Source organism: Necator americanus, chromosome II, assembly GCF_031761385.1.
Source record: "Necator americanus strain Aroian chromosome II, whole genome shotgun sequence".
Taxonomy (NCBI): domain Eukaryota; kingdom Metazoa; phylum Nematoda; class Chromadorea; order Rhabditida; family Ancylostomatidae; genus Necator; species Necator americanus.
In genome coordinates this window covers 40,090,547-40,161,779 of record NC_087372.1, presented here as the reverse complement: position 1 = coordinate 40,161,779, position 71,233 = coordinate 40,090,547, and the positions used below count along the sequence as shown (strand labels likewise).

The following is a 71,233-nucleotide window of genomic DNA, read 5'->3' as shown; positions in this document are numbered from 1 at the left end:
TAGCAGCTGCCAAAATTATCGTTCTCTTCATCATCGTATTGCGGACACTGTCCAGGCATCGTTGCCGATCATTTGATGAAATTTGACAGAAGACGTCCGCTGGTCACTGCAAAACATCACAAAATAGTTTTAAAACCTCTTCTAAACGTGAATTTTTTTTTTTAAAAGAAGTGGTGAATTTTATATTTTATTAGATTTTTCGTCATTCTTACGTTATATAAGCTACGCAGGTCCGAAGAATTATGCTTAAGGGTTTTTTTTGTGAAACACTAATTGCGATTGAAGCTGACTGAAACCGGACGAAGCTCATCCAGACACGACCAATTTCAATACAATGGTGTGGTGATGGACACATTTGGGGCTTCCGAGATGCCCACCTCGTAACCGGCTTCGCATAGCTTCATTTATGGAAACACATCGAACCTTAGTCGCCTTTATAGACCGATTCCAATGGGTCCGTGCTTTTTTTTCGTTCATCGTTTCTACCACTGTAATGCATCATAGATTTCCTTTAGATTTCCTTTAGATTTCCTGAAGAACGATAACTTTCACTGAATTTCTCGGAAACGAGATATTTCTGCTACGAAAATCCATTATTTCAGACCACCAACGCCACTTGTAGCGGGAGGGGGGAATGTCGAAAAAAATTACTGTATCTACAAATCAAACCGGTCTCTTCTGAGGTCATCAACAACGTTATTGTTGACTCCCACAGTACTCTATCGAGTGATAATATTTTTTGGAAATTCCTGGAAGCGTTATCGTCACAGTAATACCTCAGCGGAGTAGAATTTTTTCACATAATTACCGGGTTGAAAGCACTTTTCCTCCCAGATCCTAAGTGAATTCACAGTTTCTCTGCATAAAATTACGCACATTACGTTACGTAACGTAAGTTTACGTATGGGAAACTCCACGAAAGAAATCCAGTGTGTGTCTGCAAAAAATTTTCGAGTGGTTTCCGAGTGTTGCTGAGCGATTGTCGCTATTAGCGCAGTTGAGAAAAAGTCGCAGCAAGTTTTTCTGGACAATCATTGCGGCAACTATTATATAATTGTATTTCTTTACGAAAACTTCGTCCGTTGATAGCACTTGCAATTACATTAGAAAATAACTGTTTTTATTCGAAAATCAATATTTTCTGGAACTATTTAAGGTCAAAAAACCTAATCTCAACCAAGAAAATCTCAATGAAACATTTCTTATCTCTATTTGTTTTATTTAATTTGTTGATTATTGTTTTATTTATTTATTTTTTTATCTCTTATCTCTACCTTTTCCTCTTTTTTTGCTCTTTTTTGTTTTTTCTCGCCATAACTATCACAAGGTGAAAATAAAAGCTAAATTCAGCCCCTAACACCAGCCCTTCTGCCCGAAGATCCCGGAATTACGGATGCATTTTATGAACAATATCATCCGAGTGGCTGCGTGCACTTCAGCTTTCTCAGGAACGATTTAAAAGTTAAATGCCACTTGTCGGCTCATTAAAAAAAACAGTTTTTATTTTATTTGAAGACTGCATGTGTGCCAGATGAGAAAACACCAAGTGCTGTGTTGTTGAATCTTTGTTTTTTCTTGAGAAAAGAAGTTAACGGGTATTTTAAAGCAAGTTTCTCAACGGCTGTTTCTCGATGATGATTAAGTACGTTTGAACTGAAAATGACCATTAAAATTAAATTTAAATTAATTAAAATGCATAAGGAGGATCAGTAAGATCATTAAGAAAAAAAAGTCTGAAGAAAATGTCTTCAGTTCTTTCTCTCCTTATATCTTTCCTGGCTGACGCTTCAAACGCTGTATTTTCCTCCCTATTTTCTTTTTTATGGAAAATTTCACCTTAATGAAAAGATGTAACAAATTCCATTTTTTTAAAATCACTACATAGAATGGTGAACTCGTATTCAGATGGAAGTGGTTGGGATGATTTCTTCACGACATCAGACAAATCTGTTCCATAAACCCCTCACATTTTCTCTTTTCCCTATTTTTTTAGCATAGCCATTTTTCCTATCAACCGCTGCCTCTTCTTCTTAACGTCCTAATCCTGGATTTAAAGAAAACGTGGAGATAAAATGGCTACGATTGTCTCAATCAATGCCAACACTTCTTCTTTTTTTTATGCTTTGAAGATTTCTTTGAAAAAAAGCCATTGATCTCGTTCCTTTAAAACATACCGCTTTTAAAATACTTTTAAAACAATCCATACTTCTTCAATTATCGAAAAATGTGGATCCTATGCTTCACGACCATTCGCATTAACTTTCATCATTTCTCTCAAGTAATTCTTGTCTTCACAGCACTTCCAATGAAATTTTTAGCAGTAAAGTGTTTTTTTTCCAAAAATTTCTTTAGTACTAAATAAATCTGATTAAATTTTGTTCCCGTTCTTTTGATTTCTTTTTTTATGTCAAAAAACCAGTTATATCCAATGAATAACACATAAATTAGTAGAATACATAACCATTACCTGGATCTAACTGGTTCACAGAGGATTTACCAGAGGTAATTTTTCCTTGAAATAAAAATGAGGAATGAATGAATAAAATAAAAATAAATGAATAAAATGAAAATAAAATAAAAATGAATCCATACGTCTTAAATAATGATTGATATCCAGGAAATGAAAGAGGATAGGTGTCTATTTTCAAAGAACTACTCTTAATGGAAGAGGAACTATTCTAGCTAGCTACCTGTTTTCTCTAGATCACATTCCGTTCCTCTCATCTATTTTCCTTCTTTCTTTGTTCCTGCCTTATACTGCTATTCCCTAAACCTGTTATGTACGACAATTCATCGTCATCCATTCATTTCTTCGAATGAATGATTTCACGTGTAGATACAATAGTATTCTGATAGTATATCGTGGCGACTGGAAAATTCTATGTTTTGAACAAAAAACTTTACTTTTAAGGCAATAAGTCATTAATGAAATGGATGTTTCTTCATTTTCTGAAAATGAAATTTATCAACCCTCAAAGCCGTTGATGAATTCCAAAATTTCTCTCTTTTTTCCAGATTTTCCAAATCCAACTAAAATTTTTGGATGCCTTGTGAGGGGCAATGGGATTGCATAACACGACGTTTTTGCGCTGTAGCTAAAAACAATCAACAACGATAAAATTCCAGTTCCAGATCATCGGTTGCCGATCAATATCGATTCTTATTCGAGAATTATTGAAGAATTGGGATTTTGAAAAGTTGCGATATTTTTTAAGGCTGAAATACTGATTTTGCCAAAGAAACATCGGAAATATTCCTTGATCCATCGTTGCAACCTAGTGAATAGCAGTAAAAGTTATGAAGTAGTAAATAATTATGTATTTGTCTCTTCTGTATAATAAATTCTCTTTGAGATCATGATTCTCTCCCTCTCTCTCTCACCTCCTACTTCAACCGCAAAGGTTTTTCCGTGGGTGCCATGGGTGCCGAACTGTTTAAAATCATGAGCTGGGCGGAAGCTATTTATTTGTCTGTTCCTTAGTTATATTTAGCTTCTTCTTACTTACCGTAACACTTGCCAGGTGTTATGCAATTAATTACCAAATTAATTGACCAGCTCTGTGCTTCCTCATTCATATTTTACTCTTCCTTCTTTTCTTTTTTTTGCTCGGCCAGCTGGGAAGAATTACAACAGGATATTGCTCTTCAGTCTTTTTTTATTCAGTAATTAGATATATGATATATCTGGATTATTCTTCTTTTTTCCGATCCCATAGGAAGCTCTTCATCCAATTAAATGACATAAAAACGCTATGCTTGGTCTTCTGTGACTGAATAAACTATTAAACCATAAAAAGTAATTTTTATTTTCCATTCTCAAGCAGGAGTTGATATGAAAGTGATCTCCCTAAGATCTTATTGGATCACGTTGCAGGTGCTTTGAAAAAATAGCGTTGTAGTAAAAGTGAAACATTTTTCAAGACGAAGAAAGAAAAAAGAAAGGTGATTTATCCCCTCAGGGCTCATTACGGAACACATGCTGTGTTGAGTCATCCGAGTTCAAAAGCCATGTTGATTGTTGCGAAGCATCGGATTCGATTTTCCTCCTCTCATTCGCAAACATTCATTCGAACGTGAATTTAAGAAAAAAACTAGAATTTTTATAACATAAATATATATGAATTTATTTATTTTGAATTATATTAATTAATTATATATATATATATTGAAATTTTATTCAATTTGAATTCTAATACACAGGAAGAATAAGTTCTACATTTTATTTTTCTCCAAACGACCCTGTTACGTACGTTTTAACTGCGTAACATTAAGAATAACATTAAAAAATTGATTAACAATAACATTAACAACAAAAAAATAGCAGAGCCGAAATAATGGGAGATTACTTCAAAAAGAACCATCTTTCGCCAAATTTTCTGTACCACCAGTCGCCGCGTTACGGACGTTTCCGAGCAACGCGGTCCAGTTCCCGCGTGGACACGCTAATGGTGTTTTTCGGTGATCACGAGCGACGTGAACTATGTCCACCGTCTATCGTCCCGTTTTTAGTCTCTAAAAAAGTTTTTTTTTTTTGGAATTTTATTCAATTTGTTTTCTAATACACGGGAAGAATAAGTTCTATATTTTATTTTTCTCTAAACGACCCTATCATGCACGTTTTAACTGCGTAACTCCTCTTAACTACGCAATGAGCTCACATCAGTTTAAAACCAGTGAAAATTTACCCTACATTGCAATAATAGTGGTATCTGTTTGGATGCTGAGCTCACGTTTGGGTCCCATACAGTTTCAGGAATTCCAGAATTATTCGAACAGATATTTAAATAAACATAATTTTTTTTAATACGATCTGAACATCTCACGAAACGTTTCTTGTATCTGGCGCCTTCGTTTTTACCGCCAAAATATCCGCTGGCAATATTTCGCTTCGAGGGGTTTTAGTGTTTTCTTCTTATCTTTTCCATACGTTCAAGAACAGCTGGTTATTGTCCCTCAAACCCAAAAAACGTGCATATAAACGTTTAACATTTCTGGAATTTTACGCCTTTTTAAAATCTCGGTTTTTATTATTTAAATATTATTATATTTAGTACTAATAGTATTTAGATGTATTTAATATATAGTAGTATTTAAAGACTAGCTAATCTGTCCAACAATCTCCAAGTCCTCTCGTCTTGAAACCTCGGCACTTGATAGTGTATTTGTATTTTCTTGTTATCCCGACGAGGTTTAGGTGAAACTTTTTTCTATTGGCCTAACGTTTCGACAAACTCGTCTTTTTCAAAGGTCTGAAAATGGTTCGAGATCTTTGATACTATGCATCAAACCCATCAAACTCCTCCTCTCTCCTCGCCAACCCCCCGATATTGTTCCAAGTACACCACGCAAGACCTTAAAAGGAAAACAACTGACCAGTTTCAGAGACTAGCGGGGTTCTGATAAACCACCGCGTTCTCAAAGATTGTAACAAGAAAACATAAATACACTAGCTAATCTATTTTTCCATGGATCATAGAGGATCCGTGAGATGCTCGTGAGTGTAGTTCATCCATATCATGATTTTGGAAAGGGACATTCCCATCTAAAGAAGTAAAATATTATTCATTTGTTAAGTTTAGCACAATAATATTCTCATATTTTACATCTTTCCATTTCACTTTTATTTATTTTATTTTTTTTTAAATTTTATATTTCCTCTCATTGCTCATTTTAATGTAACTTCGATAGACCAATGAACGAATTGTTATTCATTTCAGTGTTCTTTGCTGTGAATTCCAATCCAGACACTAAACTACATATTTGTTCAAGGGAAAAAATAACAGCAACCATTATTACACTAGGAATTTTACCGCCTTGTTGTTTGTTATGTGGTGGAAAATTTATTCACAGTGGTCTAACGAGTTTTAACGCCAAAGGTGTCCTCTGTAAATTCCAGAAAATATTCCAAATGCTTGTGATTTATGTTAAAATTAAGTAGTAAGGTCATTCTACTTGATCAAAACTGTATAAAATATAAAGTAAATATGTAGATAACAGAACAAAAATGATACAAATAAAAAAGTAGGATTCGGAATTAGTATAGATCCACTCTGAATGGAAGAAAAATTTCAACTCGCATTATCGTCTCAATCGAACATCTGGTTCCACCGGTTCCGGATCTTTATGGAAAATATCCACGTTGACTTGGACATACGCAGATGATGCTCGGGTGTCACTCAAACGTTGCTGAATAATTATTGGATTAGCGATCTAGAATTGATCGATAGCGCTTAAGATCTGAAATGTGGATAATAATAAGGCCAAAAGATCACTAGAGCTCAAAAATTTGTAATTCACAAAGTCAAAAGGTTTAAAAAAAAAGCAGTTCAAGCTGCGAATTTTTGAAGTTGTGGATCATAGGAATCAAAACGTAGAAATCGTTACGATGGTACTCCTAGTTTATGATCTATAAAATAAATTTGATACGAATTCGATGTGCTACATTTTTTTTTAAATTTTCTAAATTTATTTAGCTTAAAAAGAATTTTTAATCGGAAAAAAGTAGTCTTTAAAATTTTTCATTTGGTTATTGTTTTCTTTTTTTATGAACATGTATATCTTAAAAAATTATATTAATTAAAAATAAAAATAATAAAAAATAACAAAAAAAATTAGATTAGTTAAAAATTTTATTTTAAAACAATTTTGCAGAAAACATTCATTTCATTTTCAGTCATTTTTGAATCAAGAAACTCGGGCAAGGATTCGAACTCGAACGTAAAACTCGCTGTTTACAAGTAGATGTTCCTCTCACTTTTTGGTTTGACTCAAGATGAGAGCTCAATAACAGAAAGCGCTGCGGATTTTGCGATTTAATAAATTTCGTTGGATTTTAAGATGTGAAGCGAGATTCTCGAGCGATATTTTGACGCGGTAATTGACGCTGTAGGTAAAATTTTATAATTTTTTACTTTATTTTTCTATATTTTATTTTTGCAACATTTTTTTAAATATGATTTGGTGGTTCTGATGCGTGAGCAAATCCAGAGCAACTGTTTTGTGACTCCTACGAAAAGTATGGACGTTATCGGTTAGAGTTTTTTTTTTTGCTTGGCTCACAAATATCTACCGGTCGTCACAGTAAGAAGTAAGTATTTTTCTATATTTTATTTCAGTTCAGAACTTGGATGATTCTTTTTGATATATTTTTGTAAAACGCAGCCGATGCTGTAAATTCATGGAACAGAGAATATGGAAACAACAACTAATATATCATTCTACTTGTCCTAGTTAATCAACTATTTTTTCCCATGTTTTCGGTTAATGGGAGGAGTTTAAGAGCATATTTTGCATTAAAGATGTGAAGAAACGATTAAAAATGTTTGCACTTTGCGCTCATTAATTCTCATTTCAGTTTTTTTTTTCTTCTTTAAGACAGCGATTTGTTTTTGGTGTCCTGAAAAGCGCAACGCAGCAGAAAAGGGCAGATTGACTTCCCCGTATTTGCAGCAATAACGCGCTTCGATGCGCCCTTCGATACGAGGACAAAGTGAGAAAAAAAAGAAGAAAGAGGAAAGAAAAACTTGTGACGCGCGACCACGTGCGGCCATTCGTTTAACTTTTTGAATTTTCCAGCAACATTTTCTATGTTGTAGCAATAGCAGGAGTCATGGAGTTCAATGTGGAAGATTATAGTTTTCTTCTGAGATTTTCTCGCCGTTTTTCTATTTTTTCTGGAATTTTAGCCCAAAAAAGGAAGATGATAATTGGGAAAATTCTCCGTCTCTTATCTATGATCATCTTAAACAGAGCTAATCGATTCTTGAATATTTTCGAATGTTTGAACAATAGCAAATTAATCGATAAATAATCCGAATCACATGACGACTGATTTATTGCTCATTCCACTTCTATTTCCTGTGGTAATTAATTGAGTAACTCAACTCCAGGTCTATTAATGACTGGTTCAGTTTAGCCGTTCCTTCCTGCAATTCCACCCCGTTCCCTTTCCTTATGGCCCTCTATTTCCATGTCTAAGCCCCTATCCAATAAAATCTCCCAAAATCTAAAAATCTAAAAGATAAAAATTTAAAAAATCTTGGATCAACGCGCTCCAGTGCGAAAATCTGTCCTGCATGGATACTTTGTTATCCAGTAAAAATTTGTCCGCTAAAAAGCGCATCATGTAGCGCAAAAATATCGCATTTTCACTCATTTTAGCGCCGCAAATGTTTCCACAACACATAGCTTGGTCCTGCAGGGAAGCGAGGAGGTTTTACCGAGGTCCCGTCGGGAACCAAACCAAATAATATTCGATGACAGAATTCGGAAATGAAGTGACCGATTATTCCTTTTTTCCAGCCTCTTTACTCTCTCAAGGGCAGATATATCGAGTACGGAATCTGGAATTATTTGTTCCTCAATGTTAGTTTGGTGAACCTCATATAAAATTGTCCGCTTTCAACCAAATCCATGGAAATCGTCTGTGTAAAACAAATGACATCTGACTGTACATACAGTACTCTAAAACATTTGATTTATTCGAACATTTGAACATTCAATTCTGTACGTTACGTTCGGCCGTGAGCCAACGTGAATCTCACTCTATTCTTTTCATAAATCTGTTTGCTTCTTCACGTTTTATACTTCTCGTGAATAATATCCTGAATACATACACCAGTAGAGAATGGATCCCCGACAATTGGCATATGTATCCGTGATCTTAGTCATTTACCGTAGAGAATCGACTAATCACACTCATAGCGGAACGTTTTGTCGGCTGATCTGAAATGAAACAAATTATCCACATATGTCATTCGAAGCGCACCATAATTTACAAATACCTCACTCCCGCAGAAGTCGTGGATTTGAGCGAGTGCCGGCTCCGCAAACTATTGCTTCTCCTTTGTCTTTTCGGAGCCGCTCTCTTTCATGAGTCCCTGCATCCGACCCTGAACTGATTCTTTCTACCCTCTATAAACTGTCCATTGTTTTCTTCTAGTGATCGTGGTAACTGACACTCACTTCGTTTAGCCATTACAATATCCTCCTGCGGTCCTTCCGCTTCGGCGGCCGTATTGTTGTATTGTATTGTTACGAGTATTGTTGCTCCTTATATGAAATGTTCAACCTTCGGTAAACCTTGGCATGATGGCGGTTTATACTTACTTGCTTATTTGTTTACTTATTTATTTATTTATTTATCTACTTATCTACTTATTTAAATTTATTTTCTTTATTTAAAATATCTTTTCTACGTGAGTCGCATGCTATTAGGACTCCTCGGTCTTAATTATTTACTTACCTAACTCCTTTATTTATTTATTTATTTATCTACTTACTTAAACGTAGTTTAAATAAAGAAAATAAATTATTTTATTTGTCTTATTTTCTTTATTTAAACTACGTGAGTTGCAGGCTATTAGGACTCCCCGGTGATTTTGCCAGAGGCTTTCAGAAGCTGAAAGAATAAATTCAAGTGTGATTTATCCAAACAACTGGTCTATTTCCCAAAAACGAGGTTCTACCTCTAAATATCCAGAAGTGGAAATCGAAGGGGAGCTTTTCTGGCTCACAGTAAAAGGAGGACCATCGCAACTGAACAGTCAGGGCAGTAATTTTAGATATGAGAAGATTCCGTCACTAAGACGCACTTCCTCTCTCGTGGTAATCGTTTTTAGGTTTTTAATGAGGATCCGAAACGCTTCTCCAGAGACTTACGCACGAGATTATTAGTGAAGATCGTAATCTTCACTTTGAAATCGATTTCAATATGATGTCTCCTTCAGTGTCGTAGCGTCACATCTTCTTCTACCATCCAGTTGTCCTTTAACTCGAACACATAATGCTTAAGCTTTCTATAAGCTACCGTATTCGTTACCGTTATCCCTATAAAATTTAAAATAAGCGAGCGAATTCATGCACTCTATTTTCACTTTATTTTCATTTTTTATTTTGTTTTTTTATTTCTCTATTATCTTCATTTCTACTTTATGCTTTATTCGGACCAATTTTGCAGTCCATTTTTATAGTGATCATTTAGGTAACTGGATATACACCTCGATCCCTGATCGCCATAGATTCTTCAAGAGTAGTTTTTGGTTGCATACGAAAAGCCAAGTACGTACCGCAAAGAAAACTGCTTCTACTGTGTTATTATTATTGAGACGTCGTCTTATTATACAAATCTGATAGCTATCTGATCTCGGTGCCGCTGCTTCTACTCTTAGCAACCCTGCATTTCACTACACCCTCAGGGCACGAACGAGCTATGTAACGTGCACAGTTACATGGCAAAAGTTATGCACTTATTGCAATAAGTCCTTCGGTACTTAGCTGAATTCCCGATCCAAATAGGCTACAATACCCAAAGTGATCATGGAATCTTCGGTAACAACTCTCCGTTTCGTTACGCTGAGCTGTCGGGCATTTTCAACCCGAGATTCCTGAGTCACTCAGTGTCGATGGGAAGTTCACACGAGGCGCCAGATCTCGCAGGTTATCGAACAAAGACGAGTAGTTGAATTTTGCGCGAGCCTTTGCTGTAGATTGGGAAGATCGGACAGAGTCCAAGGATGACTCGCCTCGGGTGAGAATGCGGTTACCGCGTCAGACGATTCTACCAGATAACTGCCGATTAAGTCAAGTAAGTCACTATTATTGGCTTGATGCGTAATAATCGCTACACGACTCCTGCAACCCCGTCATTCCTGGCGCTACCGTACCAGGCTTTCCTCCGGAATCAGGAGACTCTTTTCTATTACTGTGTTTTGCATAAAAATTTAAAACCCGTGGGCAGGTTGCAAATCTCTAGTTCCACGAGTTTTGGGAGAACGTTGCGCTCTCCCGGAGTGGACGGGTGGAGCTTATTTGTTGAAGGCGACTATAAACCGCCTTCCTTGCACCTCTTAGTCACCTGATGGCAGGTTTTTGCCCGGACCGAGGTGCGAGATATAAAAGTATTATGACCCGACCCTGACAGAACAGAAACAGGGACTCCATCCCCTGAATCCGCCTGCACTCCAGGGCAGTTACAAGGTCGCTTTCGGTGGGCGATTAGCTCCTCTCTGCCACCTGGGGACGCACCCCCTAGCCTGACGACTGACCAGTTGTTAAGCCTGTAATGAGGGAGATCCGTGTATTGTAATTATAGGGAAAAGGCTTGAGTAAATAGTAAAGTAAATAGGGAAAATAGGAAAATAGCATCACATGACCTCACAGTTCGCTGATGTTTGAACATTCATTTGATGTGGTTATAACCGTTGCATTTAAACTCGTAAGAAGTAACGAATTGTGAACGTGTGAAGCGGGCCCGTGACCAAGTTGCACGACGAAGCAACTTTTTACACCAGCGCAAGTGATAAATTTCACTTCACGCGTTTTCATTTCACCAGTTGAACGAGCGTAAAGTGTTGTTTCAACGAAATTGAATTCAACCAGTGAAATTGCTGCTCTCATTCCACATTTGATTCCTGGATTTCTACGGGGTGTCTCCCCTAGAAAATTTCCCCTGTGATACGTCCAAGTACTTACACCAAAGTACTATACAGCCTATCTGGTCCAGTCTATGTCTATATCTCGAATAAAACTATGTAGTTATTTTAGAAGAAAAAAAGAACATCGAGAAATTTCCACCAAAACGACTGTCGCCGCCTAGCCCTGGCTTTTTTTTTTGCCGGTGAACTGTGTTGCTACTTCTTTTTACTTCGTTACCGCTCTGACTAACCTAGCCGTTCTTCTCAATCTCGATCTTAATTGTGAATTGATTCGATCACAATCATCGTTGACGCTTCATTAGTCACACATTGATGGCTAACCCAAAAAAAGGTTATAGTTTTTCGGATTCGTTGGCGTTGACGGCCACGACTTTTGCATGTCTCTGTGCGTGTTTTATTTCGTAGCCTGAGATGAAGGATAATCTCACTCGAGAATTGCTGTCGAAATCGTTCTCGGTCTTAAATTCCTCGTCGCATGCATCCGAAAATTCATCTCAATAGTTGCTTCACGTCCAAATTTTCTACTTTTTAGATAATTGTCTTTGTATAATTTATATAATTGTCTCGAATTAAATCTATGTAGTCATTTTAGAAGAAAAAAAAACATCGAGAAATTTCCACCAAAACGTCTGTCGCCGCCTATCCTTGGGTTTTTTACCGGTGAACTATGTTGAACTTTACTTCGTTACTTGCTTCTTTTCTAAACTTCTCTACTTTTTTTCTTTTTTTTTTCTTGATTAAAATCTAGGACCTCGTGTACGACTTTCAATAAACCTCCGCATGTGGATGTTTCAATAATTGTTTTCTTTAATAGAGTCGGACACGAAGTTATTAATATTATCCTTTATTCGTGGCTAACGGTTCGGCCACATCGCCTTATTCGATTTCATCCTTTCAGGCTCTGAAGAAGGCGATATGGCCGAAATGTTAGCCAGGAATAAAGGCTAATAATGGCATCTCGTCCGGCTCAATTGAAGAAACCAATTGTAAAAATCTAAGAAATATATCCTACGCAATATTTTTTTTTCTTTATTAACAGCAGTAGTTAGGCTCTGGCTTATGTTTAAAGGCATCACCCCACGAATCCGGAGTGGTACGGATTTCCGGTTTAGTATTCGTATACGGGATGGGAGACCCCGGAGAGGAGGGTGATTCCGTCCATTTCTTCCTAATTGCCGTAAAAAACGGCCCCGAAGATGCGGTGCCGCACAGGGCTGGTGCGCTCCAATAGAACTCCTTGTAGAAAATAGTGCGCCGGAACGCTCGAAGCCGTATCTTCCGGGCCGTTTTCTACTGTAATTAGGAAGAAATTAACGGAATCACCCTCCTCCGCATAATCTACAACCCCGTATACGAATATTCCACCCGAAATCCGTACCACTTCATATTCGAGGGGTGATGCCTCTAAGAGATACGTAGTGGCTGAACGCAGGACCCAGCTACTAAGTGTTTTTTTTTTTGCGAAGAGAAATGGAATTGTACGAAAGATTTTTTCTGCACTTCTAACGCAATTTAGCGCTCTTTTTTTCTTTTTAGATGATGAGCATTAGAGATAATCAAAAGTTTCTCTATGTATTGCGTTTGCACTTGGAATTTTCCTTTAATTCACTACACTTCACTAATTAGGGCTCGGACTAACCAAGTGGAAAATCATCCCTAAGTGTTCAAAAAGACAGAATGCACCGATTCATCTTTTCTATTTATTTTTTAAATTGTTATTATCAGTAATTGAGCAGCCTTTAGTTGTTTTTTTACCAATAAATGAATACAAACATCCATAGACGATAGATTCCTTATTTTCTCCCGAGCCCTCAACTTAGTTTTTAACACGCTTAGGAGATATAAGCTGGAATCAACAATTTCTGCTCGGTGTTGAAAAAAAGAACTCTTCTCTCATCGTTGATCGTTCAGTTTAATTTATGTATCCAACTTTCAGGAAAAGTTTTTGCACTCCTCATTCTGTTTATTCCTTGGATTCTTCTACTTGTCACATTTTTAATGTATCTATTTCTGCTGTGTTTTTTCCCGAGCCCCGTGACCCGTGTTCCATTCGCGCGCGGACCAGCGCGTCAATCAGAAACGAAGCGCGTACAACGCAGGCAAAGTGCTATCGGCGGACGAAAGAAAAAGTGGTACAGAAACCGCTCTGTCAATGTCCGTTGCAAAAGAAAAAAAAAACATTTGTCGCGATGCTTTCCGTCTTAATTTTTCGTGTTTTTTTAGCCTGAACCGGATCAGAACATTGAATTGAAACGCAGTAAAGTTTGTTGATTTGGACGGTAAATTTTGCAAAGAGGTAATCCAGATGAGGGGGCCCAATTTGGAAAAATTTATTGGAATATCGAAATTAGAAAATTAATTGAAACCAGAAAAATTAAAAAAAGAAATTATGGGATTCAACCGAGCCACGAATCACAAGTAAAATTAGGTCAAAGTACGAGTTTATATATAGTTCTATCACTTCACGACAAATTCACATGTCATGTGTCCATTTAAGCAAGTTCTTTAAAAAAAAAGACACAGAACACTTGATGTACGTTCTTTCACGTTCCACAAAGGTAACTTAATTCGAACGCCAACGATCGAGAACAAAACCAAATTTTACAACGAGAACTCTTTTTCAGCGATGTGCGCCTTACTGTACACAGTAATTTCATGTTTTAATTCGTTTCGATAAACTCTTAGAAAATGTTCTCTTAGAAATTACGGGGCAAAAAGATTTTAAACTTTCTGTTTACATGTTAAATTATATAATTGTTTATAATTTAGTCTCTCTTAAAGTCATTATTCCTTTACTTTTTTGGGTGGGCCCAGGACTGCCCGCATATTCGTTGGAAAACCTAATCATTTGTGGTATATATTGCGCTCATTGGGGCCGGTAGTGGCGCAGTGGTAGGAGGTTCCGCTGCGGCTGCTCCGTCGACGTTTCGATACCGCCCGAGGCCAACCAAGCCTTCATCACAGTCCGCATCGATAAATTTATGCCAGATCTGTCTTGGAGCACTCAAACATCGACCTGAGACTTCTTTCATCTCCATCCGATCTAATTTCTTGTACTGAGTGCACAAGCCTTGCTAAACTCCTATAATTCTGGATTGAAGTTGCATGGGTTGACGCATCTCGGAAGGATTGATCAAGGTCAACCATTTTGATTCTTACACTTATTTTTCCACTACAACCCCGAACAGAAGTAGTTTCTCCTAAAACTATCGGCGAGCAAAAAAAATCCTTCGAGAATTCTGGGCGAAAAAAAAATGAGGCCTCAAAGAAAAAAATACCCTGATGGTCAAAAGTCAGTTAAAACTTCAGGAACTTTCTAAACGATGATGAAGCGCCGAAAAAATCCATTCTGCAGAACGAACCTCAAACTATTGAACCACCAATGATAGATCGCTCAAACCCTGACATTCGACTCGAACTTTTTATGAAATCGCAAAAGAGGAGTGCGGTGGGACATATGGGTGAGCGCGAACTGGGACCCTACAAAGGACATTTTAAAAAAAAAGTTCGTTAGAGAGTGAAGACTTTATGGAAATTTGAGGACGGGGGGAACTACCTGTGGAGAAATTGTCCTCGTTTATTTATCATCAACTCTAGAAATACTCGAGAATGCTAACGAAAATATTAATTTGAATTGCAAAGCTTTAATTACCGAGATTGTTTGTTTGATTGTTTGTTTGTTTAGTTTGTTCTTTTACAGTGAGTTGGCATCCAAAAGGTCTGGTAGTTCAATCATTTTTTTAAATTTTATTATATTTTTGTTTTTACATCATATGTTATTTTATTTTATTTTATTTTATTCATTTATTTCATTTGTTAATGGAATTGTTGAGTTACTGAGAAGAAATAGAATTTGACTGACACACTTGGAGATTTCAAGGATTTCAGAGGTGTACTTCCTGCTAATAGGGATCCACATTTCTTTGGTTCCGGCTATCAGCGTTAAAAGTCGCTCAACTGGGACCTAGGACAACGAAAATGGGACCATGAACGGTGAGATGAGTCCTGTTAACTCATCCACTCAATCAGAACTAATAAGCGCCCCTCTGGTCGTTCATTAAAGTCCGTGATGGTGTAATTAGACCAAATGTTTTTCTCCGTAAAATTTTCTTTCTCTTTTTCTTTTGAACTCATGGATTTTTGTGTCGTTAGGAGTTTCAACGACTGATTTCAATTGTTTATCTTTCATATTAAATTCTTTTGTCTCATTTTCTTTTTAAAATTCTTAGATTTTTATGTCGTTAGGAGTTTTTTCCATCCATCTTAATTGTTTTTCCCTTCACATTAAGGTCTTCTTCCTTGATTTTTGCGAATTTCTGTTTTTTCCGAATTCTGAAACTATCGGAACTGTTAATTGGGTGTAAAGTACGTTATGTTCTGTTAGCTTCGCTTGCTCCGCTTTTGTCGATCGGAACCTTCGCTGACTGATTGTTTATTAGGCGCTTATCGGGCGCTGATTAACGAGTTCACCATTTCTTCGACAAGAGCTTCGACTATTCTTGCCAACATACATCATTGAGGACTCGTTTCTGTGTAGATTTGCTTTCTCTTTCTCTTCTTCTTCTTTCTCTCTCTCCTTTTCTCCTCCCTCTTTCTTCTCCTCCTTTTCTTTCGCACCCTATTCCTACAACCTAGCTCGGAACGGTATCTTCATAATTTAATTTTCCCCAATTCTCAAATTTAATTTTTTTGGATTAAGACGGTTCAGACGGACGTCGGAATTTTTCCCTCGGAGATTTTGAGACAAAAAATAGTAGCGAGATTTTAACGTTATTTTATTCCCTCTCTCTCTCTAAACAATTTTTTCTTTCCAGAATTCTCCATGCATTGCAACCTGCATTATTATGTTCCGCATGTATTTATATTATAATTGCTCATTTATTACTAATATTTATTATTTATTTAATTATTTAGTATTATTAGTAGGCGATTTTCACCGTATTAGCTATGATGGGTTAAATCATGTAGATGGATGATTGCTACTAACTGTGGCTGCATCTAAAAATACCAAAAAAAAATTAAAATTGCTGGATTTTTTATTTTTTTTCTTTGCCCAAACTCTACAAAAATCTAAAGAATTCATTTGTATCATCAAAAGAGTTGGCAACAAGAAGAAAAATTCCTAATTCCAGACCGATAGAGTAAACAGAGGAAGAAAATTAGCTTCAATTCAATCTCATAACAGACGCTTCATAATATGAGATCTTGGGTCGCTTGTGTAGTTTCGGAGCCGCTCATTTCTTCTCCACATCCTTAATTTCTTAGAAATAATTGAGGAAATAAATTAGTAGGATTTTATATTTTATTTTATTTCTATCTCTTGTTGTTCTTGATACCAACTATGTATTTACATCGCACTAATTCTAAATAAATAACCAAATATTAAGTGAAGGAATCCTCAACACTCCCTTTGTAGGCCATCTATCCTCTTCCCCCGGGGCACAGCTCCTAAATCCCTCAGAAAATTTTCATGGAACGGAAAAATGAAAGGGGAGTTACTCGGGAGAACTTCCTCTTCCTTAACAACTACTTATATGAGTGCATATCCTGACGGAGGAAGTGCTCATTGAGGGTTCTTAGGAGATTATCCCCCATGCACACGTCATAGTTTTAGGGAAAAAATCCAGAATCCAACGATATTAGGTACTGGGACCTGCTAATAACTAGTTCCTCTGTAAATCTATTCCTTTATGTTGACGAGCACTTAAAGATCAATCCAAGCTTGCCATTAAGCGCACTTCCTTAGCCGACCGACCAACCACTACAGGTAGTGCAAGGTTTTTTTCCCCACCTCCAAGAAAAAGTGGCTATAATCCACATCAATTCCACATAAAAATCCACGCGAACCGCTCAAATCCAGGGTAAACTGTCCTATAGTAGAGTTTCAACGATTGTTTACTCGTTGTTTACGTTTTCTTGAGTGAAAAATCCCTGGTTACTCATCATTGCGTCGACGTAATTCGTTATGAATCTTATTTAGCCTAATTTTGTATAAGAATTCTTCCTTTTATTATTGTTAGTATATTTATTCATTCTTTAAAAGGAGGTTGGGTTGGTTTGTGGTGCAAATTTATGTGTTCTGTATATCCCTAATTTTTTTAATCCTTTTGGTTAGGCAGTACAAGAAATATAAAAAAAAATACGACAGAATTATTTTTTTCTTTGTCCGTTATACATTTGTTGGACGAACGTCGGTCCGACGAACCAAAGGCAAATCTGCACAAATTCTTTCCTATCCCTGATTCAAGCAGAATTCTGCTTTCGTTAAAATAGATCACAATCTACACCTTGGGCGCCATTTTCAGCGCCTGTGAAAGTCTCAATTTTTCCATTTTCCAGTCGTCAAATGCATCTAAGAAAAATATTTTACATAATTTTTGTATTTTTTTTTCCTTTTTTGTTTTATTTTATTTTTCTCAGTTGTTCTTAAAGTCTATTCTTACTCATTTTAATTTCTGACACCTAGTTTTTTCCACTTTTTTTCTGCATTATTTTTTATACTCTCCAGACCAAAACTTTTCTGTTACAGAAATAAAATCATAGTTACTGTAGTCAGATAACTACTATTATTGGTTAATTTAGCTAAACTATCAAACAAGGAAAATAACGTGCAGAATTTTCCAGTTTTGAGACATTTTGTGATTTATTTATTAATTACATACTGTCACCTCTATTTTCTGCAATTAAATTTAAAATCAATCATCCACTGTACTTACTGTATTTACTGGTTTTATTATAGAACAATATTCAAGAAACATTTTTGCTCACATTCCTTTTTAATATAACAAAGAATATTTTCAGTGAAAACAAGTTTTCATGTGAAAAATTCCCGAGAAACACTGACGGCGACAATAAACTTTTCTTTTTTTTTGAGAATTTTAAGCAAGTTTACTTTTATGAACTGTATACAGGGTTTTTTCTTGAAACAGCGCATTTTTTCCGTCGTGAAAACATTTGTCCTTCACGAAATCTCCGTGCTATCTCTTTAAAAAACCTCAAGATACCGTTGAATGCCTCTTATATACACTCCAATAGCCTCTAGTAGTCACTCAAGGTTAGTCGCAAAAATTTTTTTTGTCCCACATTCCATATGCCACGGTTTTCGTTCACATTTTACCTAAAAGTCAAAATTTCCGACAAGCGAACTCTTTTCGTGCATCTACGAGGATTTACCAGTTTTAAGTAGTATAACTGTGACTCACATTCAGAAGTATACAGTATACAGTATGAAATGGCATGAAAAAATTTTTTACGCATCGATTACGGTGATTTTGTTAGTGTTGATGTGATCCAGAGGAGGTTCTGCGAACCTCTTTAAAGTAGAAACAAAATAAAAAAGAGAAATTTTTTACAGAATTGAATATACAATATAATTTACAGTCTCCAGTACAATATAATATTCGGCTATTCATTTTTTTATTGTATTATTGTATTCGTATGTTATTTTATCAAGGTACTGTTTAATGTGCAATGCAAACTGCTTAATTCTAGGCGAACATGAGAATTTCAATTAATTCCTTTCCTTTTCAAATGTCAGCGAATTCCTACCTCACTCCGAAACACAGAAATAACTTTAGAAGTTAGTTATATTACTCTGAAGTTATTTCCGAGTTTCGGAGTGAGGTAGGAATTCGGTGACATTTGAAAACCAAAGGAATTAATTCTTCTTCAATGCAGCAGTTCACTGTTCATCTGCGGAGGCGATGCCCTCAAAAGCGTAACGTTATCCAATTTTCCTTACGTCTTCCCTCTTAGCTTCTTACGCCGATGTTTATGCGATTGTCATTTTTTATTTGTCACTATGAATTACCATTTCTTTCACAAACCCCTCAAAATTTTCGATTAGTAATGAAAAACGTGTTTTCATCGTTGTCATAATGCGTTTTTTATTCGTTATATTCTCTTCTCCCAAAATTTAAAAAAGAAATACGCCTAACCGCAGTAAGCCACTCCTACCTCTCCTCTTTTTTCTTTTTTTTTGCACAAGCAATTCTACTCTTTCAGCCTCATTAATCATAAGTTTCAAAAAAAAATTGTCAGGATAATTTGCTCCCTGCCGCATTTAAAGGACTTACTGATGCCTTGATGAGTGCACTTTTAAATGTTTAACGATTGCGTTGTTCCTATTTTTGAGAGACTTCTTCAAACAAACAGTCTCTTAAAAAAGTCACGAATAATTTTATTTTGTTATTGTTTATTTCTATTTTTATTCTATATAGTTTTAATTTTATGATTGTAACTTCATAAAAGCTGAAGAATTTAATTTTAAAAGCTTTTATTAACATCCCATTAAAGGCTGATGACGATTACGTCAGTTAACCTCCAAATACGCCTCGTTTCCTGGAGGTTCGCCGTCATTAATGCCCTTGGGGCTTTTTCTTTTTTTTCCTTTTTCCGTTTTCTTTTTCTATAATTCTTTTTCCTTTTCTTCTTTTTCTATAATTTCTTAATTGATTAATCTTAATTCTCGTAATTTCTATAAGTTTTCTATAATTTTTAAAAATAATTTTTGTTCTTAACTTTTTTGACTTTTTTTTTATAATCAACTTCAATTTTTTCATGGACCCAACTCTGGGAAGTCTCAACAATTTCGGCTCAATGTGTTTTGAGCTGATTTGAAGAGTCAACACCACTTCCGCTAACGAACCACACACAGGATTTTCTTACGAAAGCGATTAGGATCACAGCAGGAATATGTAGCAGATTAGAGGTGTTAATTCGAAGATTAGAAAAAATTTAACGTATCCGTCACTGAAGGAATTTTCATTTCCGTTACGATGTTCTTATTCATAATCTCTCTCTCGCTCTAAATCCATGTAATCCGGCAGATTGCCGAAATCCAGCTAATGTTAATGTCTGAGCTCCGGATCTCAAATTCCCTCTTTTTAATCCTCACATGTGACTGATTAATTTTATTATTGATATGGCTACCAACAAATTCAGCAAAAATTACTTCCTTGTGTTGTGTTCCTTATTCCTGAGAATTTCCCCCTGCAGCAAACACTTCCTTCTTCTTCATTCTTCATTATTTATTTATTTCATAGAGTAATAATTTCATTAATTTTTAATAATTTCAGTTATTTTCCCATAAGTATGTATTAGTGCAGTTCCTGCCTATTATATAATAGGCAATTTGTGCTCATTGTTTTTTTTTTGTAATGACCTTTTCCTTTGCCCATATTATGGGACTATAATTAAAGTCATCCGAAGAAATATTATTAGAAGTAAATTCATATTTCCATTAAATTTTCACTTATATTTTATAACTATAATAACATTTCTCACAATAATTATTTTAATTAAAAAGTAATTTCGTTTTTCGCCCAGCGCTCGGAAATTCGATGATTTCAATTTATGAGAATCTAAGGACCGTATTGAAGGCCATTTTGGTGAAAAAAAATATATGGATAAAAATATACGTGCAAAATTTTCGACCTTCATTCTATTCATACGCGACTCTACCCACATAATTATCCCTACTCGAAAATTTCTCGTCAAATTTCGTCATTTGTACTACCGAAGAAAATTGTCTCCAAAACTCCTTGAATCGGCTTTTTTTTAAAAAGATTATGGAACCAGTTTCAGTGTGGTGACACTAACAATCCCTAAGATCCTATAAAAGATCTTAAGGATTTACTAGCAACGTTCTACCCACGCATATCCCTTAAAAGAAAAAATATCATTCATAAATTATAAAAATTTTAGGTGAACGCTAGTGAGTGCCTGTGGCTGCAGCTATGGTCCCTTTGAGTGATAATGAAGCTGCACTACTAGTGCTGTCATCTTCATGCTTTTACTCGTTTAGAACCTGTTTTATGAGTTAAAAGTAAAAAAAAAACAACAGTTTATAACAAATGACACAAAAATCAAAAATAGACGACAGCTCAATAAAAAAAGAAAAAATAATAAGGTCAATGAGGTCAATTGCAAAGATAATTACTAATGTATGCAATGACGTGCGATACAAAATTCCTTGCCACTGAATCATATTCAATTTCCGGAAATCCCTTCCGCTTATTGAAAATGTTTATGAAGTGATTCATTACGTTATGTTATTTATTATTTATTTCCTCTCTAATTTCCTTATACTCTATCCTTATCTTCTGACCAAGACCATATCAAACAATTAAGTCATCATTTCTGGTAGAAAGTGGTATAAAAACCTTTCGTTGTTAGACAGTTGTTGCCTTTGGGATAAACCTTGGCCATTCAGCCTTCGCAGAACCGGGTATAGTAACAAGCTCTACCTTTATTTTTTTTTCTTGGGAATAATTTTAAATGTTGTCAAGTTTGATTTCTGCTTAAAAATCTGCCTCAATACCTTAGAAATGAAAAGCGAAAATCCTGGAAATGCTTTTGATCTTCCAGAAATAATAGAAAAGACTCGTAAATTTTTTCTTGAATTTATTAAATACTTTAATACTATTTTTTATATTTTACTTATTATATTTTGTTATATTTTATTTATTTATATATTTATTATATTTTATTATATTTTATATCATTATATATTTATATTTACTATATTTTGTTTATTTTTTTATCTTTTTATTTTACCTTCACTCACTCAATTTTGAATTGAATTTTTATGAGAAATTTGGAGTTGAATTCTTAAATAGTTACATAAACCGTTGTTTATTAGAATTTTTACTACCATCATTAAATCTTATTTCAGTACCTTTCCCAAGGAAGAAGAGAATCCGTTATTAAGGAACGTAAGAGAGATAAAGCTTTAATCCATTTTTTCTCAATTCAGAGGAATTCTTACTCAAATTGAGATTTTAATTTTATCTGCAGTATACTCATCGCTTATAACTTTACAAAAATTATCCACAGGATTTAACATACAGTATATATACAGTACATATGTATACACAGTTGTGGGCTGATTTAATAGTGTAAATAATTAAATATTTAAATAATTATAATTTAAATTTATGTTATAATTCACTAATTTTAATTTAAATATTTATCTAATATTTAGTATATTAGGATTTAGACTTTGTACTGTATATTGTATTGTGTATTGTATTTCTATTTGTATTTATTCATATCTGAAAGCGGCGCCACAGCGCTGAATCGCGGGGGAGATGATTAACATCCACGAATTATCCCCATATCCGTTCACTCTTGTCGGAGGCGGGACCCGGGGTATTTAAACGCTTCCGCTGAAGTTAAATAACGATCAACCCACACAGCTCAGGGATACTCAGGGATGCTCAGGGATATATTATGCGCCGAATAGACTCCACCCACTACATTTATTGTATGTGTATGTGTGTGAGCGTGTGTGTTCTTCAACGTCTCCAACAATGCAGCTTCATCCTATCACGTGACTATGCTCCAGAAGTCAGCCATGGACATAGTCAATTCTGTCAATTCTTTCTAACATTATGTTTTTTTTGCATGTATTCGGTTCAACCGCAGCATCGCCCATTTTCACTGATCGTATCTAATCGATTAACGATCATCTTCAATCATATATTTCAGAGCTATGCTACTCTGGATAGTACTGTCAGCACTATTACCTTCTCCCGGCAGATCTGCAGAAAACTATAATGGGTAAGATTTTTTTTCACTCTTCTAGTAGAACTTCCTCAATGTGACTACGGTACGTGAACCATTAGAGGTCAGCGAGTAAAGATAATTGCAGGAAAATGAAGGATCCTTGGTCTCGAGAACCTCTCCATGAAGAGCGAGTAGTTTTTCTGATTTGAAGCAAGAAAAAAACTCAAAAATAAACAAATTTATCCACTTGAGCTGCTATAAAAATTGCGAACAATTCCTTTCGGTGTACGAGAACGTAACGAGCCAAGTAAAATTACAAAGAACTGATGGTCCATATGAGTTAAAATCAAAAAGAGGTACATTATTGGTGCATTTTAGAGCATTCAGAGACTGCCAATCACTTAAGATCCGTCATGCGAAAAAAAATCCAAAAATATATTTTTTTTACGTTTATCAATGAAGCAAAATGGAGCGCTGAAAATTTTTAGAAGTTTTTGTTTGAGAATTTAAAAGAATTCAAAATTTTTATTGTTGCCGAAAGAAAAAAATCCGTTTCATGAGAGATCCCGAACATTACAAACAATGAGGAAAATGTACATATCTTGAACAATCATGTAATTCTCATTACTTATTTTTTTTAAACAAAAAATCCGTTTTATGAGTTTCCAAAAATTACAAACAAGGAAAGATGTGAAGAAAATGTATTTTGAACAATGGTGTTTCAAAAAAGAATATGCACTTTGTTTCACCGCTTAATAGTACCTCATTTTCCTTACTCCACTTTCATTAACATTCATTTCAGTGGAAATGACTGAGGCAGGTTCTATATATATAACCTTGCCAATTTTTTAAACGTGTTCTGCTTCAGACAAATGTTTTCTTTTTCTTTTTCTTGTGTAGCATTGGTTTACGTAAAGAAATGAATAATTAAATAATAGTTATAATTATAATAATAGTAATAGTAATAATAATAATAATGATAATAATAATATTAATAATAATAATAATAATAATAATAATAATAATAATAATAATAATAATAATAATAATAACAATAATAATAGTAGTAATAATAATAATAATAATAATAGCAATATGAATTAGGAGCCCAAGAGGATTAAGAGGTAGGTTCAATTTGTACTAGAACATTGTTAGACTACATATAGATATCATTCCGTGACAACCAATGAGAACATTCGTTGTCCGCCCCCGTCAGAATTTCACAGATACGAGGCGCATTTTTATGTGCTGGAACTTAGCGGATTGTCAGGGCCGGTTATTGTCGAATATGAATCAAATGCTGGAATGGTACTTTGAATTCGAGAACTTGCCTAACCATTAAGAATAAAACGTAATTTCAGGAGTAAAACAATAATTTTTTAGTTTTTTTTAATTTTTTTATTTTTATTCAGTTATTTTTGGTTAATAAGTGATGATATCATTCATTGTAAAAGAAAATTTGCAACTAATTTATAGTTTTCAGCTATTCATTAATACGTTTTGCCGCCGATGAAACACTAGCAAAATGGTTAAGCGAAATGGAAAGTGAGGGATATGAACTCAACGAGGTTTTTTTTAACCGTTTCTTAATTAGTTCATACATATTTTTCCTTCCTTACTTAATTGTCGTGATGGCTTATTGATTAGGTGCAACAATCGATAGACCATGCATCCATTCAATAAGTGAGCTGAGCGCAATTATGGGAATTTTCTTTTCAGGTCACCGAAAAACCAAGAATTCTGATTGATGTATGGGGTGAACCGTCACGTCAAAATCCAGTAGCTGATGTGCTTGTAGCGCCTGAATTTCTTGGCGCTTTTCTGGAAATGCTCAGCCGAAAAGGAGTCACATATGTGGAAACAATAAAAGAAGATATTGGAAGGTATGTTCCTCGTGTTTCGATTGGTTCGTGTTTGGAAATTTTATTCTATTCTAGAAATTTTTTATTTTAGAAAATTGTAGAATTTTCTGAGGTGAACTTAGTAATAACTCCCTCCTCCTTCCATACACTGTTCAGCAAATTCCCAACTCGATTCTCGTGATTGATTCAGTTGATTAATTTTTCTATTGGATTTTTCTATTGGCTAGAATTATTCATAATTATCCATTTACTATAATATAAATTTATTCTGTTCTCTTAAAAACAGGCAAACGCTTTTCAACGACAACATTTTTACGCTGCCCGTCGTTTTTTTTTTCAACCAAAGGAGTCCATGTCCTCATGTTTTCTTTGTGCCAATTCTTTTCTTTTTTGCACGAACAAAGCTCTCATTGGCTGTTATCAAAAATCGTCAACCCGTATCGATCGATTTGTCGAAGGAGAAGGTGTCATATATAGGAATTTTATCAAACTAAAGGTACAATACCACGATTTTGACGTGATGCGGAAACCGCAGCGAAAGCCTACGGTTCAGGTTGTAGATTACGGAAGTCAGCATAGTTCCACCCATCCTTACCTGATCGTCGTGAAAAACAATGTGGGAACCGCTTTATTTCCTACGAAATACGTAGGAGCGCACCTCTATGTACACGCTCAGGTCCTTTCAGCAGTATACTTATTATATTTACTTGAATGCATTGGTGAGGAAACATAATTGATCTTCGACCGCTCGCATCTGGATGCGGCGCGTGCACAAGGATGGCGCGTTGCAACTGGAAAGGAAATGGTAGGAAACTGCGTCGTTCTCCGCACTGTTCTCTACGACGATTAGGAAAGGTTCAGCGGAACCACGGTTTCCGCAATCTATAGCCCGAACTCTGAGATTTCGCTGTGTTTTCTAAACCGAAGTCAAAATCGTGATACACTGCTGTATTGTTCCTTACAGAACTAAGGTATAAGTTCATCATTGGTCGTTGGCCCCGCCCACTTTTAACAACAGCGGCGTCGAGCGAAAGTGTAAACTCTGAAAGAGGAATCGCATCTTGAAGATATTGCTTCACCCTTGTTTCTCATTGTTTTTTCTCCTTACAAAATAAATATAGTAGAGGTATTTTAAGGGAAATCCGTCGAGAACGCCGCCATTTGCAGCGGTACAGAAGTCGAGCGAAGAGAAGTTTTGATGCGATGGATTTTGATGTGGATAACTACCATTCATACGATGAGGTATCAATTCAATGTTTTTTTTTAATTTTTCAGATAATTCTTTAATTTCTTCGGATCCACAACTGTCATTGTTTTTAGATTGTCACTGTTATTGTGTTTGTTTACAGATGGTCGAATTTATGCAGCTGCTCGCAGCTCAACGCCCTGACCTTGTGACTTTGTTGAATGTTTCCAGAACGTTCGAAGGTCGACCAATGTACGGTGTGAAGGTGCGTTCATCTCAGAGGTGGCTTAGTGCCGTTGAACACGTTTATACTTCAGATCTCATCTTCGCACCGATTTAAACCTGCAATATTCGTCGATGCTGGGATTCATGCACGTGAATGGGTGGCTCCAGCCGCAGCCCTCTACATGATCAAAAAGGTTGGGATTTTCCATGGATAACGAGGAACTTTTCACCTTTACCGATATTTTTTGCTTTAGCTTGTTTCCGAGTACGGTAAGGATCCTGTAATTACTAGAAGTGTGGACAAATTTGATTGGTACATTATTCCGCAGGCGAATCCTGACGGGTACGAGTACAGCCGTGTCTCTGTGAGTGTTGTGTCATATTTTCTGGATCTGCATTGCTCCCTTTATATTTTTCACATGAACTTCGATGATTCGCTCTTCAAAAGATCCAAATAAAAGAGGAAATCAAGAAAATCAAGAATGTCAGCATACATTGGTCAATTTAAATCAAAAACGGTGCCTAATCGGTAGAAGCTTCCCCAGCTTATCTTTGAGCTTTTCATCACTTGTGGAACCACGGGAAAGACCGTTTTCTGGAGAACAATGTTCTGTTTAGGATCGCCTATGGCGTAAAACACGATCACGTAACATTACCGTCAATAAATGGTGTATTGGTGCGGATGCAAATCGAAATTGGGGACATCGATGGGGTGAGGCGGGCGCAAATCGCTCGCCATGCTCGAATATCTACGCTGGCAGTCGGCCATTTTCTGAGCCTGAAATCGTAGGCAAGTATAAACGCACGGAAACAAAACCGCTCGGAACTAATCATACGATATTTCAGGCCTACGAGACCTTGTAACTTGGCAAATCCCGAACCTAATCATCTACGCTAGTCTTCACTCCTACGGACAACTGTTACTATCCCCCTGGGGTTATACACAAGCCCGTCCTGATAACTACTTGGATCAGGTAGCGGAAAAAAATTCCGTAAGTCCGCAGTTGCAGACAATCAAATATTAGTTCAGCGTAACGCAGCAAAAATCGCTGTCGCAGCAATGCGAAACGCAACAGGTGCCGAGTACAACTACGGAACGATAGCCGAATTGATGTGTAAGTGGGCGTTATTGATCGGATCGCTGATTTTTGCTCGAATCAGCGCTATTGCAGATCCGGCTTCTGGTACAAGTATAGATTATATGCAAGATCGTGGTGTTCCGTATATTTTTGGCGTTGAACTGCGACCGTTGGATTCACATGACAGTTATGCGTTCAGTTTACCGCCACATTATATAAGGCCTACAGGTAAGCAAAGAACCCATTGCTTTTTACTCGTAGCATTTTTTATTGATTTTTTTGAGCCGTGGCCAAGATTGGTATTGATATTTATTAATAGCTAACGTTTCGGCGTTTTTGCTCTCGTCAGAGCCTGGAAAAAATCAAATCCATTAGTGATGTATTCTCTCAAGCGCCTTATCACCCTACAGAAAGCATCCAAATGGTAGGAAAACTCAAACAACAACACATTCGGTAGTGCTTACCTAGCTTAGGACAGTCGAACATGGGCTTTTTACTCTTTTTATTGATTTTTTACCTCATTTTCAAAACATTGGCGTAAAGAAAAAACTGTTTAGAGTACTTAGATAAAGTTTTATTTTCTCCTTTTCAAGGAAATCTTAGAAAATGCCTGTACTTTGACGCAAACTCCGCCGATAGTATGTACTTTGTATTACTCTGATAAAAAACAGTAGTAAATACTTTTCATTTAAAAACTCCCAGGTTTATCCAAATGCATTTTTTTCTCTCATATTGACCCAACCTTCACCGAAATCTGTGTCAAAATTCATAACAGGACCGTCAGTTGTTAAACGAGTTACACATGTTGACGTTTCCCTCCAAAAGTTCATTCTTTGATGCCCCGACTTTGGTTGTTCGCGACTTCTTCATTGAAACCTCTAGTTATGTCGATCCGCAGAAACTCTATTCACCTGCTTTGGCTTTCCATCTGACTTCTGACTCTTCCGGAAACTCAAAAAATCACTTCGTGGTCATCGTTTTTACTCGACTGAGGGGATAAAAGCGGCATCGAAGAAGGCGCTCAAGGCTATCCAGAAACTCGCGTATAACAAATATTTCGGAAATTGGTAAAAAAGGTTTGGTATAAGTGTATTGTTCCCAAAAGGGAGTACTTTGAAGTAGGTGAAATAAATTCTGAAGAGTAATACAATGTTTTTGTTTTATTTCAAAATTCTTACTACTTTTTAATCACAGTAGTATACCATTTGCAAGCATATCCTTGTTTTCCTCCTATTTATTTGAAACTAGTCTTCACTTCAAAAGCTTTCTTCAAACTTTCTTCATTCGTGGGCCTTGAATCCATACGATTCCTGGCGCTGCCGAGGTTCAATCAGATTTGATTGAAGCATAGCAGTTCCTGGTTTCGCTAACCTTATCACCTCTTCACGGTAAAAAAAATGCTACTTTCAAATAATTCTGTTCGAATCAATAGTTTGCAGTAGTTGTTAACGATTAATGACAACCAAACTAAATATTGCATCCTATTTTTTTCAATTTATCACTGATTTCGAAGTTGAGGTAGGCCACGCCCACATACATAAGTAATAAGAGGTTTGAGTCCCAAGCCTCTACCTGTACACAGCAACCATTTGATTATTACAAACGACATTTTTTTCTTTCCACGATAAAAACCCTATCATTATAAATAAAATAAATCAGCAAAAAATAAATGATAAAATAAAGTTAATAATTATTTAAAAAAGTATATGAATAGCTATTTCTAGGAGGCAAAAAAGCATATCCCTGCTTGTTGAAGCTTCTGAAAAAAAAAGTTTCTGGGGAACAATTCTCACGTCTAAATAAATTTCTTGCTATAATCGCTATGATGGTCGAGAGAAAAAGTGCGAGCTCAAGTATTTAGAGAAAATGTCAGTCACTAATTCTGACTAAAAATAAAATAGATATCAAATACTTAAGTATGCAGAGACGTAGCAAAAAAATGAAAGTTTTTTTTTTAATTACAGAAAATATTAGTAGTAGTAGTGGTAGTGATTAGGGAATTTTGTAAACTCTTGGTTTCGGATCTGCCTTTAGACAGAATAAGGAATGGGGCGGACGGACGGACGCTTATAGCGAATAGGATAGAATAATGATTCTCACTGCCGAGCCTCATTAATAAGGGGGAGTGAATTGGAATAAGGAAGATGTATCGAGACAACTATTTGGATAGCAAACTAGGGCGCGAACAGGGATCAATACATGTGGATGTGATCGATACAAGTCAAGGAGATCACAACGTTAGACCAGATACTAACATCTTAAAGAAATTCTTCTTAACAAAGAAGATCCTAATGAAGAAAGAAAAATTCTTTATGTGGTCCAGGATATTTATAAATAGTATGTTTATTATTAATTAAACACTCGAAAATGCCGTAAATAAGCTGAGAATTGAAGGATAAAGTCACTGTCATATCAATAATTCACTTGGGATGCGCCAGTGATGGAGAAGGGCGGCAGCCGATGTGTTAAGTCGGCGTTTTTATTCTCTCAGACAAGTCCTGTATATTTATTTATTTATTTATTTATATTTATATATATTGCTATTAATGGGCGGGTGTGGTGCAGTCGGTTAGAGGTCCATTGTAACCACATGGTCGAGGGTTCGAATCCGCTCTGGTGCTCACCAAGCTTTTCATCCCTTCGGGGTCGATAAATTGATGCCAGACTTGTCTGGGAGGATAAAGACACTGACTTGATCATCGACCTGCCCCCGCAAGCAATTGTATAGGCCAACACGCGTTCTAAAACCTCAACGATTACGAATTCCAGTAAAATGCGTTGGCGCATCCCGAGTGGATTGATACGCCAGTGATTTTATCCTTTATCCTTTTATGTTGCTATTTCTGAGAGACGAAACAGCACATGCACGCTTGTAGGAGCTTCTCAAACTAAGTTTATGGGGAACAGTTCTCGCATCACTAAAATTTAAGAGAAGATATCACTCACTAACTCCTACCGAATTTCAGGTGAAGAAATGCTAGCCGGTCTGATCGCAATCGGTGACTATGCTGTACTGCATAAGAAGATCTAGTGTTGTCCACGGTTCACTATCTGTATAAATAGGAACTCGTTGTAAAATCACCTCCTATTGTCCATATATTTTCTTATATTTTGCGTAGACTTTATTCAATTTTTTCTCTCTCGAAAAAATTTTCCGCTATTGCGAATTTTTTTTTCGTATGCTGTGAGCAGCTTGCAACTTTTATTATTTTTGTTGTATTTGTGGACCTTTGAACACCGGTACATATGGATTGTTTACTATTATGAGAGCTTTAATTTGTTAAATTTTTCTCTTTTTGCATGAAATCGATACGATTGCTTCAGTGATATCAATAAATCTTTTAAAAAAATAATTCTAATGCTATTTTGAGAGAACACTTTTTTCACGGAAAACAATTTCCAAAACCTCTAGTTCTTTTTTTTCGCACTCAAAATATAAAATTGGAAAATGAGAAACGAATGATTCTCCTTCACATTTTCGTTTATTTACTTATTTATTTATTCACATACACCACAGGTGCATCGAAAGGAAATAAAAAAGTAAACACATTTGTCTGAGTCAGAACATTTGGAGCGTTTAAAAATATCATATTCCAAATTACGGTAACTTTCATGATAGACCAAGCAGTACTCGTCTAGTAATAATATCAGTCTGGGATGATTTTTGTAGAAATCTCATTTCGTACAGGTGACATTGATCAATCCGTACCGTAACACTTTTCTCGAAGGATTTTTTCCCACAGAGTTGCGAAAAGGAAGAGAACAGAAAGGACAACAAAAAGAGGAAAAAGAAAAAAAGGAAAACGAGAACAACGTGACCAATGCTGCTGTTTTTACTATTTAACCACAAAATTCCACGAAAATTTGTGGAAAGACATTGTTGTCGATTGATTTCGAATAGAAGACAGAAAATCTCATGTTCCTGCCAGAACTACTCTTATATACAATATAGCTTTTATTCTTTTCTATAATTACATTTATTATATTTCACATATTTATGTTTATTTTATATATTTATTTATTATATATTATATATTTTTATTTATACCATTTAGGAATTATCTTTGGCGGTAGCGATGCATCCATTACCGTATGTGTATTCAGTGTTTTACACGCTTGTATCAGTTATATTCATCCCTACTGCTTCCAGAATGTTCGTAGGATTTTACTCTTCTTATAATTCCTCTCTACTTCAACAATTTTGAACATTTTAACTCAACCATTTATTGTGAACATCAAAGTGAGTACAATTCTTCATCTTCTTCCTCGCTATCCTCGTCACACCTTTGATTTTCTAATCGAAATCCTTTCTCTTTTAACGATATCTCCATATCGCGGAATAATTCATCCAGTGATTTCTGCTCCTGAAACTCGCAACGTTTGCAAATTTGACCACGAGTTGCAGACACTTAGGGAAATTTCAGCGAAAAGAGGGTGTATCTAATCAGTTGAGAAAATCTGCGAGATGTTGCGGTCACCAAAACAAGTATAAACGGAATAAATACCCCAACACTGCTCCCATTTCTTATTGGACGTTGACTTCTTAACTTTTGTTGAACCAAATGACGAACATAGCGATCTTGTTTTCTCCTAAAATCAAGCTGTTGTCAGCGATGAAGAGAAAACGGACGAGAACTGGTCTTTAGCTACCAGAAAACGGACGAGAACTGGTCCCCAGTCACCACATTTTTGACTTGTTTCTCAATTTCTCTTTCATTTCATTATATCTCATTTTATTTAGTTTCAACATAGAGTTAAAAATAAACTAGTCTACTGTATAACGTATATCCTTCGATGGGACCTCTTAGGATCGATAACAGGACTTTCCTACAAGCGCCCATAATGTGAGTTAGGAATGATCCAGTTCCCAGCACTTTTGTTTCGTGGATTACAACTTTACAGCCTCCATATGCGCCGGCACTGATTCTTGCGATTTCTACTCCCAGCAAAATTAGCCGTCGTTGTCGTGCGAGCGCAAAAACGCCCCAGGGCCCGTTTTGCAGCAATCTCTCTAAATTTTTCTGCCTAATTTTCCAAGAACGACAGCATCTCGTGCTAGGAATCAGTATAGGCTAAAAATAATGGGTTTCTCCTCCAATTTGTTAGTTTCCATACCTGTCGTTAGCATTCGAGAATGGGGACGTTTCCATGACTTCCTCGCTGCGTGTGGAGTTGTCCTCAGGTGATTTTGGAATGAACTGTTGAGAACTGCTCTAAAAAATTTCAAGTACTCAAAAATATTGCAGTGATGAACAGCACTGAAAATGGAGACTTCATTTTTAGTGATTACTGAGTTTGTGTGGGGCGATCGTTAACCCCTAGCGCCAGCAATCAATACCTATCAAACCAACGACACCACAGTCAATCTTGGTCGCCGATGCCGAGTATAGCAGTAGCTATGGACGACCGTATTTAGGATCTAACTCTATCGAAATTGCATGTGAAGTTAGCGAGGTCCCACGAGGAACTTACAGGAAATGAAGAACTGATGCACGTATCGAGAGATTGACCTTCAGAAAGCGAATCATCCACAGATCGAACGACGTCACAATTCTAAACAAATATTTGCACCAAAAAATTCAAATTTTTTTCAAAAAAAAAAGATAAGAAAAAATTCGAAAAAGAATAAAATCTCACAAATCCCTGTTCGTTGCCCAAAGAAAATGTGCTGAAAAAATCTTCGTTGCTTTTAATCCATTCAGCAATGTATTCACTGAAATCACGTTGATGAACTTGCTCATCACATTCTTCCAGAAAAATATATATATATATAAGTTAAAAACACAAACTTCTTTAAATTAGTCATTTCAGTTTTTGTAGAAATCTTCTTTCTTTTTCTTGTCTTTTGTTGCTGAGACGGAATCTGTGAAAGAAAAAAAGTTATAAATGAAATTTCTCGAATGGAAATTAAAAAGAAGAGTGTTCGGTATTTATCAACTATCCTGAGATGCGTCAACGCGTTCGATTTCAGCTAAGAATCATTTAAAGGTTTTTTCACGCTTGTGCAGTCTATACAAAGGCTGACTTGCGGGTTTTGGCCGAAAATCAAGTCAGTATTTTTATCTTCCCACACGACTGTGGTACCAATTTATTGAGTAAGGAGGATGGAAGGCTTGGTTGGCTCCAGAATGGCTTCGAACCATTCACAGTGCGCTTGCAGCTAAGCCTTTTATCAACTGCGCTACGCTACAAGCAGCTTACAGCACACCTTTCACAATATTTTTCTCCTTTTTGTCGCCAAATTGGAGTTAAGATGGGCCAGATAAGATTTAACTGGGCCAACAAGGTAGTATACGAGTTCGAAGCGGACTATCCTGGTAATGTGGGCGTTTTACTCTGAAGGCATCACCCCATGAATCTGAGGTGGTACGAATTTCAGGTGGAGTATTCGTATACGGGATCGTAGAGTATGAAGAGACAGCCCGGAAGATAGGGCTTCGAGCGATCCGGCGCGCTACTTTCTACAACGAGTTTGATTGGAGCGCGCCAGTCTTGTGCACGCGCTGCATCTTCCGGACCGTTTTTAACGACAACCAGGAAGAAATGGACGGAATCATCCCTTCTCCATAATCTACTATCCCGTATAAGAATACTCCACCTGAAATCCGTATCACCTCAGATTCGTGGGGTGATGCCTTTAACTGACTGGTGATTCGAATCCTTACTTCCAATTAAGTCTTTTGAAAATTATGAAAACTAAGAGAAAAAGAAGAACTATTGTTTAAATTGTTATTTAGCTTGAGAAAAATCATTATGCTCTTCCAGAACCACAATGAAACGGCCAACAATCTCCCTTCGACATAGATGATCCACCTAAGAGACCCACCTTGTGCTGTGAACTATTCGATTTCCCAGTAACCTTAGCGTTCCTGATTTTTCGTTTAGAATCTGCAATTACGTCATAAAATAGATCTCTCAGTTGCTAGTAGATGTAAACATTTTTACACTGGGACCTCTTTGACGCTATATAAGTAACGAAACCAAGAGCACTCACCATGGTTTGGTGAGAACATAATTTGACCGCTTGCAAACAACGTTTAGTTAAAAGTGACTGAACTTCTCTGAGGATGACAACCACATTCATCAGTATCAGTGATCTTTGCAAAATATGATAACTATTTTGTTTATTCAGATAAAAGGGCGGATGTAGCGCAGTCGGTAAAAGGTCCCGCTATGTCTGTACAATCGATCCACGGTTGGAAATCGCCCTGATCCTAATCGAGCCCTTCATCCCTCCGGGATCGATGAATTGGAGTACCAGAGCTCTGTCTGGGAGAATAAAAACACTAATTTGACACATCGGCTAGCCCCCGGAGGTCATTGTATGGGCCAGTTACACCTTCGTAAACCTCAAACAATTTTGAATTGAAATGAACGTAGTGACGCATCCCAAGCGGATTGCTTAACCACGGACATTTTTTCCTGAATTCATCTTTTATTCAAATAATATTGACTTTATTTTGATAATATTACCTAAAGAGAGATCCAGAAGAGTTAAACAGTAGCATTTTTTCAGCTTGTCTTTTGTAATCTCTACGAGAAAAAAAAGAACTACATAAATTGTTTAATTGAGTAATGTATGTATGTGTGTAATGCATAAGAAGTCTAGCCGACGCAAATTTCTCGGCTTTTGGGACCTCTGTGGAGATCAGGAATAAATCATCAAAATACTCTCAAGTTCAGTCTTAAGTTCGTTGGTGATCCACATTTCCGGACCTCACTTGCTAAGAGGAAAAATCTAGCGCATTATTTGTTTTCTGTTTTTGTTGTCATGCAAATCAATAGTTAGAAAAATCTACGTTGATCTTAAATAAGTAAGTCTAACAAGACAAATTTCGGTTAATATTAAATAAATAAATCTGACAAAAGTTCACTTTCCTTAATTTGATCTTAGTTTATTATATATCCTAGATCTTATGTCTATCTTAGTTTTGATTAATATTAAATAAATAAATCTAACAAAAATTCACTTTCTCTTATGGATCCTCACATCCTGGTAATGAATTTCTTCTCCGGAACATGTTCGAAACTACAGTAGGAGTAGTAGATCGTGGTACAAAGGAGAATTCGTCGAGGAATATATAGCAATCAACTGGAAGAGTGAATTTCCGATAAGAACTCTGCCACTGTGTCGGTTATGAAGTGGCGGTTTCCTGTAAATCGATCGATACATCGCTTGATATCCGACCTAGGTGTGTCGGAGTCAGCCATTCTCTATCGAACATCGATTTGATCTGATATTTTCCAGGGGAATATGGCATTAATTCAAGGAAGAAGAAATCCGAACTCACTCGTTTCCTCAACGATTAATAGAACACAGAATTCCTTCTTTTTCTGCGATTCGAACTTACTGCTGAGTTTCCAAATTCCTCGATCGTTTGCTATGTTGATCGGTTTTTTGGAGTAGATCACAGCTAAGGAAATCCATAATCTTTCGCCTATAAATAGCGAGGATCTGTGGGTGAGGTGCTCTCTTTGCCAGCCATGCTCTTCATGTAAGTTGTTCTCGTGGTTCCATAGTATGATCCTGGCTGTTTTCTGTATTGATGAAAAAGTTCTATTTTTAGATCTGGTCTTTTCTTCTGTGTTCTCTCTACCGTATCTTCTACCATTATTAACACTACAGAACTAGTAAGTGGTTCTAGATTTGATTTAGGTTCTTTGGCACGGGATTTAAACTAAATGGATCCTTTTTAGACATGTCCTCCTGGTTGGTTTAGATATCGTGATTCCTGCTACTTTTTCGATAATCCCTTGTTAGAGCACGATAAGGCGGAAATTAAGTGCTGGGAGATGGGATCGACACTTTTAGTTGCGGAAACACTCGACGAATATGTAAGCTGACTTGTTTTCTTTGTTTCTTATTTGTAAATATAGAGAAGTGGAAGAAAAACAACATAACAAATAATAGTATATTTGTGAGAGTCTCAGAGTTAGCAGAGATTTCCCATGAGATATCCATTTTCCATTTCCATTTTTTTTTGCGAACAGAAATCGCATTTTCCTTTTTTTATTCTCCTGCGTTTGCGAAGAACTCTGTTTGGAGATCGATCAAATGGATCGAATAGTGTTCCCCTTATTAGTGCAGATTCATAAAAAGAATAAAGATAAAGATAAAGACAAACATGACAAAGATTTGCGATAAAAATAAAGTCCAGAATCTTCTCATTTAACTCTTTTCTTGTATCTGGATTTTCTATAGTTTATTTGTATTCACTACTTGCCTCTTACTCTTGGCACGCCTTTGAGCGTAATAAATAAATAAATAAATAAATTTGGAGAGTCACATTCTGGAAACTTTGGACATTTTCAGGAACTGATCACTGATCGTGCGAAGGAAAGCGCGTGGAGTTGGGTCGGTCTCACACAAAGCGATGACCTCGAGCACCATATTCCACAATGGAGCACGAGCGGAGGAGTTGATCCAATCCTAATGTGAGCTATAACTCTGATCAATGAATTTTGGTGACGATTGATTTTTCTGCAAATGCGCGATTATTCTACAATCAGCGATTATTTTACAGTAACTGGCTTGTGAAACCATATCTCGCGGTCTCCAATGGCTGGACGACTCAAGCAAAATGCGCTGCACATCTGAATGTTCCCGCCGGTCCATCCGCCTCGTACACTTTCTTCCTACCATGTACTGTTCAGACATATTCTATATGTGAGAAAAATGCTACGCTTTTCCCTCGTATATGGGAACATGGCTTAATAGGTCTGTAAATAGTTTTATTGTATGAGATATCACTGTTCTGTAAATAAAGAAACTACGATGCAAGATTATTTTGTGATTTTTTAATGACAAGCTGAGAATGACAAGGATATCGATTCCTGAGCTTTCACGGTTAAGCACAAAGCATGTTCTACCGTAGGAATGAATAGCCGAGTCGGGATAATCATGCCTTCACTATTTTTCTTCGAAGGACAGCTAGTCGAACCGAGCATGTCATGTCGTCTTGACCCGACTGAAGTTCGGTAAGCGCCAATCACTTGTATCCTCCCGTAAATCAGTTCGAAAATTTTTGATTATTCAGGATTCTTCTTGAAGGCAGCGTATCGTTTGGACCTGGACGTGTTGCGGAATTCACAAACGAAGCGTAGGATTCGGCTAGTAGATTGGGGAATCCAGTTCCGCTCATTCTTCCTTGATCGTCGCATAAAAAGCCCGGAAGACGCCATTTTTTTCGGATCATTTCCGTTGCAGCGTTGTGCACGCGCCGCATCTAGGGGTGAGCGGTCGAAAATCAATTATTTTTTCTCACCAACCCATTCATGTGGAACTAATGAACTAGGCTAGTGAGGGGACGTGAACGTATACACTGAGGTACGTTCTGACGTATTTCGTTGGAACTAAAGTGGTTCCTACGACGTTTTTTTTCAAAAGAAGACTAGGGAAGAATGAGGGAGACTGTGCTGTGCACCACAATCCACTATCCAAACTCTACTCTTTCGCTGCGGTTCCTACACAAAATTGTGATAATCTGCCTTCAGTTTGGAGATAAATCTGTCAGGGAGCACGGTGATCTTATCCAGATCTAATACCGTACATGAAAATTTTATGTCTTTTTAAGTACTACCATCATAAAGTAGACCGCAACTAAGATGTGTTTGTGGATTCTAAATTTACCGTCATCACGTTTCCGAAACGGGCAGAGAGACCTACATAATCTTTTGATCCGGAAATTAGGTTTCTTTTCGAAGCTATTTGAAGCGGTGTTCGTGCAAAAAGGACTTTAAAAAAAGAAAAAAAAATAATTTTGCATCATCCAGGTTTTGAACGAAAACGACAGCTTTTTGCTGCGTCTAACATAGGAAAAACAGGACTTTGTCAAAAAAAAAGAGTTTAAGACCCAAATCTGAGAATGACACCAATTGTAGTCTTCATCAAAAATTCGGTTTTGCTGCTAATGGTTACATTACGGTGCTCCGGGCACTATTCGTTTAACCATGCTCACAATTCATCATTATGGCCATCAGAAATGAAATCAGAGAAAATATCCTTTATTTTTATTTTGAGAGAGATCGACCAAACAAGACTATTACTACATATTTTGCATTAAAAAGCGCACTATCAATGAGAAACAGCAGAAATCCTTAGATGATCAGCTCAATTAGAATGATTAGAACGCTCAAATAGTGCGTAGACTAAAGGACGTATGCAAGTATCATTACAGGTACAGCGGTAAAAATTCCGATAGCTTTTTGATCATTACAAGGGGTCTTATCGGAAGAAATCGGTCTGTACAGGATTTTTCGTCCGTTAAAGGCATCACCCCACGAATCTGAGGTGGTGCAGATTTCAGGTGGAGTATTCGTATACGGGATGGGAGACTACGGAGAGGGAGGTGATTCCGTCCATTTCTTGCTAATTGCCGTAAAAAACGGCCCAGAAGATGCGGCGCCGCACAAGACTGGCGCGCTCCAATCGAACCTCTTGTACAAAATGGTGCGCCAAAACGAATGAAGCCGTATCTTCCGGGCCGTTTTTTACGGCAATTAGGAAGAAATGGACGGAATCACCCCCCTCTCCGTAGTCTCCCATCCTGTATACGAATACTCCACCTGAAATCTGCACCACCTCAGATTCGTGGGGTGATGCCTTTAAGAGGTTGTACCGGTCGATAATTGTAGCTGAAACGATCTCCGTCCTTCGATTTTACTTTTCGTAGATTTCTCATCTGAAAAAAAAAACCGACACCATTATTTTTTTACACATTCGGATATACACATGTACGATTCTCTAATTTATAAGTAACAACAATCCTTTTCTTTAAAAAAAAATCCCGATTTTTTTGTACTACACGATTTCAACCGGAACAACCTGCACAAATGTGGTTGCCAGAAATCAGCCGATGTAGCAGTGAACGAGCGCCACGCTCACGTCACGCCAAAGAGAATCAAAAATTTCCCCCAACTTATTTTGCTAATTTGAATTTACTTCTCTATTTAATTTTCTTATCTCTTCATTTAATTCAACTTTGGAATTATTTATTTCTTCAGAGAATATAATTCTTTTTAAATTCTTGAAATTTTTGAGTTTGAATTTGAATTGATTTGAAAAATTGATTTGAAAATGCAGGCTTTGCTATATGTAATCGTTCTCGTAGAGCATTATGAACACATTTGACAAATTCGCAAGGAACAGCCAGAGGATGTAATATGTGCCGCTATTAGCGCTATTTCTCATCGATCTGGTATCGCTTTCCCAGAGATCCAGCGGCTTACCTTTTCTTTACCAACTAGTTAGGATTTTCGACGGTTTCTTCTGCATCCAAAGAAATTTTATTGTTGATTAGAGCAGTTAATAACAATGCTACGCTCAATTTTGTTGCTGAATTTTCATTGAAGAACGCACCGCGCTTTGTTTATTATTGATTTATGTTCCTTAAAGACATCATCCCACGAATCTGAGGTGGTACGGATTTCAGGTGGAGTATTTGTATACGAGTTCGTAGATTATGGAGAGAGGCGCGATCTCATTTCTTCCTAAATGCCGTAAAAAAACGGCCCGGAAGATCGGGTGTTCCGGCCCGCTATTTTCTACAAGGAGTTCGATTGGAGCGCGCCAGCCTTGTGCACGCACCGCATCTTCCAGGCTGTTTTTTTACGGCAATTAGGAAGAAAAAGACGGGATCAACCACCTCTCCATAATCTACGATCCCGTATACGAATACTCCACCTGAAACACCATACCACCTCAGATCCGTGGGGTGATGTCTTTAATTTATTACTGATCTCCACGTACCCTATAAATTCCTCACTGGATGGATCAAAATAAACGGGAAACGCCGTGTATTACTCGTTTCGCAGTTCCATACCTGTGGGAAGGTGATCTCAATAGGATCAGCTAGCACGGTCCAGATGACGGCCTCATCACAACCGGGTATCGTTAGGCTGCCCTCGTACCGATAGAAAGCTTCGGTATGTGCCGGCAAAAGAGGTTTAGCACTAAATTGTTCGATCGACAAACGGTTTCCTGAAAAAAGAATCCGTGTTGACTGTGGTAGCATCATAGCTCAAAGCTACATAGAAGGTAAAATTTACAGAAATAGTTTGAAGAAAAAGAAAAAAGAAAAACGGTTGTCGATCACTAATCCGTTTTCCCACCAGGAATTATAAGCTCTTCTAATATGGGTGAAATGGCTGATGTTGAGTTTCCGTCGAGTCCAAGATCGAGAAAAACGGCAACGAACGCTAAACCATCTGGATTCTTGACGGCTTCTGGAATTGTGAGATTGTGACGAACGTGTATAAGATGTAGCTGAAAGAAGTTGGTCATCTTTTAGGAATTATCCCAAAAAAATTAGCAATGGAAGTGTTCCTCACTTCTGCAGGATAATGTAGTCCACCGATTCCGTGCTCGGACCCGTTTCGATCGGATTGTGCCCAGTGGAAATTGAATTGCACAAGGCGATAACGATCCTTTAAACCTCCTCCTTCGATATACGGCTGTTTTTCACCCCATTTCTCAAAGCCACTTCCCTCAACTGCAACGTCGTATCGCTTATTTATGGGTTGATATTGAAGTACTGTTTTGGTATATGTTTTTTTTTGAAATATTTTTAAGCACTTATATTTTCTTAATTTTTATTTTTATATTTATTTTGTATTTATTTTATCTTTTATTTTTATCCTATTTTTTTTATATTATTTATATTTTTAAGTATATTTTTTCAGCTTAATCAAGCCTTACTGCATAAGGTTTAGAAGTCAGGCTTTCTTAAACAGAGAAATCATGGTAGCTCAAATTTCACTGCTGATTTTTTTTCTTAGTAAGGATTTCATCCTTTGGTAATATTCTACGTCCATACTTCTCGGAAGAACTTTATTCCAATCTTATTTTCAACAAGAAACTATTCAAAATTCTTATATAGCGCTTTTATTTTCTTAAACTGAAGGTTTTAAAAGAAGAGATAACTTAGTTTGGTGTGTAACCTCGTACCCACGAGATCTTTGAACAACATGGGTCTTCTATGGATATTTTTCTAGGAATGTAAATCTAGCCCAGCTAAACAATAATGGTTTTTCGTGAGAGATATGGAAATGGGAGTTTTTTTTTTCTTGCAGGACAACTCACAGAATCAGTAATCCTGAGGTAATGGACACTTGTTTCAAAGCATTTCTCACCAAGTTTTTTTTTTTTTAATGAAAATAAAATCAGTTCCACGCAACTCTGTTTCGTTTCTTTTTCGTTTTTCGTTTCTTCGAATAAGTGTGTGAATGCTAAAAATTGGACGATGGAGCTTCTCATCCACAGACCTGAGGTCCATGAAACTTCGCCCTACGATCTGTTTAGTACTCACGTTCGGAAATGTTCACGAACTGAGGTCTAAAACTAAGTTTATGGCTAGGGTAAGTTTCTGGTGTGTTCTCACGGTCGGCTAATGAAGCCCTAAGGCATCAAAATCTTCGTTTTCGTACGAGAGCGAGGAAAGAAAGAGAAAGAGGAAGAAAGGGAGTCAAAAACGCTAAAACGGATACCTTCTCTTCTCCCGCAAACTACTACCAAAAATTTTCTTCAGAGAAGCGCTACAGTAAGCAGGATATCGCTTTGCATTATCCTCAATTCTTAAGAAAACTTCCCAATTATACTTTCCAGTTTCCAAAAATCACAGTTTGATGTTGACAAGTGAAAATGAGCTATAATCGGGTCAAAACGACGTGAAACACTATGGAATTACGTGGGTGGATGCTTTAGAAGCAGCGTGGTGGAGGTACCGGTTGGAATTAACGTGGGACCCAATTTTAATAGCTCCATTCCCACGGAGGACACGGTTTGACGTTAATTTTTTTTGTTTTATGGCACACCTGCAGGTATTTTCAATAAATAAATAAATAAATTCTTGAAACTTGAATCTTGCGTCTGGTCTTAGTTTTTTTTGGCTGGAAAACGGCTATGATCAATGCAGTCATGAACTTCTATGAACTTTTTCTTTTCTGAAGATGCAAGCCCAATCTCTGGATTGATTAAAAGATATTATCCTTCCAGAAACTTTCTTCTCTCCCCTGCAGAATCTCCTTTGAAGATGGTACATTTTCTAAGATGTCAATGGTGTTCATATAAAAAAATAGTTATGAGCAAGAATCCAAAAACGTTGAAGAATTTCTGTGATATGAGCTTGAATTTGAAAGTTTTGATTGAAGTCCACTTCAATCTCTGTATTCCCATTTCTGTAAAGCTTAAAATTCTCTAAAAAGAAGTCATGCATTTACAGTAATTCTAAGGTCAAGCTCGCATTACGTAGCTACGGCGATTAGTTGATTTTAAAAATTAAAAATTTAAAAATAAAATTTCTTCTTTAATTTAACCACATATTATTCTTATGTATTACTTACTTGTATGACCGTTATTGGTGATGTCTATAGGACCGACATGATCATAATGAACGAATTCCATTCGATCTAATGAGGCGTAAACAACGTCAGATGCACGGATGTCAATCGGACTCTGGAAGAAAAAGAAGGAAGAAAAAAATGAACTAATCACTATTCACATTGAGATTCAACCATCCATTGAATCCAGAAAATATACGGCACTGTTGTAGCTTTGTCAGAGTAATCGAGTAGTGAAAACTCTTCGGACTCTTCCGGTCCCAAATGCTCTCGAATGCTTCCGATAACAAAGCGTATAAGGAATAGAGCACCCGCATGAGTATCGAAGCATTTTTCAGAAATTTCCGGACAAATACAATTCTAAAGTGAACTCTAAATTATGACCTGCGAAATATTATCATCTATTCGGTACTAATAAACAAAAAAATTTAGTGACATTTTACTACTAAACCTGTCGAATTCATTTGTAGTGATTTATCAAAAAAATGTCCTCATGAAGATGTCTTCATAATTGTGAAAATTTCAGTTTTACCAGTATGATCGATAAGGGATTTTCCCAGAAATTTTGTTTACTTGGTATGGTTTTTTCCCTCTACCTTATTCCTTTATTCCCGTTATAAAATAAACAGAAGAAAACAGAAGGTGAAGGAAAAACTTAGGATCTCTCTCTCTCTTGTTACAGTGCATATTTCCGTGATTTTTATAGAAGAATATTACGATAGACGTAAACATAACTGCACGATTTTCGTTTCAGGCCGATATCCAGAATTACAACAGTACTACTGCGCTTCCTCATTTCTCTAGTTTAGCCTTCTCCTTCCGAGGAGCCCTTCCAGGCAACCATGGGCCAAGGAGAATGTTCATCCTTAGTCCCAACAGAGAAAAGTGACCGTTCCTAGGCGATTTTCCCTTTTTTTGTTTCTTATTGATTTTTTTTTTGTTCCTGAGCTGGTTTCCAGAATTACAAGAGCACTACTTCCTTCCTTTATCCTCCCCAATTCCAAGCAATCATGGACCGAGAAGGATGTGTTCATTCTTGGTCCCAACAAAGAACAGTGACCGTTCCTAGAGGATTTTTGTTTTGCCTTCCACGTAAAAATTACAACTGATCGATTCGCCTTCAAAAAAAAGTATAACTACCGTAAAAATAAGAAAGTAAAAATGTAAATAAAAATTTAATGTAAAAAATAGATAGAATTTATAGATCGCAACCCACGACAACCAGATTGGTTGACTTGTATGTTACTCCTCTGTTATAATTTGGTTTTTTTTTTTTTTTAGCTTTCAAAAACTACACGAAAAGAAGGTGGGTTCAGGTTCGTTTTTTTTCGGTTTAGTATGGGATCTGCTCTCTAACACAATTCTAAAACGGATGTTGCACCAACGGGAAGATACTGTAGTCGGGACAAAGCGACATGAAGATTGGGGGAGTTGCGTAAGCAGCTGCACTCGAAGCGACGCTGTAAAGCTAGCGGTTGGGATACAGGCGCCGTTTCGAAGCGCAGCCAATTACGTAACTGTACCGAGACGTCGATGACGTCGTTTTATATCTATCTATCTATCTATCTATATATATATATATATATATATATATATATATATACTATATCAAGAAGCAAAGGAGGAGAAACCAAAGTGATAGTCAAGGATATTAGTATTCTTTGCTCAGTTCTTCTGATAAAGGGTAAGGAGTAAATTAAATATGGAGACGTACTTGCCGAGAACCGCTTTTACATGTTTTCTCCCAAGTGTGTGGTCCATTCTTCTCTAAGTACCCCCACTGGGCTTCTCGGTCAGCCGTTGATCCTGCAACAATGTTCAGAAGTTGAGAATGAATTCAAAATAGCTACTCACCCCCAGAGGACTCTGATGCATGCATGAGAAGAAAAATGAAATGAAAGAATGAAAAAAATTAAATGAAGAATGAAAAAATGAAGGTGAATTTCATAATATTACAGGTGTACTGTACCTTCGATTAGAAACAGCAGCAGTAGCAGCATCATCGAAGCAACCTGGAATGCTCAAGATTCTCCGTAAAATACAGGAAAGGATATAGTTGGGTCTTGAAGCGACGGAGTGGTGGAGCCAACGGTAGGAATCGAGATGGGACCATCGCTAACTCCACTAGGACTGCAGCGATGAGTGCTGCTAGTAAAGGTCCCCATCGATCCTAACCGCTACGCTCCACCGCACCGCTTCGAGCGCAGCCGCTTACGCAGATAGTGTTGTTTTCATCCGATCATACTTCGATAGGCACCAATTTCATGGATTTCCGTATATCAGTGCAAGAAGTATTGGTTATTTACGATTTTTCTTAGTTTTGAAAGAGTTCCGTTAGTTCCAGGCGGTGCTTCTTCCTCATCCAATGTCCCTAGTGGGAATTTTAGGTCCTCGTATTTTTTCAGTAAAAAGGAACCATTATAATTATGAATTAGGACGCAATTAAGATACATTTGTGAACTTATTCTAAATTTATCGTTATAGGTTCTAGTAGAGTTAGAATAGACACATGGTAAAGTTAGTTACATAATTCGTGAAGTAGCTCAGGCATTCGAGCCGCAAGTTAGGTTCTTCTTTGAAATTACTTGAAAGGGTTACTCTCACTCACAAAAGGGAATTTTTCATGGATCATCGAGAATTTTAACACGGTTTTTTGCATTAAAAAACATGATAAATAAAGTCAAAGATTTAGTGTAGAACACAGTTCTAAAAACCACAGCAACTGCGGTCTTCACAAAAAATTCTGTTCTGATGGTGGTGGCGTTACGGCGCAAAAAGGCTCAACTTCCACTGGTTTCTACGGAATAGTCAGGGAATCCGAGAGCTTGGGGAAATCCGATGTTTCAGGGTAAATGAAAACGATCAAAACGTTCTCATCTGACCGGACCAAGAACTTTCTAAACGTTTTCGAATATTTGAACGTTTGAAACGTTCGCAATAAATCGATCCATAGGTTTCTTGTCTACTTCTTGGGCATATTAGAAACATGCATCCATTCAGAACCTTTTGGGATTACCGACTGATATATAGTCGAGTGAAAACGCAATGACACACGGTGCAATTGCGTAAGCGGTTGCGCTCGAAGCGGTGCGGTGGAGCGCGGCGGTTACGATCGAGTGAGGACCCCGGCTACCACCGTGCATTGCTGCAGTTCGCGATGGTCCTACTCAGACTCTGCTGCTGGACCGCTGCGCTTCACCGCACCGCCTCGAGCGCAGCCGCTTACGCAACTGGACTGCGCTTCATGTCGTTTTTACTCTACAATGTAACTGCGAACTCTTACCCTTGCCCTGGTCACAGCTGGACGGGGAGTGCTAAGAATGCACCAAACCACGAGGCAGTAGGTAAATGAATGGATATTATTTAGGATAATCCAAAACACGAGTTCACACGAGTTGCACATTTGATCTCTCACCACACAAACATGTAAACAATCAATAATCCTAGATACTACCCAACCAATGGAACCAACACAGTGAACTACTCCTAGACGGTCGAACTCATAAAAATTATACATTTTCTCAAACGTCTCCGCTTCAATTCCATTACGATGTAAATATTTACCTCCCTTCTTCACTTCAGATCAATCACTTCGAGTGCGAATTTTCATCCGCTGCACGATTTCGCGCTCTAATCCGAAATTTTTCGTTCAAAGGCCTCGCACGGGTTGACGCAATGAGGTTTTTTTTTTCTTAATTTTTATGGGTCACGTTCTTCATCGTTATAATGCTTTTCTTTGTCAAAGAACTTCAATCGCTGGGATTTCGCTTTGTGTTCATTTCGTTTTCTTCTGTGTCAGGACCCAACGATAATTATTTTTGATGCTGAAGATTTCTAGAAGACATGTCGGATGTGGAGGAGACTATCAAACGAATACAGTCTCAGAAAGGCGTGGTGGGTGTGATAGTGATGGATAGTTCAGGTTAGTTCTAGTTTTTCTTTTTTTTTTCATATATCCGCTTGTTTTTCAGCACTTCACCCATTTAATTTTTATGTGTTCTTTGTCTTTTTCATTCCTCAGGCACCAGTTTATTCCTGAGCTAGGAACGGAGTCTTTTTTTTTAAATTAAAAATTAGCTACTGTTCTGTTTTGTGTTGTAGGTCGTGCCATCCGCTCCACTCTCGATGATGAATCCACGGCACGACACACGGCGCTTCTTCAACAACTTTGCGAAAAGTCGAAAAGTGTGATACGAGAATTGGATGGATCGAACGATTTGACATTTCTTCGTCTTCGAACCAAAAAGAACGAGATCATGATTGCGCCGGATAAGGACTATCTATTGGCCGTCATTGAAAACTTGTCTCATTAACTTGTTGTAAGCATAACTATTAGTCTAAAACGGGATAATTATTCTTCAATTAATTAATTCGTTTTTCTTTTCTATGCCCTACAATCACCTCTATCTTGGAGCTGCATACATTAGTTACTCAAATACCACTACTTGAGTTTGGTGATATTGTTGCCGCTGCTTCTCGTGGTAATGTAATGTGATTTTATCAAAAAATAAGTGAAATGATAACATTATACATATTTAATATTTGTTTTAGTATGTTTTATATACTTCTTTGGGAATAAACACGATTTTATGTTGTAGTATCTTCTTTATTGGTTCATCGAGCCATAATTACTTTCGCCATTCACTTTTCTCCGGACTATACCCCTATATTCCAATGAATACAGATGTCGTGGTTATTTGGCGTGAAGCCCACCCCACCGCCGGAAATTCCGGCTGATTACAATCCTCAAGGTGGAGCACCAGGACAAGATCATCCTGGCCAAGGTAATGGATTGTCAATGGTTTATCATTTACTACGTTTTGTTTTTCGGGGGGATTTTATCGAATACTCCATCTTGTTTGCCTTCTATTTGCAGTCAGAATTCCTGTTGGTAACTGTCGTTGGAGTATTTTAGCAGTTTATTCAGGTCAACAACAGCAGCAGTCCTCTCGAATGGCTTATTCGTTCGATTCGACAGCTCTAGAAAGGGCAGCCAAGGCGGCTAAAGAACTGGAAAGATTTCCAAATGCCAAAGAGGCATTGGAATTGAGCCGGATGCAGGAATTGACCAGGCAGAAGGAAGTAGAACAGCAGACAAAGGTGAATTAGCTCATTCATCACTTTTTCCACTTTCTTTCAGCTTTTTTTCTTTTTTTTTTACAAAAAACGCCACAAATTTCAGCAACTAGAAGCACAAATACAAGCAATGAAGTCTGACCAGACCCGTATAGCAGAGGAGGAGCGTAGGAAAACATTGAATGAGGAAACAAAGCATGCAAGAGCTGTGCGTGACTTTTTATTTTATTATTTTTCTTCAACTACACAAATTCGTCTTTCCTTTCTTCTTACACTGCGACTTTCCAATATTTATCCACCCAAGCTTTGATTCTAGCGAGCAGACTATCAAGATCAATTGGCTCGGAAGCGGGCTGATGACGAATTGGCAATGAAAGCAAGAATGCAGGAAGAGAGTCTTCGTAAGCAGGAAGAAAGTGTGAAGAAACAAGAAGCACTAAGGAAGGGTGTGTTTATGAGCTGATTTCTTTGAATGAGAATATTTTAGGTGCCTTTGTATTTGGTCATTTATCAGGTACATTCGATAGAAAGACGGTCTTCGATTATAAATTGATTTGTTTATTTTTCATTTAAATACTTAGGTGCCCCGTAGGATATGGTAATATAGATTGGACCAGCGTTTTACTTCATCTTACATTGAAAAATGTGATTACAGCAACGATCGAACACGAGCTTGCGCTTAAACATAAATATGAACTAGAGAAGATCGACGCCGAGACCAGGGCACGAGCTAAGGCGGCTAGAGAGAATCGGTATGTTGTTTCTGTTTCTTTATCTCTAATTTTTGTTAGTGTTAGTGTGTTGGTTTAATTCCTTTCATGTATGGAAGTTGTACAATATTAACTCCACTCTTAGCGCAGACCTTTTCAGTGATGTCAATTTGGAGCAGATGAAACTACATGAGGAGGAAAACAGAAAAACAGTTATTGAAAAGATCAAGTAGGTCTTGTCATTTCTTCATGTTTTAAATGTATTCAAGATTGACCAATTATCTGACAAAGTCTTCTAGGGGGTTACTGGACGACTAGAGCGCTTAGTTTTAGCGAAGTGGCTGCATTACCCAAAGATTTCCTAAAATAAGTGCGCAGAATGCATCTTAAAGAGCTGATAGGCCCAGTAATCTCTTGCACGGCCCCACAATGTCAATTCTATATTTACAACTTTATTAATCGTGCATACGTGGTGTACTGTGAATCGTTACAGGACAAGTGGTGCTATCTTAGGAGCAGGGCTTCAGGATTTCCTCTCAGACAAGACTAAAATGACCGCCGCTGTGAGTATTAGTAATGATTGGGTGCAGTTTTTTCGTAGTAAAATCGCTGTATTGGAATGTTTGTTCGCTACAGGTTGGTAGTTTAACCGCGTTAGCAATTGGATGGTATGTAGCGAAACGTGGAACTGGTTAGTAGATTCTTCCCTCATTTTTTTTTTATGATGTTTTCATTGGTCTATTTTTCCAATTCCAGGAGTTGTTGCCCGATACGCCGAGGCTCGTTTGGGCAAGCCAAGTCTCGTTCGTGAAACATCCCGTGTAACCCCGATTGAAACCTTGAAACATCCTATAAAAACGGCGAAGATGATCTTCAGACCGAAACATGATCCGCTGAAAGGAGTTGTTTTGGCGGTATGCTACTTCTCTTTGTAGTAATTGAATTATCACCTTCGATTTTGGTTGTTTAGCCAAATTTGGAGAGGCAACTAAGAGACATCGCGATTACCACTGCAAACACGAGAAGAAATAAGGTGAGGTTCATTTCTTGTGTTATATCTGTTATACTTCTTACTTTTCTACTGGTGTTTTCCTGATTTCGTCTTTTTTTTTTAGGGTTTGTTCCGCAACGTACTGTTCTATGGGCCTCCGGGAACGGGTAAAACACTGTTCGCCAAGAGTCTAGCTCAGCACAGTGGTTTGGACTATGCTATATTAACTGGTGGTGATATTGCTCCAATGGGTCGTGAAGGAGTGTCAGCCATCCATAAAGTTTTCGACTGGGCTCAAAGCAGCCGCAAGGGGTTTGTCGCCGTGATTTCCAACAATATTTAATGGTTCTTCTATTGTGCTTTTCTAGCCTTATCGTGTTCATCGATGAAGCTGACGCCTTTCTACAGAAACGATCAAAAGTACGTAACTACCGTTTTATTTTTATTCCTAGTAAAGAAGACTATGAAACTTGTGCTTTATTGATCTCATTCAAAACTGAAATAGGGCCTTTTTGTAGGAAATCATGTCGGAAGATACTCGAGCCGCTCTGAATGCATTCCTCTTCCGCACCGGAGAACAATCCAGACGCTTCATGCTCGTCGTGGCTTCAAATCAACCCGAACAATTCGACTGGGCCGTCAATGACCGGTAGGAATTCACCTTTGATCCTCTCATTTTAATCAGCAATAAAACCAAGCTCTGGAGGAGTAGTGTTGTTTAATCAGGGAGTATAGTATCAAAGATTGGTAGATTAAAGTCTCGCCAGAAATAAATAGAAGACGTACGTTTACTGGCCTTGGCCTTAAAAAGAGTTCCTGTGACACTTATTGCCAGAACATGTTTTCAGAACCATATTTTCGCAAACTCTATTCTAACTTACTTGTTATTAGCAAAGCTTTCGAATCCGATGTGTTTCTCCAAGCACGAAGCTCCACTACTTGTCATAGCCGTAATTTCGAACAAATCCTTTTTTAAGCGTAAAATTACCTCCTTCATTACCTACCACTGCAATACCTTGTAACGTGAGATTCGCCGCTCCGACTTTACTCAGTGACCTATTTGCCTCTTTTCTGTCCTTCTGAACAGAAGAATTACGGTGTGGATCTTTTTTAGTTTGGATCAGTTGGTGGAGTTCGAACTCCCTGGTAGACCAGAACGAGAACGCATTCTCCTGCAGTACTTCGAAGAGCACATCGCTAAACCAGCCACAAGTGGTAAGTTCTCCAATAATTTTTCTGCAAATGAAATCAGTTCAATCACTTACATATGCCTACTCGTTTTGGCATTTAGGTGCTCGCGGACAGCGCTTAAAGCTTGCGAGTTTCGATTGGGTGGAGAAATGTGCTCGCGTTGCTGACATGACGGAAGGAATGAGTGGAAGAGAGCTCAGCAAACTTGTCATAGGATGGCAGGTAGGAATTTCTTTATCAATTATATGTGCAGATCTTTCAAATCTCAAAATTGATCTCTCAAAAAAAAAGTTTCTCTGTATTTTCTGTGGCACTTGCGACTAGACGGTCGACCAAATTAGACTGTTAGCTAACGGTCGTTTTTTTTTTCTTACGGTACGATACATTCAGGAGACATTGTGAATTAATGCTGTTCGGAACAGCTGCGAAGTTTTGCCTTGTCACTATTATATAAATACGGGGCGTTGCCATCAGCTGTGAGCTATGATATAGAAATTGTAAGGTAGCTGGTGATTGAAGGCATCGTCAAGTCTTGTGACACTTTAATTGGCCCTAGACGTCATTCTTTTATGTAATGTTAGTACTTTGATTCATATTGATATTCAGTTGTTTCTGAGGTCCAAAAATCCCTCATTTCCGCTCACTCAAACACTAGAATTTCTTGTGAATTCAAAGAAAAATGAAACTTTTTTTTGTATTGTGGGAAAAGTTGCAATTTCTTGAAAATAATATTTTTGAAAGAGAATAACACGAATAGTTGGAAGCGTATCTCAAGTAGTGTTCGTGTAGGCATCAGCGTATGCTTCGGAGGATGGTGTTCTCACCTCTGAGATGATCGATCGGAACACTAAAGATGCTGTGGCACAACATCACCACAAAATGGAATGGCTTGAAAAGGAACAACTCGCCGCAAGAAACAAAGAGGTAGAACTTATTGTGCTTTATGCGCCGCTGATATCAAAGTGGAACGAATCAAACTTCTACATTCTACACACTTTATGTAGTCCAGATAATGAGGTGCTATTTTAGGTCATGTTCGGTACTAAACTCAAAAGAGAAACAGCCGTTTAGTAGAAGCATTCGTAACTCATTCCTAGAGTGGCTCATTCGTAGGAAATCTACATATCGCTACAATGGAGTGTAGAATTTGCGATCTCGTGTTGCTCATTCAAAGGACTGGCATTAGGTAGTATTTAGCGATATTCGGATATTTGTTGTAGTCATCATAGTTCCTAGCTTATAGTTTGGCTTGTTTTATTGTTGATTTTTCATATTTTCATTGTTGTTAGGTTACCCAGACGTTGTTATCACATTTGAAGTTGATAAGAATTGATATTTCTTTATCACATACAAATAATCACAGCCCGTTATTTTTTTGTAATATAAATACACCACAACTAATAGATATGCCAATAAAACAGTAGAGAACTATCCACTGTGGAACAAAACAACTAAGAATGAAAGATTTCGTAACAATTAATAAAGGATCCTGAAGCGACAATTCCGGTAATTACTTACAACACAGCGTCGGTGATATAATTATTCAACGAGAGTCATACTTCCTTTAACTATTTGTCCGAGATTTTGGTCAGTTCCGTCGATGATTTGGTCGATTTCTGGAAATATTTGTTGTTGTTGGTATTAGATAGATTATTACTAAATTTTTAGAATGTTATTTCGAGTTATATTTAGAAAGTTTTAACCGCATTTGACAGATTGACTAGGCAGAATACGGCATTTCTATTGATTCTGCATTTAGAACGTTTTGATGAATGATCCAAGTATCACTCCTAAATATCCTGTTTCAACACTAGTTTGGTTTCGAAAGAAATATGTTGAAGGGATTTTAATATAGATGCAACAAGAATAGGCACCTTACCTTCAAGCATAACATGGAATCCGAAATGAAGATAAAAAATGAGCAGTGTGTGAAGAGCGATTGCAGCACAGATTAGAATTAAACGGTGCGACGGGATTCTTGCATGCACACAAACAAGAAGTCCCTGCAAACAAAATATTAATAAATATAAATATCATATTAGAACAGGACTAAGTTGTTGTGTGTAGAATCAAAAGAAGAAAATGTGTGAAAATACCTTCATATTCTACATAAAATATTCTCCTTCTAATTCTGCACAACAACTAGTTAACGGTAAGATAAATCAGGTACTAACCATACGAATCGCGCTTGGAACACAGCAAATCCCCACTAGAACAAAAAAGAAGAGATGATCGTGAGAAGTATGATAAATCGATGTGAGCAACAGCACCAAACATTGAGATGTGAGAGAATAACCCTAAAAATCTCTAAGCTTAAATTTCTTTGATATTAATAAAATAAGACTAACAATCTTAGACTTACGAAAACCGAAACTAGCTGTAGCATAGAAATCTCGGCACCAAGAAGAAAACAGAGAACATAAAGAACTCCAGATAATGATATCCATGAACCGAAACAAGTAAAGAAAGATGTTCCCATCAGTGTTCCATTTTGCACAACGTATCTGAAAAGAAAAATCTGAATCTGAAAATGTTGGCACTTGATCCGAAATGAAATCCTTAGTAAAGAAGGAAACTAATGAGATTTCAAATGGAAATCGGGAACTCACCCGCTACTTTTCATGTTGTACAGAAGCAAAGCGACCATGGTAAGAACGACCATTGAAGGACCATAGAGATCAGGTGAAGTTGCCATTTGAGATGGCCGACGTGGTACAAACGAGCGCAAAAGACGAATGCGAACCTTGAAAAGTATTTTACAAACTGACGGGTGCATTAAGTAGAGCGAATAAGGCAGGCTATTTGTTGACTGTAAATTCTAAGATTGTTCACATTTCACTCAGTTAAAACCAATCAGCGAACTTAATGTTATCGAAGAGAGGAACTTTCTTCATTTTCATACTCAGTAAGCGTTGCATAAAAGTTCAGATATAAAGAAAAAACTCAACATAGAGCCGAAAATGAAATCCCCGTTTCAAAGAACGTTTCAACCTTTAGGAAAAGCAAACGATCCCCAAATTAAGTTGAAACCAAGAAGCAGAATGAACGAGCTGGTCATATTTTAACTCCAGATTTCCTCCCAATTTCCTTAGAGAACCTATCGTTGTTAAAATGAGTGCACCACCAACACATCTGAACCTTGCACATAAAATAATGCAAAGTAATTGCATATAACAAGGTGCCCGTAGTTCTAAACTACTCTTAGATTTGCTTACGCGAATTAATTCAAAATAAATCAGCATTCAAGAAGTTCAATTTCATAAGCGTTCTCCAGAAAACCAGTTAAGATTGAGAAATTTTAGGGGCGAATGAATGTAAGGATGAAGGTAATGAGGAGGAATAGCATTTCCATTTCCAGACATAAAAGTAAACAATACCTGGCTCGGTTCCACATCAAAATACGGTCTGAATATATCAATTCTTCCATATGATTTGAAGGTATCTTTCATCTGCTTGGATCCTGCTTCCCAAACCTAAGAGAGCGAAGCGATAGTTGCGACATTTAGAAAAAAAAACTACCAATTTATTTTAAATGTGAATCTTTAAGCAACCTAACCATATGTCCAAGTTGTGACTGGAAATCAACGGGAATAGATTCCTGTTGGGGAGGCGGGACATTTGAAGTTGAGGTTCCTTAATTTGGAAAACTTGTTCTAAAATAGATGTGAGCTTGTGCAAATAAAAAGAAAACGGACCCAATCCTGCACTACTTGCCCTTTGACGGGTGTCGGAGTACGTATAAGTGGGAGGTTCCATCACTAAAATGATCTGCTTGAGTGGCGATCAACTATTCTTTATTCTGGTTAGTTTTCCGTTCATTAAATGGATGTACACTCAGCACTATAGCCACCGTAATGATTAGAACACGTAGAGCAGTGGAAATTCAAATAAACAACATAACGATTCAAAAAAAGGTCTAAGCAACCAGTATGAACGTCAAAGCACATTAAAATACTGGCAAACCGTTAAAGAAATAACCAGTGAATCTTCATCAAGATTAGCGGCATCGCCAACTCAAGCATGTTTTTGCCGTACGAGACACCTAGTGTACAATTCCATAGCGCTCGCGTTTTTGAATCGTTCTTAAGAAAGCACGGAATTTACCGGCGACAAGCAATTTGGACGAGTCAATATGCTTCGATGTGTAGTACGCGGATCATTTTCTGAGCAGGACCTAATTAGCTGTCGATTTTAGTCGATTTTCGTTTGCGTAAATGGAGCAGAAATCGTGTACTATTTTCTTAAGATGATTCAAGATTGTTACTGATCTTTATTCTGGCCAACGTTTCGGCGTCGTCGCCTTCTTCAGAGCCTGGAAAAATCAAAGACACGTGTAATCTACTCTCTCTCAAACGCCTCGTCATCCCACAAGATATGATTTAGCAAACAGATTACTTAAAAGCAACGTCAGAAAAGCAGACCAGCGCTCACCTTGATAGCCACGAAATCGTGATGTTAGCGGACCACCAGTTGTTAGAGTTGCGCCGCTAGTATTAACTAGTAACGATGCCCCCGCCTCTGATCCCGTAGGTCAAAACCCCGCAAAGGTCCTGATATGGCGCCAGCTCGTTGGTCACAGCGATGCATTCCTCTTTACGATTCATGATAGGACTTTTGGCCGTGATATAAAACGCTTCCAATGTTTTTCGCGCTAGAATGTCTGATTCGCGTGCTAAGATAGTGACAGCTATCTTGAAAGGGGTATTGTCATGACACTGTCTGCGATGAGCACCTAAAGGGGATGATGTTTTTGATTTTACGAGACCGTCTAGGTGCTCCTTGACGCGGATACATAGTGATCTTCCTGTTTCGCCAATGTAGCAGAAATCATTCATTGACTCGACTGTTCACACACAAAAATAGGTGTTTGTGAAATCCGTGAGGGATGCAGCTAATTACATTCATGTATAAAGGACTGAAATATTTCCATGTATGAAGGACTTTAAACGGTGGGATTTAGAGAATTGTTGAGCCCGGATGTAATACTGGCATAATATGTGAAGTATGCTCTTCTCTGCTGCAAAATCTGCAAATTTTCGCAGCGAGTTTTACACTACACTATATGCGACATTCCTGTGGGTTAGTTCAACATGTAGTAGAACTACGAATGGCCCCAGATCTCCTGGATTCGCCTAAGCTCCTTGACCTCACAATTTCCTGCGAAGTTATCAATTCTCACATTCTTTCAGTTCCTCCCGTTGGACTAAAAGTAACATAAATAGCATGGCAATAACATCTGATCCTAACTTTACAAATAGGCTCCTAAGTCGCTTCCAGCTGTTAGCAAAATATCACTCATCCGGAATAAAAGTCATCTTCGACCTCTTTTCGTCCTCTTGCATTCTTAATTATATTTCATGACATGATGAACGTGAAACTCTAAAGTAGAGAATGTTGGAGAGAATGAATGCTGAGCTACCAGAATTAATTAGTCAAAAACTTTCTTTTCAAACAAGAAATTCTAAAAAAATCACCAATAATGAAACAGAACCTGAGAAAATTAGTCATTCGGATCTGCTCCAGCCAATGAAACATTTAATCGAAATAAACGACACGAAATAGATTGAAGACTTGCAAGAGGAGAACAGCCACTACACGATTAGCAAAGATGCAATCATAACACATTTGCACTAAAAAAAAGACTTGCGGAAGTATGAAGTATCGTTTGTCGATATTTATTCAAACTGCAAACAACTATACAAAGTTAACTCTAAACTAGACGCAAGATTAGTGTTGGCCGAGTTCTCTGGCTTTCGCTTCCAACGCTTTAACTTTCTTGCGGGTGTCTTTAGATACGTAGTCGGATGGGACCTGAAATAGACAATGACAGAAATGTGGAAGATTTGAATATGTTACCTGTTTAAAACTGAAGCTAAACCAATAGGAAAAAAAATTGGATCAATGCCGGTTCGTCGTAATAACAGGATCAGATAGAACGTTTAACCCACAAAGGGCGAGAAGGACAGCAACTATCACACAACTTACCAAATAACCGCATATGTACCGACGACCGATCATTTCACCTACGAAGAACCAGAAAGAAATTTCTAGAGCAACAGCGGTATAGACGAGGGCTTCCTAAAATGCACAATGAATAAGTATAATGAGCATTGTGAATTATAAGCAAATAGATCTGATCTATCATGTTAAATGTATAATTTAGAAAGAAGAGAAACAAACATAAAGTGGGAAAGACACGCAAAAAATAAGAGATAATTTCAAATAAAGAACTTTGGGAAATAGACGCAGACACATATTAATTGACAAGAAAATACAAATGCTTACCTTAACAGTAAGCTGTTTGTATTGTTTCGTTGCGATGAACTGCGTCACTTTCTTCCACTCAGCTTGGATTGCTGGCCAGTCAGTGGCTTTTGGTGGGGCAAGTTCATGCTTGCCAACGGCCTAAATAATGATACAATGAGAGAAGTGGACGAAAAAATAAAAGTAGTTAAGAGAAACCTTAAGGATTTCCCATCGTCGAGGAAATTGTGCGGCTTGGTGACGATATAAACAGCCAAGCATGTTGGCCATCTTTTCGAAAAAGTTCATTTTACGGGTGGCCATTTTTACCCCTGAAACATCACTGCTATTGAAGTGAACTTCAAAACACCCTCCAACAACAAAACAAAAGAAATAGTGAACTACGAAGTCAGCTCTGGAAGGGAAGCTGCGGTGGATGTTCGGAAACAATTAGTAGCATCAAAAAACAGAAATTTTACAGTGTAAAGTGTAGAAACAAAGAAAGTTAAAAGTATTATACTAGGTCAAAGAATTCCTCATGAATACCGCCCGTCCCTTCTTTTCTGGACAACTGTCACTTTGCAACGTAAATCGCGCGCAAAGGATCGGTCCAAGCAAAGTTGTGAATTCCAGTTTTTCTTGTGGCTCGGAAGAGGAGGCACAATTCGCAGTTAAATAATTTCTTTTACAGGAGGAACATGATCCCCGATGTTTGGTGTAAGCATGGTTAATCTACGTAACAATAACAAACAGAACGTTCTAGAAAAGATGTCTCCTCGTTAATCTATCACAATGAGCACTCTTGTGCTTGAAAACAAGAATCCATGTGGGGGTAAACCAGTACTTAGATAGAGGCAACTACAAGCATTTGCGACTGCCGAGTATCACTTAACGTCCAACCGAGGAGCGAGGAACAGATTGACATTTTCGCTGTGGAGCAGTTTATTAGAGTCGGTTCACATAAGACCTTTAATGTTGCTGCCTCCGAGTTGTCTGCTTCGGTTTGAGCATCTTTTCTGCAATGATATTCTAACCTTCTTTGAACCAACGCGCTGAGCTACTCCTAGACGGCCCAACTCATAGAAATCATAAGTTTTTTCAAACGTCTCCGGGGTAAAATGTAGTTGGAGGGCCACTCAGTGGTGGCGTTATTTCTCGAAGTAAATTTATCAAGGTCATACGAGCTAAGCATTAGTCTTAGAGGATCTATGACATGTAAGCTGAGGTTACTGAGAGAAAAAATAAGTTAGAGCGTCGAGAAATAAGGGCGCCACTGAGTGGGCGCCCAACTACATTTTCATATAAGATTCTGCTTTTGTTTTTCTCTTCATGGTCGTTAACGTGGAACTCCGGGAACTCCAACAACTCAATTAATTATAGATGGATGACGATGCTGTAGGACAGGTCTCAGTTCGATTCGTTGGCGAAAATGGTGGCGAGCTTGGTGGGACTGGAATTTTGCTTCCCACTTCAGTTACTTGTAATCAGCTGCAGATACTGTGTAATCAGTTACTCGATAGCAGGTATTTTTTTAAAATCATTTTTTACCATTACCTTGGGATTATACCTCATATCAGCTATTGGTCTGGCTTTTAATTTAGTGATGATCCAGTGCCGATCTCATTTTTTACCAAAGATGGTGTTGAAATTATTGATAGTATCGAGAAGAGCTTGGAAAAGATAGACTATGAGAAGGTATGGTAGTTCCTTCAGAGATTCTTTGCTCTTCACCCCTGTGACTTTTTCATCTTCCGGATTATTATTATCGTAACTATGTCATTATTTTATTATTATTATCGGTGGTAAATAAGTGTTCAGACGTTATGTCTCGTATATCAACCTCAAGCAGTTTTCCGAGTTCAACCGGTGACTCGATGTTCATCCAGCATGCCAGGTCACGGAGAGCCCGTGATTTCAGCCCAATTCAGTCCTGATGGAAGGCTAGTGAATTAACATTTTAGTTTAATAGACCTCCTTTCTGTGTGCTGATTTCTAGAAACCCATTGCGTTTTTTTTTTCGTTTCTTGAAGTTTATTAGCTTTTTTTGTATCTTTTCTTCGTTTTCTTTTCTCCATATCCTGTATGTTTCTGGTATGAGGCGTGCTGCAGGTTTCAGAGGTCTTGCCAGTGGGTCAGGCGATATGACAGTTCGTATATGGGACATCGATACGGAATTGCCTTTGTATACGTGTAAAGGACACAAAAACTGGGTGTTATGCATAGCTTGGTCTCCGGATGCTCGAAAGATCGCATCGGCTTGTAAAAATGGGCAGGTTTGTTCTACAACACTTCACGTTCGTGTATTTATGTCTTCCTTTGTCTAATATATTTGAATAAACAGAAATATAAACAGAAAATCAATAAGGTAGATATTTTTGGTGTAGTTATTATTGCCTTTTCTTCTTCGAAACGACCCTTTGTTGAACAAAGCAACAGTTCTTATCTTTTGCAAACATTCTTTCTTTAAATCTTCTAACTGGCAAACAGTCTTGTAGAAACAGACTTTTGCTTGCATCGTAGCTTAAGTTTCGTTTAAAGATCATGATCTGGGACGCTGCTACTGGTGCACAGATCGGGAAGACCTTGACACGACATAAGCAGTGGATCACTTATTTGGCCTGGCAACCAATGCATAGGGATCCTAAGTGCATGTATGTTCCCAGAATTGTGCAGAGAGATTTCGTTGTGATTTTGAAATATTTTTTCCTAGACTTCTTGCCAGCGCTGGAAAAGATGGTAACATACACATATGGGACACTATCCAAGGAAACGTAGTAAGGTCGCTTAGCGGTGAGTTATCGATAGCCTATAGACAGCACCTACACTGATTTTTCTGTATGAGACTACGGAACATTGGGCGACCTTTTCAAATGGGCTAGTTCATGTTCCAGTTGTTTCTTACGCTCCTCAAATATTTGCTTTTGAAAATGTTTGATGTTTCATTTTCATCACCGTCGCTTAAGTACAACAACAATTTCAGGTCACACGGCATGCGTAACTAGTATACGATGGGGTGGCGAGGGTCTGATCTACTCCGGTTCTCAGGTACTGCCCTCTTAACGTACTTCCAGTGGTTCTTAACAAACACTTCAAAAAAGAACTTTGACAACCTCATTATAGGTTTTTTAATACCAGCAGCACCAGTAATAATACATAACCTACGACATACCGAAGTTAACGCTTTCAATTTTATAATTTAACTTTAAAAAAAAAAGAAAGAAAAGGTTAGAACGAACTGCCGAGTCACAGTTATGCATTTTTCCACAATTGTTTGATATTTTCAGGATCGAACTGTCAAAGTTTGGCGCACTAGCGATGGAATAATTTGTCGAAATCTCGCCGGGCATGCGCACTGGATCAATACCTTAGCGTTAAATACAGACTACGCACTTCGCACAAGTTGTTTTGATCCAAAGACTGGTTGCAATAGACCGCCAACTGAGGAAGAGGTATGTTTAGCGCTTCAGTTCTAGTGATCTTACTGTATTGAGATAAAGCTATTAAAATCGCGGTCCCAGCTTCTTTGAAATTACTGTTTCTCGAAATTACTCTTGTTGTTTTTAACTATGTACGTCACTTATTGCTGAAAGTTTTGACTTTTACGTTACAGTACACTCGCAGCATCCTCTCTCCTAGGTTTTAAACTGTTTTTATATTGTTTCTCTTTTGTTTTACTTTTCTTAGCAGCTTGTACTGCCTTCTGTGGTTTTTCTAGACAAATACGTGTCATATTTCTTCTACACTGGAACATCAGAATTGTATTATTACTGCATTTAGTGTCAGAAAGTGGCTCAGCGAAGATATGACGAAGCACTGAAGGTGTGTGGAGGAGAGCGTTTAGTTAGTGGATCTGATGACTTCACAATGTTCCTTTGGAACCCATCGGAATCCAAACATGCCATTGCAAGGTTAACTGGACACCAGCAATTGGTAAATCAGGTAAGCCTGCAATTTTGTATGTGTTCCAAAATTTACGTTGTGTTTATTGTATTACAGGTTATGTTCTCTCCTGATACTCGATATATTGCTTCTGCTTCATTTGATAAGTCAGTAAAATTATGGTGTGGGAGAACTGGAAAATTCCTTGCGTCTTTGAGGTTCCTGCTCTCACTCACTTCATAATTGTATTACCTTTTTGACCTTCTATTGTCCTCCTAATTTTTTTCATTTAGAGGTCACGTCAACGCCGTCTATCAAATTTCTTGGTCAGCTGATAGTCGTTTGTTGGTCTCAGGATCGGCTGATTCTACACTGAAGGTGAGAGGTTTCTTCTTTTTTCTGTTTCTCTTATTTATTTTTTCTCTCATTATGCGTCTCATTATTCTCAAATTATGCGTCCTCTGAGTCATTGATTGTTGTTAAATACAAAATTTATAGAAGAGGAAATTCTTTTGCGGTTAGATTTCCTTTTCAAAAGCAAGGTGTGGTGCACTGTGGGGATAACTAAATACTTCCAGATTTCTCATTGTTTGAACAGCTTTGTGTCATTCTGTTACCGTTTTCAGGTCTGGGAAATTCGTAGCAAACAGCTGCACTTTGACCTACCAGGACATGGTGATGAAGTGTATACAGTTGACTGGAGTCCTGAAGGAACCAAGGTTGTCAGCGGGGGAAAGGATAAAGTGCTGAAATTATGGAGACAATGATTATTGACAATATTTCCACTCAGTGCTTTTTAAATCTTATTTGTTAATTTCTAATATTCCTTTAGTGCGGGTATCATAAATTGATAAAATAAATAGTGACAAAGTAGATTGATAAAGTACTCAAGTTGATTTACATTGATCTGTTTTATCATTGTTACTGTTTGTTACGTTTTTGTTATCGGTCCTCGCCACGTTGTTGTCTTCCTTTCTGTTCTTACAGAAAGATTCTTTATTTTATTGGAAATGAATATCGTTGAAAAACTTACATTTTCATTAATTTGTTAGTGGAGTGTGAGCTCTATGCGGAGGACCCATGGTTTATTCGATGCTTTCTTAAAAATGGGTTGTCTTCGAGATATCAGACACTATCTTCATTCTGACACTAAGGTCTGACAATTCCCTGTCAACTGTCCACTTCTTTTTTTTTTTTTAAATTTAAGACTATTAAATTATTAGAACTGAATATCTTTCGGTCAAAGCATGGTTATTATCCGGTTATGATTGGATTCAGCTTAAAAGTTTGTGTGAGGACCAACTGTGAGTCCAGCTAGTACTGTCCGGTCGATACTACATACAGCAAGCACTGATATTCGTTTATAAAGTGTCAGGTATTTTATTTAAACAATAAGGTATTGGTTTGGCTCGTTCAGTCCTACTACCATTTGTGAGTCCCCAAACAGTGCCAAAAATTCTCCCCGGCCGGGAATTGAACCCGGGTCTCGCATGTGACAGACGCGGATACTCACCACTATACTACCGAGGACTTGGATTTTTTTGTAGTCCACATTCTCTATAAATTAAGTTTGTTACACAACTTCGTTAAAGTAGAAAAATGAGAAGTTAGAGCATAAAAAACACCCTCCAATTAGACTGTGTTTAAGTCTTACTTCCTTGAAATTTGGTAATGGAATGGTCGTGGATACTTGTTAACTATGCTTGCTCGGTTTGGCATTCCAGAGAAGAAATCCGTATTTCTGTCTAATTTTCATTTGATGACATCTTTTTGATAAACGCTCTCGTTGTAAATATTAATTTCACTCTTTAGTTCATCGCGCTGGTAGAAAAGCAGGGGTTACATATTTAATCGTTGTAATCCATCACAACAGTAACTCTGGACCTGTTCATTGCTATTTTGCAATAGAAGTAGAGAAAAATTCTCCCCGGCCGGGAATTGAACCCGGGTCTCGCATGTGACAGACGCGGATACTCACCACTATACTACCGAGGATCTGCATCATTTTTTTTCTGTTCTCTCTTTCAATTGCTGTTCGTTGTTAGTCAGTTCTTGTGGGCGCAACGTCTTTGTTTACCATGGTTTTCTTGATTTCGTTTTTTTTTTGCCTCTTCCATTTGTTCACTTTATTTTGGTCGAGCTCTTACGTTTTTCAAGTTGTACGTAGGTTGTAGATCTTCCTAATCTTTATGTCTATTATTTTTTAACGACATCTTTTGGTGGACTTCCATCTCGTCGCACTTTCTGACCTTTTGTTATAAAAGCTTTTTATTTCACTCAAGTCAAGCCGAGAGATTTTCTCCTCTTAGCCGCGAGGTTTTCTTCCTGGCAGTTACTAGGAGATCCCTTAAAGTTTCGTTTCACGAAACTGGCGACGTTGTGGTCTCAATGGGGAAGTTCGAGGTATAGAATACGAGTATGAGCGTGGCTTCGCTCAGTTCCCCTTCATCGTCCGGAAAAATCCGTGTTTTCTCCTGCGAGGTTTGTTAGAACGCGCCACCTTTGTACACGCTCCGTTCTCCTCAACAGTCTATTCACTTGGTTTACTTGAGTAGTTTGTAGAAAGGACCTCATTGATTTTTGACCGCTCGCTCGCGGATGCAATGCGTGCACAAGGGTGGCACGTTCTAACCAATCTCATTGGAACTAAGGCGATTCCCATTTCGTCTTTCAGGACAATGGGGGAGAGGAGCATCCCGATCTATAAATTTCCCCATAGAGAATCTCACAATCGTAAATTTCGTGATACGCTCTGGGGTTGAATGTTTTCTCTGTATAGGGACATTAAAAAATCGAAATGTAAGCTAGATTGGATTAAAAGTAAGGTTCTTCCAACATGTAGAACTTTGTGACTTGTTGACCCTGACAGCAATTTCTTCTTGGTCCCCAGAGAAGCTTTTCTGGAAATTGTTGCGTGTTTTCGTGAATATTTACATAGTGCAACGATCCTTTTTTCCTTTGACGTCATCCCATTCCGCTATAGATTGCTATTTTATTTGCAGTCGTCGGAAACACGGAATCATGACGCATAACATTTCTGTTCCCTTCTGCCCGCTGATTGTCTGTGCGTCTATTTCTTCGCTTTTCCCATATATTAGCTGCGCATTTTCGTTTCATTCTTGCATGAATCCAGTTTTTTTTTTTCTGTGTCCTCCAGATTTGCGCTCGCTTTTTGATGCCATATCATAGCTGAAGAATCAACGAATGATTGATGACCGTCGTGGCGTCGTGGGACGTTGGACGTGTTTTGTGCTTCTTCTTCCCATTCTTTCCTTTCCTGTCAAATGTTCATTTGGAATTTAAAGATGCTTCCATCATTTTGAGCCTTTTCACTTATGCATTTTCCTTCTGTAAAGTACACTAAACTATGCATAAAATTGTTTTTTTTTTCTTAGGATTAGTACCAAATTTCTCCTTCTTCATGAATTTCCTAGCAGATGAAGGTGTGATGAGGTCCAAATCCTAAATGATGGTTTCGAAAAGGCCATCCTTGGATTTATTTAATTCATTCATTATTTGAATTATTTCATTTTTATTATTTATTTTATTGCACTATTAAAGTACAGAACCCCAATATTAGTCTCATTTATCCTCCTTCGGCTTTTGGCGATGGCGAAGTGCGCACGCATCGATTTCTAGTGGAGTGGATTCCGTGAAGGCTCGGATGCAATCTGTGCGCTCAGTTTTTTTTTCGTTATTTGATGGAACAAGTACCCGATCCTCGGAAGACCTCGTAATTGATTTTGACTTATTCTGAGCAGACAATTCCCTTAGCGCCTATTTTTACACTAATAAGGACAACCGACTTAGGGCAACAAAGGCAAAGCGGCGGGGCTGTGATACAGCTCGTTAAATTCTTTTCAGAATGGTTGTCCGAGAAAAAACACGACCTTCATGGAATGAAATTAGACATAAAACAGAGATGTGGAAATGAGGTAAAATTAGTAGGAAGTGGGGGGATGGCACTCAGTGGCGCCCTTATTTCTCAAAGTAAACAATTAAACCAATCGGGGCCCTTTAGGCCCAAGCATTAGTCCTAGAGGATCTATAACGTGCTCCCCCCATCCAACTACGTTTTTTTTCCTGGAAATGTACGTTTGAAAACAATGTAAAAAGGTCGAAGAAGGTTTCCAGGAGTTGTCCTTTTCCAACTCCGGATGATCCTGCTACACCCGTCTTGAGAATATAAAGTAGTTTTTCTGTACCTCTGACATTTTTCATAATTTTTTCACATTTTTTCTGCCCATATTTGATAATACGAGACTCCAAGCGCAGTTCTTGTTGTAGTTCTAAGAGTTTAAGTCGAAGCTTTGAGATTTTTGTGCATTTGCAGAATTAAGACGTGCAGTTGCTCGCGTTGAAGTGCTGTGTTATCGATCGATTGAAACCGACCGCACACTGTGAACTTTTATAAAATCCTTGGGAAATCCCAAATTTCTTCCCGCTCTTTTCCAGTCACTAATCTCTCCGATCGAACACAATAATTTATGACTGCATTTATGCAAATTCTTTCTTTTTATGTTACGCTTCCACTGAATATTCAAATATACACCCCATATATTTAAATATACGGTTAGGGAATTTTTCCCCTGGAAATATTTTCTTCTTTTTTTTTTATTAAATATACAGGTTCACTTTTCGTTACACACTTTTCGTACGTCCGCTATCCATAGCGAAGAGGCAGCGAACACAAAGACCGCACCCATTGCGCCAGTCGATTTAGTACTTGTGCATTTGCACAGCTGCGTAAATACCGTGTGATCTTAATCACCTACGTAGAGCGAATAGCATTCAATTCCACTTTTTGTTTTGTATCCGATTATCCGACTGCACTATTTTCATTTTTAGGTCGATTTTTTAACGGATGCAGTTGAATTAACCAGGGATGAGAATATCCATTATTTTTCTTTCATTAATCGAAGGAAAGGTGGAGGGAATGCGAACGTCAGAACTCCTTCCCCGATTAATGGGGCATTTCTGTACATAGATAATTGTGTTGATAAAATTATTGATGTAATTTTAATGAGTTAAAAATAATTGCAGAATCATATGCACTTGAGAATTAGATGCATCTTAAAGTTCTTTTGTATTTATTAGAGTCCAGGAAAGTGTTGATTACGGTTTTCAACAGTTCTTTTTTTTTCAAAGAAGAAAAGTTTAGCAACATATTACATTATATTATTACAAATTATTGCAATATTATTATTACAAATCAAACAATAAAATTGTAAGTAGTCAGTGAACATATAATTCTATCCACTTTTATTTTATCTTATTATTTTTTTTACTTTTTTATTTTAGTTTTGCAAAATGTGTCGTATTTGTTCGTCAATATCGCTTCTTACCAGCTTAACTAACGTAACTGCATTTCCGCAGCCCGTCCTCTCTCCTCCGGCTCTGTTTTCGACTTCCTTGTAATTCCCAGGTAGATCTCGAACAACAAATTTTGTTCTTGCGGTCCTTAAATAAGTGAATAGTCCTTAATATTTCATCAGATGTCGAATTCGTTCTGTTTTGTTCCTTTCTGTTCCCCAATTATCCACAAAAAAAAGTATTTTCACAAAAACATCTACAGCACATAATAGTCTTCCGAGAATTTCAGCTAATTTCTCAATGAAAAGCAATGTTTCGCGTGCCGATAATTTCTGATTTGTTCTTTTTTCTGCATCTTTTTTTTAAAGTTTTTTTCTCCAATCTCCAACATAAGTCTGTACGTTCTACAATTTTTCGATCTGGAGTTCGCCTGAAGTTGAAGTTTGGGTCCTTTTTAATCATGTATATCATCCCGATCATATGAAAATATGATCAGCAAAATAAACTTTGTTCGAATACTGTACTGCAGACTGTAATATTGCAGAATCTGAATGATCTCGAATGAGCGTTCATTATTTAGACGTTGTCAGAAGATGTCTTCATAAATTTGTTGGTTTTGCTGCGTTTATGCTGGAGAAGTCGCGCCTGTACTGTGTAGAAACCAGTGAAGATGAGTCTTTGATGGTCTCGATCGGATTTTTGTTTCATTGTAACTCACTTATGTAATTAAGGAAGTTTTTTTTTTTCAAAATATTATTTTTTAATTTTTTTTATTTTCCTTGCGAGGTTCCTAGAGCTTATTTTGGGATTATTTGGGGAAAATCGTTTTTGTTTGAGGATTTTCGTCGACGAGAACTACTGTAAGGTGCTGTTTCTTACAATGAGAAGAAACTGAGAGGAGAATGAAGTGGAGGAAGAGGTGTAGTCATTGAAAGATAGATTATGTATGTACAAAATTCCTTCGAACTGAATCACATCCAAATTAAGATAATTTATTGGAAATTTTAATAAATGGATCAATTTCATGACTTTTTTCCTTTCTAGTTTGCATGTGCTCTTTTTTTTTACTATCTGCTCAAAGATATCGAAAAATTGAATCAGAATTTCTTGTAGAATTGATACAAAAACCCTGAGATTGTATCCATGTTGCCCTTGGATAAACCTTAACCCACAACTTCGCAAAAAATGAGTAAAGAAAAACTACGTAGTGTTAAATAATTGAAAATATGTAGTGGTTTCGATTGTGAATTTGATTGGTAGGAAACGTGAATCCACAAAATCCTGTAAATAAGGAATACAATTAAGAAGTTAGGGAGAGAGTGCAAATCTAGAAGTTTCTAGCTAGTAGAAACCCGTCCATTTTTTTCCCACCACACTTTCCCTTCTAATTTTCATTGTTGATCTCTCAGTCACATCAACAGAACGTTTCGTGTTAATGGTCATAAACCAGACCATGAATAATTTAGAAGAAAAAAAAAAGCTATTAATGCTCTTTTTTCTGGATAGTCGTCAAACGGGTTAGTCTAGTCGTAACCGTTAACACATCGACGACACGATGAGCTACCGTTAGGTCATTTATTCTCATTATCAAAGAATAAAAGCTAAAGAGGAACGAAAAAAAGCAAGGAAGAAACATGGATAAAAATGAATGAAACAATGATACCTGGCGGAAATATACTACTATCGAAGAAAATATAACCTACAAGCAGGTGATATGTGAAAAATTAAAACAACCCTCTTGTCCTTAGGGTGCGAAAATTAAAAACGCGTTAAGGTCGTTAAGGTCGTCAATGTGTTAAGGGTATGGCATGACATCGACACATCGACGACCTCGTGAATTTTTAATAACTCTGGCCAGACTACATTTCTTTGATTCATGGATATTGATATACGGAATGAGAGTCGGCAGTTTTGATAATTTTCTACCAATAAAATTATTCTGAAACATAGTTGAAAAGAAAGAAAATTTTTATTTGTTATTTTTAAAATGGAATTCGCTGGTAATTCTGCAGTTTGTTTTGTTTTTCATTTTTTTCAACGTTAAATTCGTTTAAATTTAATCTAGAATTATATTCGAAAAAATCCGTGTGGTCCTTAGAAACTTTGCAGAATTATACACAAAAATTAGACGTAATCGAACATCACCAGGGAAATCCAAAGTCCCTCGTCGATTAGGGATTTCCTCTCATGATTGGATGTGACGTCGAATTCTTCCTGAAATATGGTCCAACCAACTGTTTTGAATATGTTTTCTTTAGCGAATTCTTCGACGTAATAAATATATGAGCATGTTCCGTCATGTTTCAGCAACTCTTTTTACATCCGTTCTTGGGGAATTTTCATGGATACACAGGAACTGGGAAAAGATAGTGGGTACACGAGATTTCTGTACCATATGCTGCTTTACGTGTCTGTTTTTTTAATGTGTTTTGTCCTACAGAAGTTAGTGTGGATAGTGCTGAAAACAAAAAATAACCTCCTAGACAAACATTTTGGAAATTGAAATCGATTTCTCTTTTTTTAGGGTTATGTACGATAGTGCTGAATGATGGAAATTCATTTTAAAAAGTTTTTATAGTTTTTTAAAATTTTCCTTCTCTCACCTTTATTAAAACGAGTTTTGGTCCGAGCTAGATCTTTTTCGGATCTTAAACGCTCTGTTTTTCTATCATATGCACATTTTTTTATTATCTTGAGTGGAAATTAGTAACAAGAAAAACTTTTTCTAATTTCTTTGCCTTAGATAACCTTTTCAACACTTTTTTTTTTTAATAATAAAGCTCTTATTTAAGTCACTTTTTTAATACATACATGTAGAATTTTTCAATTTAGAAAATTTTAAAACAACCTCGGTAGACTTTGTTTGAAGCTTCATTCCATGACATTTTTTCGAAGCAGTTTTTTTTTCGCAGCTATCAGCTAAAGCGAAATTCAATCAGATTTAATCAGCCTCCGGAAGGTTCTGTTCATTTTTTAGGCTGCATATTCTCCAAGATCTCTTGATTTGGTGTATTGAAACGTGAGATAATCGTCTTAGAAATCAATTTCTTAGAAGTTTCAGGAATAGTGATAACACTATAAGCGCTCTGCCGATCCGAATAAATACCTCAATCAGCAATCAAATAACCATTTTTCCTTGAATTTGAAGCTCTATCTTTACATTTTAGTCTCTAGTTCTTACAAGTTTTTTTTCTCTAAAAATAAGAGGACTTTTTTTTATTTATTAATTATAATAATTATTTTATATTTTATTATTATTATTTTATTATTTTATTTATTTCTAAAGATAAATAACTAAAAGATCAAAAATAATATGAAAATAACAATCCTAGTTGTGCTTTTAATTATGAAATTATTCGTTTGTGCTGTAATTGATGAATTTCCACCTATTTTTTTTTAACGGCTCGACTATATTGGTGATTTTTTCCTTTCCTCTCTGCGACGTTGTCTCTTAGTGTTCATGCTCTCTAATGTATTTTATTTAATGCTTTGATTAGAAATTATGGATCAACAAGAAAATTCTATCCTGAAATCCTGGAAATGGGAACCATCAGCGTTCATTCATCAGCGCTGCACGACGATTTTTGTTATCGGGGTCAAATCGTGTCGTTGATCGCGTGCAACGAATGGGTGTTCATTGCAACCTGTCAGACCACCTTTAAGATTGCTGATTTGTACATGCGGTTCGAATATTCATTCATTCATTCATTCATTCATTCATTCATCCATTCATTCATTCATTCATTCATTCATCCATTCATTCATTCATTCATTCATTCATTCATTCATTCATTCGTTTATTCATTCACCCATTCATTCGTTCCTTCTTTCATTCATTTCTTCATTCGTTCAATTGCGATTCATCCATTCAGATTACTCGATCATTCGTTTATTCGATCCTCCATCAATTATTCATTCGAGTCTTTCACCTAGCTCTCCAAATCTCCTATTTTCTCCTTTGGATCATTTTGATGTTGTTTTCTTCGCGAACGTTCACTTAGTTCCTTGTTTTGTGTTATTCGCTCAAGGCGACATCGCATCGCATCCTCACTGAGGAATGTCTTCGGATTAACGCATCAATTAGAAAATCCTCATCTCATCCATTTTCTAGTTCTCTCGTTCTATTCGTTCTCAACAAAACATTTTTCACATTTTCAAGGAAAAAAAAATTCCGCTTTCTTTTTTTCTTCTTGGATTCTCTTGTCATTCTCATGACAGTTTCTTGGAGCGTTGTAAACAAGAGATTGACAGCATCCACGAAAAACTTGCAATCTTCTTACGATGGCATCTTTCTCGAAATGTAGTGTATTTTCTAGCGCTTTTCGATCATGTGCATTTCTTTCAGAAAGAAATCTGGACACGGATTTTCTTCCAGGGAATGAAATCCTATTATCGATTTTCTCATTCCTCTTTGTTCTTCGTTATATTTCTATGCAGCAAGTGCAAATGTTTGATCTGTTGTGAATCTGGGAATCTAGAGGTTTTAGGACGCTTCTTCCTATTTTATGACACATCTGAAGCGTAGCGATTGTTTACATTATCGATTACAACATGTAAATACGGTGTCTTTCTTGAAAGACGTGTTCTGAGCACACATATCTGGATATAGATCTAATCTTTATATTCTTGACTGCTTCTCGAACTTTTGTAATACCTTTACTCTCCAGGATCTACCAGTATTTTCCTGAACTACGGTAAAAAATACGTTGAGGACCACCTATTTTTCGAAAGAAAAATTCTCATAGAATTCCTGTTTCAATAAATCAATCGAACAATAAAAGAGTCGAACTTTGTTTTTTTTTTCTATTCTTTTTTCACTAGTTTTATTCTAAACAGTTGGGTGTGGCACTTTTTTGCTTCTTCGGATCATTCAATCAAAAAAACGTGTTTGCGACAATATCAAATGTGTAATGCAGAATGTTTCAACTGTGTTGGAAATGGATTTTTCCAAAATAAGAGGAGAGAAGGAGCGTACTAACGGATTATTGGAAAAACAATTAGGAAGATAAATATGTGTATGAATTAGTACAATCAGAGAAGAGTTGATTTTCAAGTCTGCGGTTGAGTAGTCTGCGGTTGGTAAATGAAAGATCAAATGAATAAATGAATGAATGAACGAGTGAATGAGCGAATTAATGAGCGAGTGAGTGGATGATTGAATGAATGAATGATAACTGAATGAGTAGCTGAGCCTACATC

The 71,233-nt window shown here is 37.1% G+C and overlaps 9 protein-coding genes across 12 annotated transcripts; 5 read left to right on the top strand and 4 right to left on the bottom strand.

Annotated features, from left to right (window-relative positions):
• Positions 1-22,929: 22,929 nt before the first annotated feature.
• Positions 22,930-30,326, top strand: RB195_020885 (uncharacterized protein; the record flags this gene model as incomplete). Its single annotated transcript, XM_064189407.1, has 12 exons — positions 22,930-22,997; positions 24,427-24,511; positions 24,663-24,826; positions 25,942-26,047; positions 26,155-26,256; positions 26,309-26,410; positions 26,471-26,581; positions 26,835-27,006; positions 27,063-27,190; positions 27,247-27,331; positions 27,389-27,523; positions 30,262-30,326. The coding sequence occupies 12 exons, from the start codon at positions 22,930-22,932 to the stop codon at positions 30,324-30,326; spliced, it is 1,323 nt and encodes a 440-aa protein (XP_064045288.1).
• Positions 30,327-31,530: 1,204 nt separating this feature from the next.
• RB195_020884 (uncharacterized protein) lies at positions 31,531-34,308 on the bottom strand (the record flags this gene model as incomplete). Its single annotated transcript, XM_064189406.1, has 8 exons — positions 31,531-31,659; positions 31,801-31,885; positions 32,411-32,508; positions 32,768-32,848; positions 32,933-33,008; positions 33,085-33,158; positions 34,122-34,183; positions 34,290-34,308. 8 exons carry the CDS (start codon positions 34,306-34,308, stop codon positions 31,531-31,533), a joined length of 624 nt encoding a protein of 207 aa, XP_064045287.1.
• Positions 34,309-35,779: 1,471 nt separating this feature from the next.
• Positions 35,780-37,399, top strand: RB195_020883 (uncharacterized protein; the record flags this gene model as incomplete). The annotated part of the gene is made up of 7 exons (XM_064189405.1): positions 35,780-35,790; positions 35,863-35,926; positions 35,993-36,130; positions 36,609-36,730; positions 36,820-37,013; positions 37,171-37,273; positions 37,333-37,399. 7 exons carry the CDS (start codon positions 35,780-35,782, stop codon positions 37,397-37,399), a joined length of 699 nt encoding a protein of 232 aa, XP_064045286.1.
• A 1,478-nt stretch (positions 37,400-38,877) lies between these two features.
• Positions 38,878-46,034, bottom strand: RB195_020882 (uncharacterized protein; the record flags this gene model as incomplete). Of its 2 annotated transcripts, XM_064189404.1 has the most annotated exons (8): positions 38,878-38,976; positions 40,117-40,274; positions 40,406-40,559; positions 40,625-40,785; positions 42,635-42,746; positions 44,346-44,437; positions 44,601-44,643; positions 45,915-46,034. In XM_064189404.1, the coding sequence occupies 8 exons, from the start codon at positions 46,032-46,034 to the stop codon at positions 38,878-38,880; spliced, it is 939 nt and encodes a 312-aa protein (XP_064045284.1). The 2 variants fall into 2 exon arrangements, with proteins under 2 accessions (XP_064045284.1, XP_064045285.1); XM_064189403.1 differs by lacking the exon at positions 45,915-46,034 and having other exon boundaries at positions 44,601-44,634.
• Positions 46,035-46,474: 440 nt separating this feature from the next.
• RB195_020881 (uncharacterized protein) lies at positions 46,475-46,944 on the top strand (the record flags this gene model as incomplete). The annotated part of the gene is made up of 2 exons (XM_013437296.2): positions 46,475-46,553; positions 46,733-46,944. The coding sequence occupies 2 exons, from the start codon at positions 46,475-46,477 to the stop codon at positions 46,942-46,944; spliced, it is 291 nt and encodes a 96-aa protein (XP_013292750.1).
• A 371-nt stretch (positions 46,945-47,315) lies between these two features.
• Positions 47,316-51,670, top strand: RB195_020880 (uncharacterized protein; the record flags this gene model as incomplete). The annotated part of the gene is made up of 17 exons (XM_013437295.2): positions 47,316-47,415; positions 47,559-47,731; positions 47,814-47,915; positions 48,024-48,153; positions 48,363-48,459; positions 48,578-48,646; positions 48,911-48,980; positions 49,054-49,108; positions 49,174-49,331; positions 49,388-49,450; positions 49,533-49,720; positions 49,777-49,828; positions 49,927-50,057; positions 50,523-50,623; positions 50,700-50,821; positions 51,389-51,523; positions 51,629-51,670. The coding sequence occupies 17 exons, from the start codon at positions 47,316-47,318 to the stop codon at positions 51,668-51,670; spliced, it is 1,788 nt and encodes a 595-aa protein (XP_013292749.1).
• Positions 51,671-52,138: 468 nt separating this feature from the next.
• Positions 52,139-55,393, bottom strand: RB195_020879 (uncharacterized protein; the record flags this gene model as incomplete). 2 transcript variants are annotated; one of them, XM_064189402.1, is made up of 10 exons in its annotated part: positions 52,139-52,215; positions 52,479-52,602; positions 52,774-52,896; positions 52,962-53,103; positions 53,209-53,342; positions 53,977-54,072; positions 54,156-54,232; positions 54,295-54,357; positions 55,031-55,086; positions 55,332-55,393. In XM_064189402.1, 10 exons carry the CDS (start codon positions 55,391-55,393, stop codon positions 52,139-52,141), a joined length of 954 nt encoding a protein of 317 aa, XP_064045283.1. The 2 variants fall into 2 exon arrangements, with proteins under 2 accessions (XP_064045283.1, XP_013292748.2); XM_013437294.2 differs by lacking the exons at positions 55,031-55,086; positions 55,332-55,393 and having other exon boundaries at positions 54,295-54,355.
• Positions 55,394-56,326: 933 nt separating this feature from the next.
• Positions 56,327-57,166, bottom strand: RB195_020878 (uncharacterized protein; the record flags this gene model as incomplete). Of its 2 annotated transcripts, none has more annotated exons than XM_013437293.2 (4): positions 56,327-56,410; positions 56,585-56,677; positions 56,885-57,004; positions 57,062-57,166. In XM_013437293.2, the coding sequence occupies 4 exons, from the start codon at positions 57,164-57,166 to the stop codon at positions 56,327-56,329; spliced, it is 402 nt and encodes a 133-aa protein (XP_013292747.1). The 2 variants fall into 2 exon arrangements, with proteins under 2 accessions (XP_013292747.1, XP_064045282.1); XM_064189401.1 differs by having other exon boundaries at positions 57,062-57,133.
• A 1,056-nt stretch (positions 57,167-58,222) lies between these two features.
• On the top strand, positions 58,223-61,488 carry RB195_020877 (uncharacterized protein; the record flags this gene model as incomplete). Its single annotated transcript, XM_064189400.1, has 12 exons — positions 58,223-58,365; positions 58,444-58,537; positions 58,661-58,782; positions 58,959-59,115; positions 59,381-59,493; positions 59,553-59,632; positions 59,823-59,887; positions 60,127-60,291; positions 60,620-60,781; positions 60,839-60,939; positions 61,015-61,099; positions 61,348-61,488. The coding sequence occupies 12 exons, from the start codon at positions 58,223-58,225 to the stop codon at positions 61,486-61,488; spliced, it is 1,428 nt and encodes a 475-aa protein (XP_064045281.1).
• Positions 61,489-71,233: the final 9,745 nt, after the last annotated feature.